Below are 72,089 nucleotides of genomic sequence, written 5' to 3'. Positions count from 1 at the left end.
GCCGCTTGTAGTCCAATGAGACAAGCTTCGTATTCTGCAGCATTATTTGTCACCTCGAAGTCGAGTTTGACAGAGATCGGTGTATGCTCGCCTTCAGGAGAAATGAGCAACACTCCTATTCCAAATCCTCTTAAGTTTGATACCCCATCGAAGTACAGGTCCCAGGAGTCTACATCGGTTTGGAGTATATCCTCGTCCGGAAATGACCATGTGTCTATTGTTTCTGCATCATTGATGGGATTTTCTGCGAAGAATTCGGCAACGGCGCGCCCTTTTATAACCTTCAGAGGTATATATTTGAGACCGAACTCTGAGAGCATCAAAATCCATCTTGCTAGGCGTCCGTTGAGGACGGGTTTCTCGAAGAGGTATTTGACAGGATCCATTTTGGAGTATATTTTAACGGAATAGCTAAGCATATAATGTCGTAGCTTCTTCGTTGCCCACACAAGAGCGAGGCATGTCTTTTCGAGTTGTGAATATTTGCACTCGTACTCCAAGAACTTCTTACTAAGGTAGTAGATGGCCCTTTCTTCTTTTCCTACAGTTTGAGCTAGCATGGCGCCCATGGCGGTTTCAGTCACTGTGTGATATAAACCAAGAGGTTGATCTCGTTGAGGTGGCATAAGCACTGGTGGTTTAGCTAGTATCTCCTTGATTCGGTCAAACGCCTTTTGACAGTCATCATCCCACAGGGTGTTGTCTGTTTTCTTGACCTTTTTGAAGATAGGTTCACAGATCATGGTGAGTTTCGATATGAATCGACTTATATATTGCACCTTTCCTAGGAATCCTCTAACTTCTTTCTCCGTTTGAGGTTGCGGCATTTCGATTAGAGCTTTGTGTTGGGGTTGGTGTCCTTAACAGTTAGTGCAAGGACTTATAAATCTCTAAAAGGATCAAAGGGCATACTTTTGGTATTATTATCAGTTGATCCACGTTTATCAATAACGGTTGGCTTGCTAGATAAGTTTGACGTTATTGTCATACAGATGGCAGTGATCAACTGGTCCCTAAAAGTCACACCTATAGGATACGTTTGAGAGATGTGACGGTATGAAAATACAGTCATGTAGATGCCAAAATTGACTAACCAGTTAGTCCGAGTTATTTGACTAATAATAAGTCAAAATGTGATGTTGAGATATTTTATTTAATACGGATTAAATAATAATGGCTAAGGCGAATTAAGCAGTTAATTCGTAAATTAAATATAAGCGTTTTATATTTAATTAAATGTATATTGAATATAATTATACAATATTGTCTTTGTCGGACATGTATTAATAATTCAACTAATCCGTATTATTAGTTGATGCTTTAATATCCGATAACCGATGACAGTTTATAATGAAACCGCGTCATATGCATTTAGAATTTAACAAACCGGACCACGAGTTAAAACCAAGAGGAAGTGGAAGCCCACTTCCCCTTGTGGGTTTCGGTTTTGCCGAATGAGAGGGAACAAAAGGGAGGGTTTCTCCTCCCTTCTAACCTAATCATTTCATTTGTAAAAATTCTAGGGTTTTTGAGTAAGTGCCTCTCAAAAATTCGGATCTCTCATCCAACCAAAACTCACAAAACAATCCTCTCGATATTGCAAGGCAATTAGAGGATTCCTTCTAGCACAAGGGCATTTCTCGGACAATCTTGGGTGCATCATTTAGGAGGAGGTCTACTTTGATCTCTCATTGCCTTATTGCACTAGGACCGAAGGTTATTCCTTGATCTTTATCGTTTCATCATGTTTTTCGTTTTATGACAATAATCATATGTAAAATTTGCGTTATAGTCCTAATTTTATAGGGTAGTATACGGATATTACCCCACAAGTGGTATCAGAGCGAGGCCACGTAAATTTTTCTATGTGATTTTCATTAAACGATTTTTGAATCGATGAATTTTTGTCTAAAATTTGGTGCGGCTGTTTTTTTTTTTGATTCGGCACAAATTTTTTTGCCCTCGGCAATTTTTTAATTGCTGCGTTTTTGTTTTGTTGGGATCCGTGTCAAGTTTACACGGTGATGTTTGTCTTTTGTTTTGTTTTCATTTTCGATCTTTGCATATTGTATTGTAATCGATATTCATTGCAATATGTTAAAGATCGATCAAAATGATTGCATAAAATTTCGTGTGGCTAGTTTTTTTTTTAGAAAACCGTGTGGCCTTCTTGAACACGGCCTGTTTTTCTGTTTTTTTTGCATCGTTATGCGTGCCACACAATTTTGTTAGATCATTCGATCTCTTGCTTTCAATCGTTCTTCACATGTTGCAATTTTAACCGATAATTATTGCAATATGTTGAAATTGTAACAATTGTAATTTGTTTTCTATACGGATTAGATTAAAATTGTAATTGTGTTTTTCAAACCGTTTTGTTTTGATCTCTTGTTGCTCTCGTTTTAGCCGATTGATTTTTTTTTTTTGGCCTATTGAGGCTCTCGGCTTTTCAGCAAAGAAAAAAAAAAAAAAACTTTTCAAATGCTTGTTCACGTATACAAGACAGAAAAAAAAAAAAATTTTTTGTTTTTTTTCGGCCCTTTAATGCATAAAACGGTTTTTATGCTCTCGCTTGAAAGTGAAACGGTTCACCCACGAACAATTAAATTACTTTAAAACGATTTAAAGTAACGGATTATCACGAATTAAAATTAACTTGACTAAAGCGGTTTTGTCATATAATTTTAATTATCTTTGGTGGTTTGGATAAATTTAACATAATTACGGAATTATGTCACGAATAAATTTAATTTAGTTGATGCATTTTATTTATCGTTCTTGTTTAATTTGAATGCTTTTAATTACGTATTTATTTATTTTTGCAAACGGTTGTAACTTAGTGTGGCCTTAGTAGAACGTGTTACCGTAATGATGGAACACGGACTTGGTTGTATTTTGAGATCTCGTATCTCCGTTTTGGATTTTTCACTTGTAATTACATTTTTTAATTAGAATGTAAATAGGTTATATTTTGTAATTTTAAATGTAATTTTTGAGAAGACCAAAGATGGAGACCGGATGCTCACTCCCGCTATATGGATCAAGATGGAACATCAAGACAAGCTTCTCGGGTCCAACGGTGGATCCCAAAGTTGTTTTATGTTCTTTTTATTAGGATAGGCCACACTAGGAATTTTTATTTACGTATTGCATTCTTTTATTTATTTTTCGCAACGATAATATGCATCATATTCCGCCTAAATACCAAACCACCTAATTATTGCATGAAAACTGATACATATAGAGGTCACGAGTTAGTTTTCATTGACATTCTCATGTCACACAATTTTTAAGCCATCACCCAAATTAATTCATTCACGCAGACGCTAGTTATTCGTTCACTTAATATGAATTATAATTTAGTTGATGGGATCTTCCTCGTATAAACAAAAATTGAGAACGGTCTTTATAGGTCAAACTCCAATGAGTCCCTTCTTCGTCGGTAGGCATAATATGACCCCTTCTACGTCGGGTAAGTTGGAACCGATTGACCTATTTTATCTCAACACTATGGTCACTCGTACGATCCTGTGACTATGGTGGACTATAGATAGGATTTACGGAAATCTATCGACCAAGAGTTCTTACGGAAGAATTAGCTAAACAGTTGGCTTATCAATTTACAGAAATTGAGTCTTGGGATCACTTATATCATTCTTGAGGGAGATCAATTATGCAAGTGCGAGAGTCTACACGTTAAAATGAATTTTAAAATAGACTTAAATCACCTCGATGAGTTGCTTATTTCGTTCTTGTTTTTCTTTCTTTTACAGTGTAGATCACGAATTTTTAACTGCTAATAACAAATGGCTGGTTCTACTGATAACCCAATGCCAAGTGCCACATTGGACCGTGAGTCATGGCTTCGGATCTTCATGAATCAGATGAATCAGTCTACTCGATCGAAGAATGATGGATCAAACTTCGGAGCGGGAGGCGGCATTACGGAATGCCGCCGGCTGCCGACGGAAGCTCAAATATCTATTAGAGCCCCTCCCGGCAAACCCAGGTCCCACGGCTAGAGCTGCTGAAATCACCAAGTTTAATGATTTCTGTATGGAAGCGGGTGCGATTAAAAACGTACTCATTTTTGCAATGGAATCCAATTTGCAGAAACGCTTCATAGCCCATGGTGCAAACAAGATTTTCACCACGCTCACCAAGGAATTCTCGAAAGCACCGAGAATCGTGACCTATGAGCATACCACTCGCTTCTTTGATGCGAGACTCCAGAAGGGCCAACCGGTTAGCCCACACATTCTCAGCATGATTGAGAATGTCGAGAAGCTGGAGACCTTTGATTGTAACATCAGCGAGAACATTGTTATCGACCGCATGCTTCATTCACTCCACGATGGTTTTTCGCAATTTAGAGCGAATTACTATATGAATGATTTGAAGAAAACCCCACATGAACTGCACTCCCTTCTCGTACAGACCGAGAAGGACATGAAGTTCAGTGGGAGCTTGAAACAGGATGTTCTCGTTGTGTCAAACAAAGGGAAAGGTAAGGGCAAAGCTCAGGCAAACCTAGCAGTAGGTAAACCGAAGTTCAAGAAGTCGGGATCAGGTAAGAGTGGGCCTGGTGAGTCGAGCACCTCATCAGGCGCGACAAAGAGAAAGAATGAAAACATGGAGTGCCATCATTGCCACAAGACTGGGCATTGGAGGTGTACATGTCCTGTTTATCATGAGGACTTAAAGGCAGGTCGTGTTAAACCTGTTGGTATGTCTTCTCTCTCTTCTACTATTATTCATATGATTGAGATTAACCACGCAAGTTACGGAACTTGGGTACTTGATACTGGTTGTGGTTCTCATCTGTGTAATCATGTGCGGGGCTCAAACATCGAACCCCTCGTAAAGGGTGAGGTGGACTGCGTGTCGGGAATGGAGCAAGAGTGGCTGCCATCTCAAAGGGGACATATGTGATCCAGCTTCCTAGCGGATTTGAGTTATCATTATATGATTGCTATTATGTTCCTAGTCTTTCCAAAAACATTATTTCAGTTTCTGCACTTGACAAACTTGGTTTTTCATTTGTAATAGAAAATAATGCTTGCATTTTCTCTTTACACAATATGATTTATGGCAAGGCAGTCTCCTTGAACGGAATTTATGTTTTAGATCAGACGACCGAAATATTACACGTAATGAATAAAAAGTTAAAGGTAGGTGATAAAGATCAAACATATCTATGGGCTTTGCCGCATGGGACACATTAATGAGAAACGCGTAAAACAGCTCATTAAAAATGGAGCTATCTCGGCCTTTGATTTTCAATCATTTGGCACGTGTGAATCATGTCTCATAGGCAAGATGACTCGTATTTCCTTCAAAGGTGTTGGAATGCGCGCTGCTGACCTATTAGGACTCATACACACGGATGTATGTGGACCTATGTCAATCACCGCACGAGAAGGCTATAGGTATTTCATCACTTTCACGGATGATTTAAGTAGATATGGTTATGTCTACTTAATGAAGCACAAAAGTGAATCCTTTGAGAAATTCAAAGAATACCAAAATAGGGTACAGAACCTACTTGGTAGAAAGATAAAAACACTACGTTCAGATCGTGGTGGCGAGTATCTTTCTCACGAGTTTGATCAACACCTCAAAGACTGTGGGATTGCCTTACAGTTAACTCCACCTGGAACACCTCAATTGAATGGTGTGTCCGAACGGAGAAATCGAACGCTACTTGATATGGTTCGATCCATGATGAGTCACACGGTTTTACCTGATTCATTATGGGGTTATGCTCTTTTGTCAGCCGCTCTAATACTTAACCGAAGTCCGTCTAAAGCTGTTGACAAGACTCCATATGAACTATGGAAGGGAACGGTCCCTAACTTGTCCTTTATACGGGTTTGGGGCTGCGAGGCTTATGTCAAGTGGAGACCTGAAGATAAGCTCGGCCCGCGATCGGTCAAGACATACTTTATAGGTTATCCTAAAGGAACGCTTGGTCATTACTTTTATTTGCCAACCGAACAACGTGTTTTTGTTGCGGCTAGTACGACATTCTTAGAGAAAGAATTTCTCGAGAATGCAAAGAGTGATAGAACCTTCGACCTGTCGGAGATTCCAGAACCAAACACCGAGCAACCATTGGAGGAACCTACTCCTTCAATCCCGGCTGCGGTGAACATTCCTGAGGAACCTAGGAGGTCGGGAAGAGTCTCTATTCCTCCAGACAGATACATTGGTATGGTCGAGGAACATGATATAGATGACGTTCTACTCTTAACGAGTAGTGAACCCGCAACCTATAAAGGTGCCATGACCAGTTCTGACTCAAAGCTATGGCTTGAGGCCATGCAATCCGAGATGGACTCCATGTATGAGAACAACGTGTGGGATCTTGTTGACTTACCTGCTAAGGTTCGTCCCCTTCAATGCAAATGGCTTTACAAGATAAAGCATTCTGTGGAAGGTCAACAAGATATCTACAAAGCACGACTAGTTGCTAAAGGTTTCACCCAAGTGCCAGGTTTGCACTACGATGAGATTTTTGCACCCGTAGTCATGCTGCGTTCCATTCGGATTATCTTAGCGATTGCCGCTTTTCATGACTATGAAATTTGGCAAATGGACGTGAAAACCGCCTTCTTAAACGGCTTTTTGGAGGAAGAGTTGTACATGGTACAACCCGAAGGTTTCATCGATCCAGTACATCCTAAGAAAGTGTGCAAGCTTAAGCGTTCCATTTATGGACTTAAGCAAGAATCAAGGAGTTGGAATCATCGCTTCGACCAAGTGATAAAAGAAAATGGATTTACTCGATCGGTCGAGGAACCATGTCTATATATCAAGTCGAGTGGGAGCAAGATTGTTTTCCTAATATTGTATGTTGACGACATACTCCTGATTGGGAATGACATACCTCTCTTAACTTCGGTGAAAGTATGGTTGAAGAACCATTTCGGATGAAAGATCCGGGTGAGGCACAAAGAATTCTAGGCATCCGTATCTATCGAGATAGATCACGTCGGATGTTATCTCTCGATCGGGGAGTCTTACATAGACAAAATCCTAGAGAGATTCAGCATGACTAACTCCAAAAAGGGGTTTCTTTCTATGGCTCCAGGGGTGCATTTGAGCAAGTCTCAGGCACCAGAGACACCGGAAGAGAAAGAACGCATGACACGGATTCCTTATGCTTCGGCTATAGGATCAATCATGTATGCCATGATATGCACACGTCCGGACGTGGCATATGCATTGAGTATGACAAGTCGATTCCAACAGCACCCAGGTGAATCACATTGGCTGGCTGTCAAGAACATTCTTAAGTACCTACGGAGGACTAAAGATTGGGCATTGACTTATGGAGGCCCTCAAAAGCTATGCGCAACCGGTTACGCAGATGCTAGCTTCCAAATGGATCGAGATGACTCGAAATTTCAGTCTGGATTCGTTTTTACTCTAAATGCGCTGCTGATCGGTGGAAGAGTTCCAAGCAAACGATTCTACAGATTCTACGACCGAGTCCGAGTACTATGCCGCGTCTGAAGCTACAAAGGAAGCGATATGGATGCGTCAATTCTTACATGGGCTATCTGTAGTGCCTAGTTCGAATGACCCGATCACCATCTATTGCGACAATAGTGGTGCCATCTTCCAAGCTAAGGAGCCAAAGTCTAGCAACAAGTCTAGACATGTACAATGGAAAGCTCATCTAATACGAGATTACGTGGAGCAAAAGGAAGTAGTGATAGAAAAGATTGCTACAGATGATAACATAGCAGATCCTCTCACTAAACCATTACGACAAGATAAGCATGAAGGGCACGTTAATTCCATGGGAATTAAACGTGTTCCTGAGTTGTAGTACTCTTTTATGGATCAGATTCATTTCCTTTTGTACTCTATACAACATCATCGTTTTGATATTTATATATTTTGTTTTTCATGTGGAATTGTGCGACAATTTTTGAACACCACAAAGTGAACTGAACGAACATTATATTTTTCAGTTCTTAATTGCCCACATGAGCTGATAACTCTGGCAATTATTTTGTGACGTTGGTTGATGGTGGGTTCAACGAGCCATAAGTCAACCGGTTGACTGACCAATCACAGAGGCGATTTATACGGATATTTCGTAGGACACAATTGTGACATCGACGTGGAGTCCTAAATGTTTTATAACATTCGGTGCCCGGTCGTGGATAGGACCTCCATGGTGATCCTAAGAGTCGATTCTTTTGACTATCGACTGTCTCTTGAGACTAAGGCAGATTTTGGGTGACTTTGGTTTCTTTCTCACGGTCATCCGTAACAGGGGGCCAAGTAGATTTTTTCTGGGTCATTTCATGCTGTGCTTAGATCGGAAGGAGTCGAGTTGAAGGAAATATTCAACCTTTATCAGGTACTCGATATTTCTCAGGGCCACTCGAGGAGCTGTAACTGAAATGCATGGCCATGCTCGGATACGGATTCGTTTTATCAGTTAAGTTACTCTCTAGTCGGGGAAACCACTCTAGATACAGATCGATTGTAAAATACGACCTTTGCGGATCCAGATCTGCAAATTGTTTTACATTGAGTGGGAGAAATTTTAAATGAATATGAGAATAGGTTATCGCACATACACTTGTACGGACAAGTGGGAGTTTGTTGGAGCTTGTGTCCTCCAGTTAGTGCGGATAACGTCATTGCACATACACTTGTACGGACAAGTGGGAGCTTGTTAGAGTTGGTGTCCTTAATGATTAGTGCAAGGACTTATAAATCTCTAAAAGGATCAAAGGGCATACTTTTGGTATTATTATCAGTTGATCCACGTTTATCAATAACGGTTGGCTTGCTAGATAAGTTTGACGTTATTGTCATACAGATGGCGGTGATCAACTGGTCCCTAAAAGTCACACCTATAGGATACGTTTGAGAGATGTGACGGTATGAAAATACTGTCATGTAGATGCCAAAATTGACTAACCAGTTAGTCCGAGTTATTTGACTAATAATAAGTCAAAATGTGATGTTGAGATATTTTATTTAATACGGATTAAATAATAATGGCTAAGGCGAATTAAGCAGTTAATTCGTAAATTAAATATAAGCGTTTTATATTTAATTAAATGTATATTTAATATAATTATACAATATTGTCTTTGTCGGACATGTATTAATAATTCAACTAATCCGTATTATTAGTTGATGCTTTAATATCCGATAACCGATGACAGTTTATAATGAAACCGCGTCATATGCATTTAGAATTTAACAAACCGGACCACGAGTTAAAACCAAGAGGAAGTGGAAGCCCACTTCCCCTTGTGGGTTTCGGTTTTGCCGAATGAGAGGGAACAAAAGGGAGGGTTTCTCCTCCCTTCTAACCTAATCATTTCATTTGTAAAAATTCTAGGGTTTTTGAGTAAGTGCCTCTCAAAAATTCGGATCTCTCATCCAACCAAAACTCACAAAACAATCCTCTCGATATTGCAAGGCAATTAGAGGATTCCTTCTAGCACAAGGGCATTTCTCGGACAATCTTGGGTGCATCATTTAGGAGGAGGTCTACTTTGATCTCTCATTGCCTTATTGCACTAGGACCGAAGGTTATTCCTTGATCTTTATCGTTTCATCATGTTTTTCGTTTTATGACAATAATCATATGTAAAATTTGCGTTATAGTCCTAATTTTATAGGGTAGTATACGGATATTACCCCACACTTTGATCTTGGAAGGGTCTATTTCTATACCTCGTTGGCTAACGACGTATCCTAGGAGTTTACCAGATGTTACTCCGAATGCGCATTTCTGAGGATTGAGCCTCATGTTGTACTTCCTGAGCCTTGAGAAGAATTTGCGAAGGTTCGCAATGTGCCCCTCTCTATCCTTGGACTTGAAGATCATGTCGTCTACGTATACCTCAACTTCTTTATGCATCATGTCATGCAGGAGGGTAGTTGCGGTGCGTTGGTATGTAGCTCCGGCGTTGATTAACGCAAATGACATAACCGTGTAGCAATAGGTTCCCCATTGAGTGACGAACGCGGTCTTATGCAAATCTTCTTCGGCCATCTTGATTTGGTTATAACCTGCGTACCCATCCATGAAGGATAGTAACGCGTGATCTGCGGTATTGTCCACCAATATGTCGATATGTGGTAGAGGAAAGTCATCTTTAGGACTTGCTTTGTTTAAGTCTCTAAAATCAACACAAACGCGGATTCTCCCATCCTTTTTGGGTACGGGTATTATGTTGGCTACCAAGTCAAAGTACTCGGAATATTTGATGAACCCGGCTTCGAATTGTTTATCGACTTCATCTTTTATCTTAAGAGCCCATTCTGTCCTCATCAGACGAAGCTTCTGTTTTACGGGCTTGAAACCTGGCTTAATTGGGATTCTATGCTCGGCGATATCCTTATCGATTCCTGGCATGTCTTTGTAGGACCAAGCGAAAATGTCTTTGAATTCGTGTAGGAGGTCTATGAAACTGGCCCTTTAAGTAGGGTTCAAGGTCGTCCCTATCCTAAGTTCTTGGTGTTCTAGCTCGGTTCCTACATTGATGGGTTCAGTGTTCTCTATTACTGGTCCCCCTTCCCCCTCTTGTAGTATTTCCTTGGCTATGTAGGGAGGTATCTCGATTGAGTCTGGGTCATCCTCAGTATCATCGTAAACAGAATTGCATTCAAGATAACACAAAGACTAAGCAGAACCTGATTTATTCATATTAAAGTTTGAGAAAAGTTGGAACAAAGAACCCATCTGATATGTGGTCAGTGGCGGTAAAGGGACAGTTGTTGGGACATTTCCTGAACTACCGTTACTACTTGATGCTAAGCTAGGAGAAACAAAGGGAATAGGGATGATGACAGGAGGAGATTCCCTAGGAACTTCTCTAGATTCCGACTCTGACTCCGAATCTGACTATGACTCGAATTCATCGTCTTCTGGTTCTCCTTTGAACATCTCTCCTTCTCCAGTGGTGAGCTTGAAGAGTCTTCCTTGATTGTTGGCCCACTTGATTGATTTTCTCCATCCTTTCTACTGGTTTGCGTTGGTTTCTGTGATTAACGCGGTAGGGTTGAAGTGATCGTCTTGAAGTATCATGGTACTGATCTCATCCTGCGCGGCTCTAACGAATCGATCTTCTCCAAATAGTAGACTAACAGCTTGTTCGTCTAAGCAAGGTGCTTGACGAGTCTTAACGGTATGAACCGTTTCTGGAGGAATGAAGTAGCAATCGTGAAAGATCTCGATTCCGGCTAGCTTCTTTCCGAGATAGTGCCAAGGTTCGGGAAATCCGTGGAAGAGTTCTTGACTTCCTTCCCTAACGAAGTAACCATTTAGGGTAGGGAGATAAGGTCACATTTGGACTCCTACGTGCTTACGGCTTTGAACTTGAGTGAGCATCTTGAGAACTTCCTCTTTAGTGGGTTTGTATCCTAGTCCAAGTGGTATTCGTTGCGAGTTGCCTTATTTGTAAGGTGCGAAAGTGTTTCTTCGGGTAGGATTCAAAAACATTCCCGGGAAGTATCCCTGGGATTTGAGTATGTTGTTGACCACCAATTTGGAGTAGGGATCGTAGTACAAGGGTGCCAACACACTTTCTATGACACTTATGCTTTGAAAGCCCCCAAGTTCATATACTGGATCTGCAAGGACTTGATTGCTTGACCTTTTTTCGATTATTGCATTGATGGGCGACGAAGTGATCGTCACCACTTTGCCATTTAGTGGGATTTTGATCTTTTGGTGAAGGGTGGATATTACCGCTTTGGAAGCATGAATCCAAGGTCTTCCCAGAATTATGTTGAAGGAAGCCTAAATGTCCACTATTTGGAAGTTAACCTTTCGTTCAATCGGTCCTGTGGCTATGGTTAGGTTAACAAGTCCTACTACCTTCCGTCGTGTACCATCATATACGCGAACACCTTGATTGGTGGGGGTTCAATCCGACTCTTTCATGCCTAATTTGTATGCCGTTTTCAAGGGTATGACGTTGACCGCGGAGCCATCATCTACCAAGGTCATTGGCACATTCTTCTTTAAGCAAATGACAGTGATATAAAGAGCCAAGTTATGACTAGCACAAAATGGTGGCAAATCTTCATCTGAGAAAGTAATAGGATTACTTAGTTTCGGTGATTCTTGGAAGACCAAGTTGACTACATCGTCGGGTGTGGAGTTATGTGACATATTTAGCTTGGCCAAAGCTTGCAGTAAATCTTGGCGATATGAATGAGCTTGCTACTAGTTGCCAGACTGAAAGATCAGCATTTGTTTTCTGCAATTGCTTTAGCAAATGGTCAGTGGAGTCGTCTTCATTGTCATTTGGTGTGATGACGTTGGTCGGACCATTTTAAGTAGTACTTTGATATGGACGTCCCGAACGAGTAAGGTGATCATCATCTTGGTCTTCGCTATTTTGGACTATTTCCTTGACAAAAGGGTGTTCAATGACATACTCGTCCTCATCATCATCGGCCCATACTTCATTGACAGTGGCAAGTTCCCTCATTCTTGTGATCTCATCCTCTAATTGTGTAATTTGGTCGATTAGTCTATCAACCACGGCTACTACTTCTTGCATAGTAGCATTTTGGGAGAAGACTAGTGGCGCACGTTCTTTAGGTGTTGCGTTAGGATCGCGTAGAGTTGTCACCACATTCTCCAACTCCGAGACATGCCTATCCACAATCCTTATCCATGCAATGAAATCGGTAATGGTAGGGGAAATGGTAGAGTAAAACCCTTCATTCTCGATCGCGTGGATCTCATCTTCGACTGGAGAAATAAGGTGTGAACAATCTAAGGTAGATTCTTCACTTGTAATCACTAGAATTCCAAGAGGATTCTGAGTGTTGTTGGGCTTACCTCCCGGCGGTATTGGTAGGTGACCATCTTCGATCATGTCTTGAAGCACATTTTTCAATTTGTAGCATTTTTCTGTGTCATGTCCCTTACCCCTATGATATTCGCAGTACGAATTCTAATCCCAGAACTTGGAGTTCTTTTCTGGTTCGAGTGTAGGGCCTATGGGTTGAAGCTTACCTTGTTTCATCAACCTTTTTAGAGCAATGGAGTACGTGTCCCCAAGATTTGTGAATTTCCTTGGTGGAGTACTCTTCTTGGATGGCTCGAGGAGGTTGACTTCATGGGTCTTGATACTAGAGCCGTAAGAACGACTTGTTGAGCCTTGATATCCTCGACCTACCGTTTTGGACAAGATTCCTTTACGGATGTCATCTTCGATCCTTGTTCCTAGTACGGTTAATTCCTTGAAAGTTTTGATGTTTTGGTACCTCAACTGATTCGCATATATGGGCTTTAGATTGTCCACGAATTTCTCCACGAGGGTAGCTTCGTCTGGGCGTTCAACTAGTTGGGTACTAGTCTTCCTCCACCTACTCAGGAAGTCGGTGAAACCTTCTTTGTCATTATGGGTAAGAACCTCTAGAGTGCGCATGTTAACTTGGATTTCAGCATTATCCACATATTGTTTGGCAAACTCGATTGCGGCATCGTCCCAGGTAGCAATTTTCTTATGCTCTAAAGAATAGAACCATTGTTTTGGGATGGTGTCAAGAGATGAAGGAAATATCCTTAAGAACATCTCGGGTTTAATGCCTTTGATAGACATGTAATCCTTGAAAGCACGGATGTGGTTTAAAGGGTTTTCATACCCCTTGAATTTAGGGATATCCGTATGTTGATGTTGGTCGGGAACTTGGAACTTACGACCTCATACTTACGGTTATTTTCCCTATAAATGTCATCCCCTTTGAGATACATCAATTGTTCCTCCAAATATTGGAGTCGTTTCTCAGCTGCAGTCATACCTATGGGAGGGTCTTCTACCCCGAAGTTGTTCACAAAGCCATCATCCACTTCACTTTCCCGAGGAGGCAACCTTGTTTCCACGGCATAAATTCGGCCTTTGATTGTATCGAGGCGGTCATACACTTGATCTTAAGTTACTTGGAGACGAGCTAGCGCGGTTAGGATTTGATCATTACCATTCTGGGGTTGGTTGGTGCTCACGTCGCTTGTTTCAGGCATCTTGGAAACTGGATAAGAGATCGACGACGAATCAAAACACGATCGACCACTCTAGCACACCTACTAAGAAAGAAATGTTTTGACTTGTGAAGTGGGTGTGTGCCACTTGTGTCAAGTGAGTTTTGAAAAGATGACAAAGTTTGAAAATGTGTGTCCTAGTCAACTGTAGTGTAGTTGTAGGAGTGGACTAGAAGTGAGGTTTTGAAATGGGTTTGGGCCCGAAATTTTGACTTGACAATTGGACAGAGTTTTGACTCGATTTTGCGCTAATCATCGGCTTTTTCGAAATTTACATCTTTAAGAGAGGGTTTTAATTTTACAAAAATCGTCATGGTTTCGTTTAGAAATGGTGATCACGTAAGGTACAAACATTTATACAAGCATTATAACGAGATGCTGAGTGCATTTAAAAGGGTTTTGGTTTAAAGGGTGGGTTGCCATACCGAACAATCAAACCCGAAGTCTGTGGAGAGGCCCATACCAAACAAGAGTAAGGCCGATTCCTAGTCCATTTCCTCAGGTAGTGAAAGTCCTTGATACAAACAAGAGTAAGTACCATGGTATGGATGACGTCAATCGCTATCCATCCTTGGGCCCAAATAAGAATTAGGACTGTTTAGACGGGACGATTGGTCGAATGGGTTGGGTTGGGCCTAGGAAGGCCGAATGAAACGATCTAGGAAGACCGAGTTATGAAAAACCTACAATTGTCTTGTACAAACTATTCCCTAAACTTGTTCAAGTTTCACCCTTTTGGCTACACGTAAGTGTATTATTCCCCAGCGGAGTCGCCAAACTGTGGACGCGGGCCATGGGGGGCGCTTGGGAACAAGCGTTTGCATTTGTGGAGTCGCCACCAATTTATTGTGGAAAATTGGAAACCGTTCGAATACCTCGTGCCATGTCAAGACACAAAGTAGTGACATGAACACCAAGAACTCGTTACCCTTAGCATTCTATGTCTAGAATGACTCTCGTGCATGCCAATGAACACGGGTGTTCACAGAGATCTGGAGTAAGGGGTGAGGGTACGTATTAGGAAGCTCTTTTGATCGAACACCTAATCCCGCCCGCCTCAATAGCGGCCTCTACTAATGATTAGGGAAAATCGTCTATACTCGATATATTGTCGATTTATATGCATGCAATGCAACATCCAACTTTTTAATCCTAGCATGTGAGAATTAGACTAAGTCGGTGAAATACGTAATTTAGCATACAATTAATGTCAAAGTAGGGTTTAGGTTGATTACATGTGAAGGCATACAAATGATAAAAGAAACACAATAATAAATACAATAATGAAAATTACAATAATTACATCGGATTAATGATTTATGTCGACAATACTTTTAAAACGGATGGTTTGAGAAAATGAAGAATAAATAAATTAACGAACATGAATTAGGGTGATAATACGGTTAATAGTTAGTTAATACATGATTAGTAAACTAGGTCAAGGCAAAACGGGAGTTCAGAGACAGAAATCAACCAGGAATAGGCGCAGCAGAGCTGCACCTTCTGGAAGAGGCGCAGAAGTTGCTGCGTCTGTTCCTTGTCGGAATTGAAAATCGTTAGTGCTCATTGGTTAATTTAATGATTGATTATGAATAATTGACTCGGATGAAAGTGATTAACAGATTATTTGCATGTGATGAATGTGATGCAAACAATAAAACATGGACAAAACTAGTTAATACAAATTAATTACATGATTAATAAGATTATTAATGAATATGAATGAACTAATTAGGTTAAATAAAACGAATTAATGATGAATATGATAATAAACAGGTGGAAATATATCAAAGATCGAATTCCAGAGACTCAATATGAATGAATCGAATCTCTAAAACCCGGATTGACTTTAATGACGAAAACCCGCAAATATTGGTTATTAGGGATTCAAGTCGAGATTTAATGATGAATTAAATGTTAATGATGATGAACAATATGTTTGACTATCATGTGAATGAAATAAGAACAGGCAAAGACGAAAGAAAACAAAGAAACGAAACCAACAGAGGACGAAGGAAGAAGAAGAGAAGCAGGAACGGCGGCAACCTCAGGAAGAGGCGCAACATGTGCTGCGTCCTTTCCAAGAGGCGCAGCAGTTGCTGCGTCCCTTCTCGACGTCTATCTTCTGTTAATCCGTAAAAAAGGTTTAAACAAAGGGTTTTAGAAATCGGTTTTAATTGTATTTTCGACATAAATCTTACATGATGATTACAAAAAGTAAATAACAATTAATAAAAGAGATATTTATACCCTCAGACTTACATGTTTGACGAAACGAGATGAACTAAGTTTATGTTTTAGTGATGCTCGACTCGAATGTAGACGAAAGTGCCCTCTAGGAGGAATTAACGAAGTTGATTAAAGTTGATTATGGTGGAGTTGGTCAAATTGGTCGGTCATGCAAAACGAGGCTGGTACTCAGAAAGATCCGAGCTTACGTGGTCGAAAGTTCAAGCACGTAGACGCCAAAAAGTAAGAACGTGGTCTAGAATGCAAAGGGAGAAGAGAAGGGCGGACACTCGCGTGAGAAATATGAGGAACGAAAGCTCCTATTTATACTAATCACACGGAGGAAATAGAGTTTTCGGAGAAACTTTGGAAGTGAATCTCGAAAAGATATGAAAAGATACAAAAAATACGCAGAAAAGGACTTGGGAAGAGGGGCAGCAGGCACTGCGTCTCTTGGAAGAGGCGCAGCGCCTGCTGCGTCTGTTCCCAAGTTGTTTCCTCCTGCGGAAGAAAGATTTCCGTGTTTAATTTATGGAATAACGGATTAATCTTATTTTCCTTAATATTTTGTATGAATATTACGGGAAATTCTTTACCAAAGATTAAAAGATTGTGAAATATGGAATAGAAATATCCGGAACATTCCAGAACATTCTGACTCGGGATTTTAGCGGTTATTAGAAAATGAAGACGGTTTTAGGCCAGGATTCCAAATGTACTCTAATTAATGCCAAAACGACCGTATCGGTTCTTAGATGACAATTAAGAGGTAGACACAAGTGTTTGAGCAATCACTTGACAATAAACTTACGAACTGTCACAAATCATTCCGCGTACCAAACATGCGGCCCAATCATCACCGGGTGGTTGGCGGGAGGTGCAGAAATGAGGTATCTACAACAATGCAAATAAACAAGCAAGATGATTAAAATGAGATGTAAGCAAATGATTAAAGGCACTAGGGTGTCATGGGTTCATAGGGGATACATGGGAATTGATCATGAAACATGTTCTTAAATCATGAGCAAGCAATTATTGTTGTGATAGGATCGAGTTGGTTTATATCTTACAATCCTAGGAAGGTTTGGGTCCCGGAGCCGAATCGATTAGATCGTACAACACCTACAGGTCGACTTAGTCCCCCTACTCAACTACATGCATGGTCTAATGAGATTCGAGTTGGTTTATGTCTTACAAGTCTCATTGAATAGATAAGTGATGGGTAAAAAATGCAAGGATTCATAGGCTCGTATTTTATAAAACATAACATGTGCATAAGTTGAGATCACAATAAGCAAGCAAATAAATTATATGAACATATTAGATTAACCGTGAATCATTCCCCATGTTGGTTTCCCTTAATCACCCATTAACCCTAGCTAGATGACTACTCACTCATTAGCAAGTTTAACATGCTAACAAGGTTGTCAATTTCATTAACAAAGCAAAACATGGTGAATGAATGGAAATGATTAACAATAATTAAAACAAGGATTAAGAGAATTATACCTAATGATGATTCCAAAATAATAAGCAAAAGAATAATAGAAGTACTTGATGATTGATGGAAGGTTGTCAATTTCCCAATAATACCCAATTAATCTTCAATTACCCAAAATAAATGATGAACAATAGAGAAATTAAGGAAATAAGATTTGTAATAATGCTTAATTAAAAGTTGATTAAGTGATAAAAAGGGTCTAATAGAGATATTAAGACTTGATGTTCATCTAATTAGTACAATGGGGTATTTATACTAAGGATTAGGTACATAAATTAGGGTTACTAAGGGCTTAAATGACAATTAGGACCCTTAAGAGAAGTTGAGGAAGTGCTCCTCTTGAAGGAGATGCGCATCCCACTTTGCTTGTCTTCTCAAAATATGCTCATCCCGAGCGGACTGAGGGATGAGACGTGCTGCACTGGAAGAGAATCCGAGCGACCTGAGGGACGGGACGAGCGGATTGTAGGGGCAGGACGAGCGGACTGAGTGATGGGACGCTCGGATTGTAGACGTCTTGGACGAGCGGACTGGCTATGGGACGTTCGGATTTTAGCCAGCCAGGATGCTCGTCCCGTGGCCAAGACGCCCGGATAGTAGCGCAACAAGGCTTCTTCTCCTTTTCTTCTTTTCTTCTTCCAAAAATCCTCAAGGATCTTGTTGGAGATGCAAGGATCTTCTTATAATTGCCCATTTACTTCATTATTTACATAGGCATTCTAGTCTTGTCTTCACTTTGATGCTTGGTCATTAGATTCGATCAATTTAGCTCCATTTTGGCATGAAAATACAAGGTTTGCACTCCTCTCCTACCAAGGGAACAAAACCTCAAAGAATATGCGAAACGAAAGACTAAAGATAGTAAATGACCCAATTATGCACTAAAAAGCATAGGAACAAGGCTAATTCGGGAGCTAAATATGCTCAAATATTGGTCACATCAGTTGCACCCAAAACAAAAACCCTTAAGACTTATATACTAATTAACTAGAATAATATATAAGATATCCATAAAAATTCTAATAATATTATGTATTAGTACACTAGTAATAATGTTATGTTATATCAAAATTAGTTGAACAATGTTTATGAGATCTAAAACTATTTTAGAGAGAAGTGGGAGAAGTGAATAATAATGATAGAAATTGAATGAATGAATAATAGAGAACAATTTTCTGTATAATGGAAGGGGGGAGCCGGTTTTGAGGTCTAGAAGGTCTATGCATGGCCTTCACCCTTTTGCTCTAAACTAAATCATAGATGTGTAAGGCTAGCAATTAGGTAATCATAGTGTTCCATTTTAACAATTAAAATAAAAACACCCACTAACTCCTTAATCCCTGCATTTTTCGGTTCAACCATAATATGGACATCCATTTTATGTTTGTCAATTTGTCATTTGTAGTACGGTAGGTCATGTGTCACACACCATGCCTATAGATATTTTTAATGCATATTTAACCCCTTAAATATCATTTTACAAGAAATAAATTATTTGTGACAAATTAACTAGTAGTACATGATTACAATTATTAACATGGCCCATATAAATATAATTCACAACATTTTGCAATTATAATAATTCAATCATTCTTAATTTAATTGTTTCACAAACAATAATGAATTTTAGTAATGAAAACTTTTAATTACTAAAGTAAATCTTATTTAATCAAATTATAATAAGATACAATTATTCTCACTCACAAATGAATTATTCAACTTTAAGAAATTGAATAACTTGAATCGATATACAATTAATCAACTAATCTATTAAGGGAATTGTCTAATAGGTGTGACCTTAAGGGATCAACTGATCACTATCGTCTAACGATAGTAATGTCAAACTCTAGTTAGCCAATCATTACCGATTAATGTTGATTAGTTGACTATATAATTGAATCACCCCTTACGTATTCTTATTATGAGATTTAAAAATGCGATCGCACTATTGTTGAGGACACTTACTCCATCATGTCTATGTTCAAGTAGTTTATATTTAGCATGTGGTTGACTGTTTTATGTTTTGTGTCAATTGTGACCTATTTCCGTGGTGGCATATGTTGATCTATTCAATACTTTATGGTTGAATTGGGAGCGGTTAATTAAACAGGTCCAGGTAAGTAGCTGTTGTGGTTGCTGTGCTGGGGGAGTTGGACGCATGACGAAAATATAGGCCAAGTCTAGTATCACCATACATTAGACTTCACAATAGTTCGTTTAACATTTATACTGTATAATAACTCTGTTTTATTTATTTCCTTATCAGTTGATGCAAAGATAGTTGAGACAGTTTATTAATTTAAAAAGCAAATTTTATCTAAAGTACTTCTTACATGACTGCTCAGAAAACCTTCTAGTTGCTTGTCCCTTACATAATTGTAGTCAACATTCCAATGTTTTGTTATATCATAAAACACATAATTGTCGCTAATGTGTTCTGTAGCTGTATTGTCATAGTAAAGCAGAACATGTAATGGAACAGAAACTTGCAGATAATTCAAGAGATTAACCAGCTAGCCTAATTCACTAAAAGCATAGGGCATACTCCTATGCTCAGCTTCAATAGTACTCTTACTGACAGTAGGTTGCTTTTTTGTTTTCCAAAAGATCAAGAACTTTTTGTACCATATTTGCACGCATTCTTATGCATATCTAGTAGTGTTTAGCTACAAATGTCCCCCGAATTGTCTACTTTTCTTTCGCTTGTATTATTTGTAGGTATGAACCGGAGAAGAGCATAATCAAGCCTAAAACATGTCCCTATGCTTTCATTTAGGAGATGAGTTGAGTCGGAGCTTGGAGACTATAATTTTGAGATGCGCATAGAAGTAAAGGATGCTTAGCGGACAAAGGAAGAGCTTTATATTGCTAGTGCCTAATTTGAAGAGCCATATCTCGAGTTATACGACTTATTTTCAAGTGATTCAAATTGGAGACAAAATCTTGTCCTGTTAGCTTTTCAACGCCGCTGAAAACGCTCTGTTTTCCCAATTAACGAAGAAATGGCGGCCATTTGAAGTTCAGTGCACGAAGCAGGAATTGTGCGGTGGAAATCACTCGATCGAGTACTATCTTGTTCGATCGAGTACTTAATGTCCTCGATCGAATGGTGCATTTTTGATAGTTGTTGGACCATATAGATATATGTTTAAGTTTTGATAATGACCATTGTGTGCTTCGTATTATTTATACTCTTGCTCGTAATCGTTTGTTTAGTCTTTACTAGATTGACTTAGGTTTACAAGTTAAACAAGTAATGTTATAGCATCCTTGGCTATAACATTGAAGATTTGTGAAGCATCGTTCAAGTAATGTTATGGCAGCTTGAGTTATAACATTGAAGATTCTTAAAGCGTCATAGTAACTGTAACAAGTTTCAAGTTTGATGATCACTCAAGCAAAAGGCTCGATCAAGTCTATAATAAGCACAAGATGAAGAGCTTATGAGCAAGATAAAGAGATGATCATACATTCAAGATCTCCATGTGGATTAGATAGCGTAGGTCATCATCTTATAACGGTATTTAAAGAAATGATTTTGGTAAATAAAGTTATAGCTGTTATGATTATAACATTACCTACCAGACTCAATGTTATAAGTGATTTAGCTATAACATTGAGCTGCAATATTAAAAACGCACGACTTGAGTTTTAAATTTTTTTGAAAATAGTTTTTCAAATCTTATCTTTATATTCTTTAAATGAAAAACCTATTTTATAGTAGATTGAAGTTTGTACTTAAATTGGGTTATGAATAGATAATCACCCTTTAGTTAGGTCGACTTGATGGGACAACTTATGGGTTGTTGTTTGGTGGCTAACTAGGGTTTTCTACTTACTCATATGTAAACCCTAATTTATTTAACTTAATATCTTACTAGGGTTTCACGATTGATGTAGTAGGCTTATGGGCCGTATCCTACTCGTGTAAAACTCTTTGTGCAAGTAAATATTAGGGTAAATCTAAATAAGATTATTATTAAAGATATTTTATATCTTTATGGTTATTTAGATTTGTTCCATATCTTTTACTAAGATATTGCTAGGTTAAATAATAAGATTGGATCTTCTACATACTATATACTTCACACGTGATCTATATAGTATCAGGTTTTATGGTAAAAATCTTAAATAAATATTTGTTAGAGATATTTTATCTCCTTATATTTATTTTATATCATTTGCCTAAAATATTGTTGGATTAAAATAGGAAAACGATCAATCTTATTCCTTCCTTAACCTACACGAGATCCTCTTCCATATCTAGGGTTTAGGTAAAGATCTTAGATAAAATATTTGTTAAAGATATTTTATCTCCTTATATTTATTCCATATCTTTTACTAAGATATTATTAGAATAAATAAATGGATTAAGATCTCTTTCTTGCTTGGATAAGAATCATGGTAAATCAAAATAATATTTGTTAAGAGATTTCTTATTTCTATATATTATTTTTATTTTGTTCTTTCCTATCATCCAAGATTTTATTAGTTGTAAATGATTAAATAAGATTTAACCTAATTTCTTCCTTGTGCAAAAATCCACACGACATCTAGGGTTTCTTAGATGAAAACCTAGATCTCCTCTCTACTATAAATACTACACATGATAATTCATTTAAAGTACTTTTCAACACTCGAACAAAACATCCTTTGCAAACGTTTTTAATTTTATTATTCTTTTTGCAAGTTAAAATTGTTTTTGAAAAGTCGTGTGTTATCTTATATTGCAATTATTTCTAAGTATTGTCATAAGATAATAGCGCTTAAATGTTGTTTCTTACTCGTTCATATTGTGAACACTAGAAGAACAATCAAGCACTTTCTTAGTAACTTAAGATAGTCAAAACTGAATATCTAGTGATATTCAAACTGAGTTACAACTAGAGTTAGTTGTACGAGTTGGGTTGATAATTTTGTAATCCGGAAAAAGGTACTTCAAATATTAATCGAGAATAGTGGACGTAGGCTTCGACATGTGAAGCTGAACCACTTCAAATATCGTGTGTCCTTGCAGTTTTCCTTTTCGTTCATTTCATTAAATTCATAATCATTTAGTTAATTAGTTAAAGTTTAATCAATAAACTTTTAAGTAATTAATTACTTTGATATAAAATAAAAAGTGGGCATAAGTTTATAAATACTCAATTGGTATATTCTTCAATTGGTATTAGAGCCTTGTGCTCTTGATTGCCTAACCGCAAAGAGACTTATCCGTCTATCTTTTTTATCTTTTTATTTTATTTTATTTCTGCTCCCTTAAACGTGTGAAATGGATTTTATTTTATTTCTGCTCCCTTAAACGTGTGAAATGGATTTTGGACTTTGGAAAAACATGATGACACACTACATAAAAGGACATGATTGGGAGTGCTGGACGATTATCAAGAATGGACCAAACAAAATTTGGTCGCATCTTTGGAAGGCACTACCTATGAGAAAAAGGAAGAAGACTATATTGAGGCTGATTACAAGAAGGCTGAGAAAAACTCGAAAGCGATAAGCCTGTTACAAAACGGCATGACAACGACCGAATTCGATCGTTTTCTTCTTGCACTTCAGCCAAGGAAATATGGGATGGTCTTGAGTTAGCCTATGAAGGAACGTCGACTGTTAGAAAATATCGTATTGACCTACTGATTCAAAAATATGAACTTTTTAAAATGGAAAAGAATGAATCACTCGATAGCATGTCAGCACGATTTTCTACTATAGTCAATGAGCTCAAAAATCTTTGTAAAACTTTTAACTCCAAGGATATTGCTAGAAAATTACTTAGGAGTCTAACCAAGAAATGGCGTCCCAAGCTCACGATCATGAAAGAAGTTAGTGATCTCACTTCTCTACCTTATGCAGAACTTATTGGTGCTCTCAGGGTTCATGAACTCGTCCTGGATGACGATGAGGCCAAGTCCAGTAATAGTAAGAGCATGCCTCTATAGGCTTCTGCTAAGGAAGAAGAAGATGTTGAATTAGATGACGAAACTGTTTTGTTTGCTAAACGATTTAATAAACGTATTTTCAGAAACAAGCAAGCAAAATCGTTCAACAATAACAAGTCCTATAATAAGAAAACTTCTGAGTCTAAAAATACGTTTTCTAACAGTGGATGCTTCAAGTGCGGAGAATCCAATCATATGATTAAAGATTGTCCCACATGGGAGAAAATTAAAGACAAAGCAAAACATGAGAAGACCAAGAAGGGATTTAAGAAAGTGATGATGGCATAATGCTGGGGAGATCTCGACACCGAGGACGACGAAGCATTAGAAGAAGAAGAAGTTTCTAACCTATATCTAAGCAACGTCAGTCTTGACCTCTTTTCAGACAGTGATAAACATAGCGTGGACTCCTATTGCTGCTTTCTAGGAGATTCCGATTCAGAAGAAGAAGAGGTAAGTTATCTTGAACTTAAGAAAAGCTTCAAGAAATTGCCTAAAAATGTTTTATTTGAATATTTTGAGCAATCTCTTGATAAATGTCACGAACAAGAGATGGAATTGAAAGACTTGAAAGAACAAATTCTCGATATTGCTGAAGAGAATCATCTCCTTAAAGCAAAGGCCAAAAAGCTCAAATCTAAAGTTACAGCTAATATGGCTACAACTTCAAATGTGACAAATGCTGAAAAGATGGCTCTTGATTCTAAAGTTATAGCTAATGAAGCTATAACCTCAAACCTGAAACTCAACATTAAGTATCTTCAAGCTAAAGTTATAGCTAGTGAAGCTATAACCTTGGAATTGAGGAAAGTCAAAGAGCTTCTTGAGTCAAAGGTTACGGCTAGAGAAGCCGTGATCTCAGATCAAAAGAAAGAGATTGAATCTCTAACTCAAGAATTAAAGAAATCTAAAAACGTTCTATCAAATACTAAAAGAACGCATACCGAGATGGTACGAGTTCTTAATGACAGATTCCAAAACTTTCGTGACAACTATAAAGAGAGTCATCCTCCCAAGGTCGTAGAGTCAGACCATTCCAATTGCAAGAAAGAGATATAGTCCTTAAAAGAATTACTCTTGCATGCTAGAAATGTTCACGAAAAATGGGAAGGTAGCTCACGTGTCCTAAATTTCCTAACTGAGCAATCGGATAATAACATGAAAATAGGATTAGGGCACGAGTGCTATGGTCGTAGAGATCACTCTAAATGCAAATTAACCCTTTCCGAACGAGATTTCAGAGGAAGAAAATATTCAAATATACCAGAATATTTGATTTGTAATTACTGTGGTCATACTGGACATATCCAAGAAAACTGTGTCAAATATGCTCAGGATTTAAGAAAAGGAATCAATTTGTTAAAACCTCTGACATTGTTTTCGAGGATAATGAATGTACCCCATCTGAACCAAGTACCAATGAAGAATGCAACAATGATCATCGTTGGTTCTATGATATGAGCTTTGATTTTAAGAAGGTTACCAAATCAGAACAAACACCAAAATCTAAAAGGCCCTTCAAAACCAAAGTCCCCAAAACAACTTGAAAGACCACGACATGAGAAACCCATAGCTCAATTATACGTGCATTTTATATAGTCTTTTTAGCCTAATTTATGCACGTATTTCTATGCTTTTATCGTGGTTTTATGCTACGAAATGCCCCGAATATGCTACTTTGGGTTATTTTGTCTTATTTGCAGGAATGGACTCAAAAGTAGTGAAATCAAGTCATTTATCGTCCGTTTAGCATGCATTTGGAGGAAGAGTGAATTTGGAGCGGGAATGTAGCTATTTTTGAGGTGCGCAAAGAAGAAAGATAGCTAGGCGAGCAAAGGAAGAACTTCAAATTGATAGTGCCTACTTTGGAGAGCCATATCTATATTTATACAACAGATATTCAGGTGATTCCAATTGGAGATGAAAGCTTATCCTCTTAGCGTTCCAACGCCACCGGAATCGCCCTGTTTTCCCAAGTAACGAAGAAATGGCAGCCGTTTGAAGTTCAGTGCGCAAAGCAGGAAACTGTTGCTGGAAAGTACTCGATCGAGTAGAATTTTGTTCGATCGAGTCCTTTTTCTACTCGATCGAGTAGTTGCTTTTTAGGATTTACTCGATCGAGTAGATTTTCTACTCGATCGAGTGGTTTTAAATCACTCGATCGAGTGGGTTCTCTTACGGGTTGGGCTTTTTAGCTTATTTCTGTCAATTAGGTTTAATAAATCCTATTTTTCTTATAAATAGGAAGGTAGGACGTCTATTGTAAACTCTCTCCTTTTCATCTGACTCTGTCAGACGTTACTTTGCTCTATCATTGTTACTGTTACTTTGTTCTTAAACTTCCGGATTAATTTCAGTAATTCTTTCTTCCCTTTTCTCTCTTAATTTGATGTTTATTATTTCTTCTTCTTTAATTCTTGTTCTTACTTATTCCATGTCTAGCTAATTCCCTTTTAGTATGTTAGGATTAGGGAAGCCGTGGTAGCAATATGTTAGGACCAATTTGATTAGATTAGTCTTGCGATAAGAATTGTATTAGGCAATATAATTGTTATTAGGTTGAATGAATGCATGCAGGAGACCATTTATCTAGTTAACCCCGACCTGGATCGAAAGATTGGAAGGGAAGGCTTGCTTAATTACAATAGGTGATACCTAATTAGGGCGAAAGCTAAGTTAGAAGACCCTAGGGTGGTTTAAAAGACCGAAAGGTGACGACCATAACACTTCTTATCAATAGTTTAATTGACTCAGTTGACCCTATAGTGTAGCTGCCACGGTAGACCGATTCCTAGCATATTCCCTTCTCCTCTGTTAAATTCTCTTATTCACTTCCCTTTTTCTTTAATCTCTTTAGTTTAGTTAAATCAATTAAAACCCCCAAATTGTGACATTAGACAGATAGAATAGACAAGTAGATAGTAAACCGCCTCCCTGTGGAGATCGACCCTACTTACCGCTGACTTCTGTTAGTAGTAGCTAGATATTTATTTTTGGTACAGAAACGACCGTATCAAATTTTGGCGCCGTTGCCGGGGAGGCAAATAATTATTTACTTGTTTAATTTTTGTCTGTTTTTAGCCTCAGGGGATTTTCCCCTTGAGGTCGTTCTAATCTTTCCTTTAGTGCTGTTTTGATAGGCCTTACAGGTACTACCTAGACAGTTCTAGGTGAAAGATCGTCAAGGGGAAGACTTGAGTACCTTTGACCCATCACCAATGTCCTATTATATGGAACAACCGGTGATTTACTGCGGGAGATGTGGTTCTGCTGAGCACAATGCAGCTGTAATTGCGCCGCCACATCCACCCTATCAATGGCCACCGCAACAAGATCCTCCTGATATACGAGAAGAAGAAATTGCGGAGCTGAAATCTTTATTGGAGACACTTGCATGTCAAATGCAAGATTATGATCGAGTGAGGCAAGAGAGTGATAGACGTATGGACGCTCAAATCATTGAGCTAGCAGCTGAGTCGGATAATTGGCAACCAGAAGAGGTATACCTTGCTGAGAGCGGTTTTTCCCTTGAGGAAACCGTGTTGCCCAATGTTGAGGATGACTTTTATGACTCGGACGACGAGTTTCTATCACATTTCACTGCCTTACACGAGGATTTCAGACCTGTACAAGAGGAATCACTCGATCGAGTGACTAGTATTAGTCGATCGAGTGGATTCACAGAAGAAAGTGCTCGATCGAGTGAAATTTCTACTCGATCGAGTGAAACGCAGGAGGAAAGTGGTCGATCGAGTATTAATTCTACTCGATCGAGTAGTCTGGCCATTGGGAGCATTGATGCGTTACTTGGGGTCGTTTTAGACGACAATTTTGACGATAATAATGGATCCGGTGAGTCTCCCCTATTCAAAGCCGAGCTGGATGCGCTTGAGGCTGAGATTTACGGGATGAAATCCATCGAGGAGGTTGATGAAGAAGTAGCTGAGTCGGTAATTACTCCTAGCACGGAAGAGGTAATAAATTCTTTTATCTATGATTCCGTCATTGAGAGCGACCAACCTGAGGTAGTAAACAATAATCTTATTATTGTTTGTTTTAATAGTATTTTGCCTCATTTGATTCGTGCTTCTTCCTTTAAAGCTATACCTCCTCATATGTGGACGCGTAATTTAACGATTTTTTGCCATCCTTATCATCACAAACTTGTTAATCTAAAACGGGACCCTAATATATTGACAATTGCTCCGTCGCTCCTCTATTTTGTGGATAAATTTAGGAGCGCTCATAGGAAATTTGTTAGGCTTAAGCAATTTAACATTTTTATTTCCTATACTTGTATTCCACTATGGTGCTACTTACAGTTTTGTGTAGCACATGCGCAGATGTATGATCTCATGCTGCGCGCTTTGAGCTGTTTTGATTATGATTAATTAGAAGGGCTCGAAGAAAAGAAGGTCGAGCTGGGACCCGACTGAAGCTAGCGCTATCCGGGAGGCAACCCGGAGATTTTATTTTACTTTTTACTTCATTTCAGTTGTAATAAATGGTCTTCGTATCATAAACTTTATCAGTAATGCTTGTCTTGTTAATTTGCGGGTTGTTTTTATTTGTATTTTGCAGGAACACGCTGAGAAACACTCGATCGAGTACTTTTTGTACTCGATCGAGCACTTTTGCTGATAAATCCTTTCGGTCGAGTGAAAGTTTTACTCGATCGACTGAAGGAAAAGTAGATCTATATACTTACATATTCATATATGTTTTAATTTAATTTGTCATAAAATTAACTAATGATCTTATGCATGCAAACATTAAAACAAAATAAGGAAGAAATCATGTTCTTACATTGGAGATTTCGGTTTTATGGGCACAAGAGAGATCACCTTTCTCTCTTGTTCTTGAGCTTTCCCTTTTGGATGAACAAAGATCCAAGTGTAGGATCTCTCCCTAAGCTTTATAACCAAGGCTTACTCTTAATAAAAATTAATATTATAAGAACTAGTACAATATTAATCTTATAGAAAATTGACCCAAAATATTATGTATAACACTTAATATTTCGGTTTTTGAAGGAGGAAGAATGAGAGCTTTTTATCTCTCTAAAACTCTTATTTTAGATAAGTGGTTGAATGAATGAATAACAATAACATTATTGTATATTAGGTAAAATTAAGAGGAAAAACCAATTGGTTTTTCTCTCTTAAAAAACCGGACAAAGGGAGTGGGAGGGGAGCCAATGCATGCACTCATTTGTCTTCACAATGTTCAATAGGGTTGCATGGCTAGGCTATTAGGTAATCATTGTGTTTACTAATAAATTAAACAACACAATATTAGCCTAATACCCCTTTAATTTCGGTACAATTATAACATGGAGTCCATATTATTTTTGTCAATTTGTCAATATGTAACATGTCACATGTAACATAAATTTGTTATGTATTTTTAACATATTAAAAATCAACGTATTAATAAAAACATGTCATATACAAAAATCGACTTAGTAATTTCATAATTACTTGTACCAAAATATTTTACCGTTTATAAATCACAACAGTTTGTATTTATAATAATTCATTCAAATTTAATTGTTACCTTAAACAATTATTTAATCCGAGTAATGATACGATTCAATTACTCAGACCGTATCTCATTTAATCACATTTCAATTTGATATGTAAATTTTACTTCCAAAATCGTTCGTCAATTTTCAAGTAATTTAATTAACTCGTAACATTATACGATTAATTAAATTATCAATTAAGAGTGTTTCCCTATAGGTACATAGGGGATCAACTGATCACCACCGTCGCACGACAGTAATGTCAAACTCTAGTCAGCCAATCATTACCGATATATGTTGACCAGTTGACAGTAAAATATTACTTCCCAATTGTATTCTTTAAAATGAGATTTAAACATGTGATCATCATGATCAACATTCGTGATCGCATTATTGTCGGAGGACACATATTCCAACAATCTCCCACTTATCCTCGACAAGTGTCCGTCACCAATTCTCTTGTCCTATTACTATCTCCCACTCAACGCAAGGTGTCTTTCAGGTCGTACTTGCAAGTGATCATATCGAGAGTGGTTTCCTCGATCTGGAGAATAACTGATTGACCGGATTTATCCACCATGGATACAATCCGAGCGTGGCCACGCATTTCCAGTTCATTACTCCTCGAGTGGCCCTGAGATATTGTTATAACCCTAACTAGGGGTGGACAATTCCTATCGCACTCATTCCCTTCGACTAGCCACAGCCATCATAACCCAAAATATGCCCATTTGACCCCATTTACGAAGGTCGTAGTAACACAAATCAAAGTTAATCGAAATCGTGCCATCTTAGGCGAATAGTCTTTAGTCAAAAGAATCGACTCATTCGAATACTATAGTAGCTCTCGCCACGACCAGGCTATATAAATTTGCGAAAACTCTATAAGCGGTCATTAGGCCCGACAAAATGTTCCTAACGATCGCCTATGTGATCGACTAGTCATCTCACATGACTTTATGGCACTTGAACTTGCCATCAATCGCATCACACTCTAGTCACTTCGAGACGTCACCTCATACAAGTAACTATGGGCAAATACAATGTTAATCCGTGTTCACTTTAACAGGGTTCAATTGTCTCCACAACCCGTTTGGATATAACAATGTACAAGGTGAGTTCATAATAACTCAAACGACAAATGTCGACATCACACTCGGGTAGTCAATATCATATTACAACCTTGTGATGTATATCGTAAGTGTAAACACTTATTGATTGCAATAGAAGTTTAACATGCCATGTGTCCATGTGTTCAAACTTCTTACACTTGCAATTTCCTTTACATTCATGTTCTCTCTCATAGCATGAATCTTACCAAGTACGCATCAAGGTTCCCGACCTTGGTTTTGGTTCTTTAACTTGAAAGAACTTCCTTATCGATTATCACATAACGAACGAATTTGTGATGAATGATATAACTTGTACTGATCAAGTACTCCATCCACACAGAATGCACTAGGTACATGTTTTGTAGAGTCTTGCAACAATTTTGACAAGACGATTAGCCTAGCACTTCTCACAAGTCCTAGCATAGTTAGGAAAGATTAGTTTTGAGTAACTTCTTATTCAACTAAGTATCTTTCCAAAAATTCTTATTTCTCTTTCTAGGCTGAAAGGTTAAGGATTCTCATAAATCCTTACATGTGCTCGGATTTTCATAAATATGCGCAATCTCTTGACACATATAAGAGCATTCTGACAAACACCGAAATCGCTCATCGGATTCTACTTGAGAATTCATGACGTTTCTATTGTGGCTTACCAATGAATCATCATGCTCTTATGCATATGATTCATTATTTGGACATGTGCATGATTATTCTAATGGCGGAAACATTAGTAACTTTTAATCATGATATCAACTATATTTAGGTTCAAGGAACGACCATGACTGCTAATGGCAATTCCATTTCATTTAGATGAATAACGTATGTTTCTGTTGATTCGATGTGTATCTCCCAATACTAATCCAACATCCCTTGATGTAATTGGATTCATCATAGTCCATTTTCATCCAGAATTGAAAACTCAAATGCTTCTTTATGAAAGAAGGTATTAGCTCGTCATTCTTCAATGAGTGATGAGTTGTAAACATTCAAAGGATGATAGCTCCCACTAAATTCCATGTCTTCACATGATAATTTCCTAACTCCCACTCAATTTCACATATTTCGAAATTGACTTCTCAATCAAAACTTTTCAGGAATTGAAATATAAATTGCATTGCCAAGTTATTAAGATAAAACCATATATGTTCCCATCATATCCTTTCAAAATACCTATTTCGAAGAGGTCTCATTTTAACCTTACAGAAAGAGATTTTAAATCTCTAACACACTCATGTCATAATGATGTGTGGCAATGTCATTTATTAAATATAAACAATATCTAATACACATCCTTCAAAATATCCCTTTCGGAAGGAGGTTTAACCATTTCATAATGAGGTTAAGCAATGACATTTGCGTGGTTAAAACATGGCCATTGAAGATATCGGTATATCAATCTTTGCAACTCGATCATAACTAGTATGTAACTTTGATTCATTTAGGCTCTTAAGTAAATCTCAAGGTTGAAACTATTGGTCAAAATTTATCATATAGAACTTAGTCAAAAACTTGTTAAGACTTTACATTAGTCATTTTTCTTCCAAAACTTTCTTTTGGTCTCCTCGTGTAGTTATCTTGAGAATATACTCTTATAATTACTTCACTTGGTACTCTTTAGTCATATAGAACTAACTTGAGACCATAGATCTCATCTATTCGGTATACTATGTAAATAGATATACCTTCATGCAAATCATTCTCTCTTGCGTAGATCTTCATTTACACAAGTACACAATTTTATCTTTGCCTTGTGTGTTGTGTCCTCATTTTTTGATATGATGTGTCCTCATTTTTCTCCCACTCTATCTTTAGAATAAATACACTATAGATTCAAAGATAGCATATGAGACACAAAGAATGATGTTGAAGTATAAGGAGAACTATCTCATAGATAGACTAATGGTTTTAGATTTCATAAGTGTACTTGGTGATTGACATTCCTTTAAGAGAGTTCATAGACTCAAAATCGCTTTATAAATGATCATACACAAGCCTTAAGCATGTGGACATATAATGAAACCCGTCATTATAGTTGTCTATTAGATCACTTTAAGCGAATAATCTTATGTTTCTAAGAGCAAGCATTTAAAGATGAATTTTAGAACAAAAAGGATAAATGATAAAACGGGTGACTTGGGTTGCAAACCAAGTCACCATTATCCAAATACAACCCATTATCCAAAATACCTTTCCATGTCGAACACGGAAACTTAAGGTTCTAAAATCCAAAACATAATTTAAAATAAGACAATGAAAAGCAAAGCTCCATGAAAGCTATCCCTAGCTTCTCGATGGTTTCTCATGCTTGCTTTTCCTTTCCCTTGTCTTTGCTTGGTGGAGGCCCTATTTACAATAAAAAGGGAGATACATTATCACAACTTTGCATCATAATACCATAGTTGAATTAGAAACATAAAAGAAGGATAGTCATTTACCTACTGGAGTAATCTTTCCACCCTTAATATCACCAAGGTATTTGGAACAATTTCTTTTCCAATGTCCCATACCATTACAATAATGGCATTTATCAAGAGGACCCTTCTTGATTTTTGAAGTTCTAGCTTCACAAGTCTTAGCTTTGGTGAATGTGGGAGCTTGCTTCTTGCCCTTTCTCCCATTCTTTTTGAACTTCCCCTTACTCTTAGTGCTTATGTTAAGCACATCCTTGGGCGGGTTCACATTTAACCCCATGTCGCTTTCGGCTTGCACAAGTAACTTGTGCAACTCCTCAAGAGACACATCCTTGTCTTGCATGTTAAAATTCACCCGGAATTGAACATACGCTTTCACTTTATACAAGGAGTGTAGAATCCTATCTACAATGAGTTCTTTGGGGATTTCAACTTTTTGAATCTTCAATGTCTCGACAAGCTCCATAAGTTTGAGCACATGAGGGCTAACCTTTTGGCCCTCTTTGAAGTCGAGATCAAAGAATGCCGCGGCCGCCTCATATTGGACGATCTGCGGAGTTTGTGAAAACATTGTCACAAGCTTGGAGTAAATCTCATTAGCATTGCCCATTTTAAAGGCTCTCCTTTGGAGATCCGCCTCCATCGCAAATATTAAGACATTTTTCATTGCGGCGAACTCCTTTTGGTAAGCCTCATATGCTTCCCTAGTGGCGGCGGTCGACCTAGTAGTAGGTTCGGGTGGAGAGGCCTCGGTAAGGTAACGAAGCTTGTCGTCACCTTGGGCGGCCAATTTGAGTTGGGCATCCCAATCGGAGAAATTTGACCCATTCTTTTCAAGTTTACATCGATCCATAAAGGATCGGAGCCATGATGAACTAGCGAGAGGTGTGGCGTTTGGAGTTGGTGTTGCCATTTGTTATGAGACAAAGAAGTGGTCTACAAAACAAATTATAAGGAGAAAAACAAATGTCGTTTTAATAATAATACTCGTAAAAATGTATGATTTAAACAAGTTTTAATGCATTTTTCTAGTGACCTCTACCCAACTAGATAAATGATTCCAAGACCCAAATTCATATCGACTTAGGCACGGGGTAGCCGATGAAACCTTTCTCAATATAACTCGGTGGATTAACTTTTTAATCGATTCTACTTTTAGAACTCTTGGTCGATAAAATTACTCTAATGTTTATCTATAGCCCAAAACACATCAACAAGGGCACGGGGTAGCCGATGAAACCCTTATCAATTACTTTTGTTGAGTTCAATCCAAATTTCGAATAAATGTGTCCATTATCCAAACCCACATTAACTTAGGCACGGGGTAGCCGATGAAACCCTCATCAACATGAATTCGGTGGATTAGACATTTATCACCCACTTCTTCTACGTAACAAGGTTTGTACCCCGGGGTAGCCGAGTGCACTCCCTCGCGAAATAGGTTTTCATGGTTTCTACTATTTGGTAAGGCTATGTCTCAATTAATTGTTTTAGCGAGAGGTCATGTCAATTTATTATCTATCACGTTTTAAGTGAACTAAAGCGGTGAACTACGATAATTTTAATTGACACGGTCGATAAACTCGATAAAAGAAGATGCATGTTTTAGTTATGGCGATTTAGCGATTCATGCGACATAAAATAAAATGCAAGCAAAAATAAATAAATAAATCCTAGTATGGCCTTTCCTAAAATAGAAAAACTATTAAACTATTACATATTCGGAAACCAACTCCATTGGTCCCTTGAACTTCGGTTGTGACACGCATCTCGAGGTAACACCGTCTTTATGTATCGCCATTCTTGAAGAAATCCGTCTTTGGGAACTCCGGAATGAATAAAATTATATAATAAATTACATAATTTCCTATTATACATTTGTAACTAAAATAAAATAAATCTATTAAATTACAAAACGGTGATACGAGATCACAATAAAATTACAACCGAATCGATATTCCCATACATTTCGGGAAATACCAATTAAAATCCAAGGCCATACTAAGTAAAATTACATAATTCAAAAATTACATAAATTAAAATTATGACAATCATAAAAAAAATGCGCATTATAATATGTATGAACATGCTCAATTTTATGCTAAATCGCCTTTAATTAGCCAATATCGTATATTACTCGGTTTTTACGGATTTGCGTGATTTCAACATTTTACAATCAGAACAATTACATAAATTCATATTTATGCATAATTTAATTACCCTAACCTCTTAGGACTCAAAATTTAGTCTTCACTAATAATTTGACCATAATTAACTCATATTTATAAAATTGTTCATTAATGGACCAAAAATTACAAAAATAAGCTATAAATTTCAAATAAATCACAAAATTTCAAATAAATTCAAAATTTGAAATTTAAACTCATGAACATTCTGGAAAAATACCATGACACTCATAATGTTCAAAAACTTAGGTTAAAAATTTCGAAATTTTCCGGAAAAACAATGTTGCGGTTTATCGGTTTTAACTAAAATAATCATAAAAATATGGGAAAAATTATATTCATTAACTTTTCAATTTTAGATCTGAAAAAGATAATAAAATGCAACATTGGACGTTTTTCCTTAGTCATAGATTATGTTTTATTAATTTTTCACTAATAATGTCACTATTTATGCTATTTTTCTTCAAAAAACCATAAATCATGCAAAAAGACTTCACTATAGCCCATTATTTTACACACATCTTGTAAAATTTCATGTGACAACATATTAAATTTCTCTGACCAGATTCGAAATTTAACTCATATTAACCTATTTTTCACCTAAATCCGAATTTAATAATGAAAAATCCATTTTTCGAGCATAACAAGTCCAAAAATTATGAAAATTTACAGGTTATCTCAAAATAATATATGTGACAACATATCCAAAAATCACTGGAAAATTCGAAGTATAGCTAATTTTAGACCGAAAATGACATTTTTACTCATAAAATCATATTTAAATGCCATTATTGTATAATATGAACAATAAAAATCCGTAAATTTAACCAAAATATCCTAAAACATTTTAGGACCAGAAATTTTAACATGCATGAATTATTTTCGTGATATATCATAATAACACAAATTTTACAAGTTTTATATGTTAATCTTTATAACTCGGAAAAACTTTTAACCGATTTGCATGCAAACAACCATGGCTCTTGATACCGATTGAAGGAAAAGTAGATCTATATACTTACATATTCATATATGTTTTAATTTAATTTGTCATAAAATTAACTAATGATCTTATGCATGCAAACATTAAAACAAAATAAGGAAGAAATCATGTTCTTACATTGGAGATTTCGGTTTTATGGGCACAAGAGAGATCACCTTTCTCTCTTGTTCTTGAGCTTTCCCTTTTGGATGAACAAAGATCCAAGTGTAGGATCTCTCCCTAAGCTTTATAACCAAGGCTTACTCTTAATAAAAATTAAGATTATAAGAACTAGTACAATATTAATCTTATAGAAAATTGACCCAAAATATTATGTATAACACTTAATATTTCGGTTTTTGAAGGAGGAAGAATGGGAGCTTTTTATCTCTCTAAAACTCTTATTTTAGATAAGTGGTTGAATGAATGAATAACAATAACATTATTGTATATTAGGTAAAATTAAGAGGAAAAACCAATTGGTTTTTCTCTCTTAAAAAACCGGACAAAGGGAGTGGGAGGGGAGCCAATGCATGCACTCATTTGTCTTCACAATGTTCAATAGGGTTGCATGGCTAGGCTATTAGGTAATCACTGTGTTTACTAATAAATTAAACAACACAATATTAGCCTAATACCCCTTTAATTTCGGTACAATTATAACATGGAGTCCATATTATTTTTGTCAATTTGTCAATATGTAACATGTCACATGTAACATAAATTTGTTATGTATTTTTAACATATTAAAAATCAACGTATTAATAAAAACACGTCATATACAAAAATCGACTTAGTAATTTCATAATTACTTGTACCAAAATATTTTACCGTTTATAAATCACAACAGTTTGTATTTATAATAATTCATTCAAATTTAATTGTTACCTTAAACAATTATTTCATCCGAGTAATGATACGATTCAATTACTCAGACCGTATCTCATTTAATCACATTTCAATTTGATACGTAAATTTTACTTCCAAAATCGTTCGTCAATTTTCAAGTAATTTAATTAACTCGTAACATTATACGATTAATTAAATGATCAATTAAGAGTGTTGCCCTATAGGTATGACCTAGGGGATCAACTGATCACCACCGTCGCACGACAGTAATGTCAGACTCTAGTCAGCCAATCATTACCGATATATGTTGACCAATTGACAGTAAAATATTAGTTCCCAATTGTATTCTTTAAAATGAGATTTAAACATGTGATCATCATGATCAACAGTCGTGATCGCATTATTGTCGGAGGACACATATTCCAACATCGACCACCTGCAAAATAGAGAACTACTCGATCGACTGCTTTTCTCTTCGATCGAGCAGTTTTGGATGCCCATTCTACTCGATCAGCCACTGTTCGACTGCTATCAAGTGTATTTGACTTGGATTAGCTTCCTGAGACGGTTTTCCGGGCCTTTAGCAACCTCCCATGTTCATGGTCGGTTTGGGGAGGACCCTTTATTCGCGCAATTTTGTAAGCTATCCGTTTTTACTCTCCTTTTCTTTCAGTTTGCGTTTCCTTTCCATGTTTTGGGTACAATGGGGGCATTGTACGGTTTGGTTTGGGGAGGTTATGCATCCATATATGTGTCTGCATCTTGTTTTTATTGCATTCCTGTTATCACGTCTAATTTATGTATGCATTGTCTGTTAATTTCATTAATTTCAAAATCCCATAAAAATTGAAAAATTACAAAAAATTCAAAATAATTTCACGTTTATTTTAGCATATAGGTTGAGTCGGAACGGTCGATTTCGATGATGAAATTGCACTGCATTTGTCTTTTTGCTTAAGCCTTGCATATAACTGTTATCTTTTAGCTTTGTCTTTTGCATATCTACGAGTTAATGTTTAATTTAGCTGAATGAATAGACTTGACCTGAAATTTTGGCAACCTACTTATATATTCTAAGGATTAGAGCCGTATAAACTGGTGTCATTTGCGACCAGTTTCATGTAGGATTGTGAGTAGTTACTCCTTGCATAACATGTATCATCATTTTGCACGTATATGAAATTCAATTGCTTTTTGCCTTCATACATTCGGGTTAGTGGTTGGTGTCACATGCAGGGAGGTGCTTACAATTTCCCCTTTCTTTCATTTTTACCCATTTAACTCCACATTAGCCAAATTTGCCTGTTGACCCTTAGCTACATCCAAATTTAGCCTACCTTGTCAAGCTAGTTTAGATTATCTTTGCGGTACATAATTTATTGTGCCAAGTTTGGTTTGTATTGCATTATTTGGAGTTGGTAGAAATAAAGAAGAAGGAGGATGAATTGAAAAAAAAAGTTGAAAGAAAAGAAAGAAAAAAAGAGGAAAAAAAGAAATGAAAAAAAAGAAATTCGAAAAGAAAAAAATAGAAAGAAGAAACCGAAAAAATAGAAAGAAAAAGAAGAAAAAAAGATGTTGTTTGATGAGACGGTTTCTGCTCCTATGCTTTATCTGTATCTTTTGAGGAGTATTTTCAGTTCGGTTTGGTGAGTTTGTGCCAAATGAAGGGCACTCGTGCTTAATTCATAATTGAGTTGGAAATGGATGTTGTTATATGGTTTTGTTTAGGTACTAGCTTGATCACCTATACCTCCACATTCCCATAAATGTTTTGCCTTTTCTTAACCATTGCCTCACTTTACCATATTTTTGTAAGCCCTCGGCTGTGACAGGACCTTGTTTGATTGGAATGTGTGTACGGTAGTTAGAATTGTCTATCATATTAGTTGCATGCATGCTTATGTAGGTCGTAGTCTAGGTGAGCGATTTTTTTTCTTTCTCTCTTACATATATATGTTCACCCTTTGCTTCATGAGAGAAGAGTGACCCGTGAGAGTCCATTATTAAAGGTCTTGCAAAGTCGACAGTTCAGCTTTATTATAAACATCTTATAACTCGTTGGTATTTGACTGTTTGCTATAAGAGTTAGTTTGCTTGCATTAAATTGGTTTAAGTGGGCATTTGTAGCTAGCTCTGAGTTATCTTTTCCGTTCCATTAATTTGCATTTAGTTTACTCGAGGACGAGTAAAGGTTTGGTTTGGGGAGATTTGATACGTGCATTTTATATAGTCTTTTTAGCCTAATTTATGCACGTATTTCTATGCTTTTATCGTGATTTTATGCTACGAAATGCCCCGAATATGCTACTTTGGGTTATTTTGTCTTATTTGCAGGAATGGACTTAAAAGTAGTGAAATCAAGTCATTTATCGTCCGTTTAGCATGCATTTGGAGGAAGAGTGAATTTGGAGCGGGAATGTAGCTATTTTTTAGGTGCGCAAAGAAGAAAGATAGCTAGGCGAGCAAAGGAAGAACTTCAAATTGATAATGCCTACTTTGGAGAGCCATATCTAGAGTTATACAACAGATATTCAGGTGATTCTAATTTGAGATGAAAGCTTGTCCTCTTAGCTTTCCAACGCCACTGGAATCGCCCTGTTTGCCCAAGTAACGAAGAAATGGCAGCCGTTTGAAGTTCAGTGCGCAAAGCAGGAAACTGTTGCTGGAAAGTACTCGATCGAGTAGAATTTTGTTCGATCGAGTCCTTTTTCTACTCGACCGAGTAGTTGCTTTTTAGGATTTACTCGATCGAGTAGATTTTCTACTCGATCGAGTCGTTTAAGCTTTAGTTTACTCGATCGAGTGGTTTTAAATCACTCGATCGAGTGGATTCTCTTACGGGTTGGGCTTTTTAGCTTATTTCCGTCAATTAGGTTTAATAAATCCTATTTTTCTTATAAATAGGAAGGTAGGACGTCTATTGTAAACTCTCTCCTTTTCATCTGACTCTGTCAGACGTTACTTTGCTCTACCATTGTTACTGTTACTTTGTTCTTAAACTTCCGGATTAATTTCAGTAATTCTTTCTTCCCTTTTCTCTCTTAATTTGATGTTTATTATTTCTTCTTCTTTAATTCTTCTTCTTACTTATTCCATGTCTAGCTAATTCCCCTTTAGTATGTTAGGATTAGGGAAGCCGTGGTAGCAATATGTTAGGACCAATTTGATTAGATTAGTCTTGCGATAAGAATTGTATTAGGCAATATAATTGTTAATAGGTTGAATGAATGCATGCAGGAGACCATTTATCTAGTTAACCCCGACCTGGATCGAAAGATTGGAAGGGAAGGCTTGCTTAATTACAATAGGTGATACCTAATTAGGGCGAAAGCTAAGTTAGGAGACCCTAGGGTGGTTTAAGGACCGAAAGGTGACGACCATAGCTCTTCTTATCAATAGTTTAATAATTGACTCAGTTGACCCGATAGTGTAGCTGCCACGGTAGACCGATTCCTAGCATATTCCCTTCTCCTCTGTTAAATTCTCTTATTCACTTTCCTTTTGCTTTAATCTCTTTAGTTTAGTTAAATCAATTAAAACCCCCAAATTGTGACATTAGACAGATAGAATAGACAAGTAGATAGTAAACCGCCTCCCTGTGGAGATCGACCCTACTTACCGCTGACTTCTGTTAGTAGTAGCTAGGTATTTATTTTTGGTACAGAAACGACCGTATCACTCAACCCAAGAAGGTTCCCAGACAAACTCCTTCGCTTCCAAAATGTAAGGTTTTAAAAAGTGTTTGGGTTAGAAAAGATTTAGTTTTTAGAGTGACTAACGTCAAAGGACCCAACTTAGCTTGGGTACCTAAATACTATATCTAATTATTTTTGCAGGTTGTGGTGAAATAAAATAACCTATGGTACCTAGATAGTGGATGCTCAAGGCACATGCTTGGAGATAGTCAAAACCGAATATCTAGTGATAATAGCGCTTAAATATTGTTTCTTACGCGTTCAAATTGTGAACACTAGAAGAACAATCAAGTACTTTCTTAGTAACTTAAGATAGTCAAAACCGAATATCTAGTGATATTCAAATTGAGTTACAACTAGAGTTAGTTATACGAGTTGGGTTGATAATTTTGTAATACGGAGAAAGGTAGTAAAATTATTAATCGAGAATAGTGGACGTAGGCTTCGACGTGTGAAGCTGAACCACTTCAAATATCGTGTGTCCTTGCAGTTTTTCTTTTCGGTCATTTCATTACGTTCATAATCATTTAGTTAATTAGTTAAAGATTAATCAATAAACTTTAAGTAATTAATTACTTTGATATAAAATAAAAAGTGGGCATAAGTTTTTAAATACTCAATTCACCCCCTCTCGAGTATTTCGACTTTGATAGACTCTTCAATAGTGTTCGATCGAGTACCTAATGTCCTCTATCAAGAGGGTTTTGCTAGTAGTTACTCGATTGAGGAGTACTAAAGTCCTCGATCGAGTACTTATCTATGTGACGCAAGATTTTAATATCTTGTCTTCGTATTTTAGGAAAATAAATATCTCTCCTATAGATATGAGAGACTTAATTAGGTTTAGTGAGAACGTTTCATAAAAGGTTTCCTCTGTTTCTTATTCTATTCGACGTTGATCTCCCCTTTCCGGATCCGTACTCTTGTAATTTCTTTTCTCTCTTTTATGTTATTTCCCTTTTACACATCTCTTTTTCTCATGTTGTTTATTATTTCTTGGGTTTTTCCCATATGTGCCCCTGTAGTTTTCACTTTTCCCAACTTTACCCCTACGTCTATCACTTTCCCAATGGTACCCTAAACTTAGGTTGTTATTCCTATCTGTAGTCAATCTACACTAAACCGTCTATTTTTAGTTAAGTGCCAACATGAAATTGCCAACATGGCTTTTCCTTTCCTTTTTTTTTTCTTTATTCCCCGCATTTTCTTCAATATTTCCCTCCATAACTTTCCTCCATTTTATTCAATATTTCCCGCCATAACTAAAATTGAGGGATTAGTAGATTATAAAGGGGAAGTAATGGAGGAAGTTATGGAGGGAAATATTGAATAAAATGGGGGGAATAATGAAAAAAGAAAAGAAAAAGAAAAGCCATGTTGGCAATTCCATGTTGACACTTAACGGCAAAACAGACAGTTTAAGGTAGTTTGGCTACAGTTGGGAATAACTAATTGATGGAGCGTGTCCTTGTGCGCCATCAAATACATTTATACCCAACTACTAGCATAGCATGCAAGTCGGGGTTGATCCACGGGACGGGGGCACTCAAGTTGTTCAATCTAATTGTAGTTGCACTTAGGGTTGTCACAATTGGTTTGGGTTTGTAGTTGTGTTCTAAACAAATGAAAGCAATAAAGTAAAACAAGTAATAAAGCAAATAAAGATGCAAACAAATAATAAAGGATACTAGTATGTCATGGGATCATAGAGGATCATGGTAAGATAGCATACATGAGTTATATAGATGCAAGCAATTTATTATTGTTGGAATTAAGTTAGTTCATGTCAAATAATTCATAAGAATATTTGGATTCCGGAGAAGAGTCATTTGTGACTTTAGAACACCTACAAGTCGACTTAATTCTTCTTGTTAAACTACATGTATGATGAACTAAATCCTAGGAAAACTTACGTCTCGGAGTCGAGTCAGTTACGACTTTACAACACCTACAATTCGACTTAGGTTTTCCCTATTCAACTCTATGCATGGTCTAACAAGGCTTGAGTTGGTTTATATCTTACAAGCCTCATTGAAAAGGTAAGAGAATGGCAAAAAATGCAAGGTTTCATAGTCTAGCATTTTATCAAACATGATATGTGCATAATTTGAAAAACAATAAACAAGCATTCATATGAACTCATTAAGCATAAATCTATCCTATGCTTAACCCCACTAATCCCCCACTAATCCTAGTTAAGTAACTAGTCACTTATTATCATGGAAAACATGTCATGAATCGTGTCAATCATCACAACAAGTATAAATATGATAAAAGAGTGAAGAAATAAGCAATAAAGAGTAAAGAGTAAAGAAATTATACCAAACTTAAGATGAACAATTGGAAAGGAAAGAATAATAGAAGAAAACTTGATTGATTGATGAAGAGTTGTCAACTCTCCAATAATAACCCAATAATAAAAAATCTTGAACAATAATTAAGGAAACATTAATGTGGAATAATTGAGATTAATCTAATCTAATCTACTCCTACACTAATCTAAGAGGACCTTATTTAATCTAAGAGAACTTTTTATCTAAGAAAACTTGGTAATTATCTAGGTAATTCAATAAGGTATATATAGTGGTACATCATTAGGTTAAGCAAGGGTAGATTAGTAAATAAAAATGCTTAAGTGTTGAATAGAGCTTTTCAAGTCCCGAGGGACATGTGCGGATCATGTAGCAAGTCCCAGGGAAATCTGCGCGGATTGGTCTGAAGCATGGTTGGTCCTGTGGGGGGATCCGCTCGTGCTGGCATCGGGACACGCGGACCCTAGGTCTGGGATGCGTGGATTAAGTCTGGGATGTGCGGATTGTCTGACGGGGTTTTCTAAAATGGCAAAGCAGTTATGGGACGCGCAGATTGAGTTCGGAACGCTCGTATCCTGGGACAGCTTCTCTATTTGAGCTCGAATTGTAAAACGGACGTCATTTTCTCATCCGGACTCCTATTTGAGTGATTCAAAAGACTAAGCCACTTTATTTTTCGACTCTGTTTCATCTAGCATATTTTCAGAGCAAAAAAAGAAACTCTTGGTTTGGTTCCGAGCAATTTATTCTTCTAATGGCTCCCTCCCAATCCTTGGGGATCCTTCATGGGTTTTTGGGATCCTTAGTCATTGCCCAATTACTAGTTTTATTGACTTAGGCTTTTAATATTGGTCTCCTTTTTGCTGCTTGGTCATTATACGTTATCAATTTAGCTCCTTTTCACTCCATTGGGGCATGGTTAGTGCCCTTCTCCTACCAAGGACACCAAACCTCATATAATATGCATAATAGGAAGTTAAAGAAAAGAAACGACCCTGATACACACTAAAAAGCATAGGAACTAGGCTAGTTAAGGGACTAAATGTGCGTAAATATGAGTCACATCAAACATCCTGATGTGACTATTATTGGCGCACATTTAGTCCCCTAATTGAGCCTATTTTGCATACTATTATAACATTTCATGGCCATTTTATCCGTCAAAATCTTCTTATTTGCTTTTCTAGTGCATGTCATATGTTTTGTAGAAAATGAGATAAATGAGGCAGAATTTCCCCCTCTTCCGTGCATATTTGGAATATTTTTGATGAAATTGAATGGACTAGTATGAAGAGGAGGCAAGAACGAGAGCCAACAACACAAGAATAAGGGGTATGCAAGAGGAGGAAAAGCAAGGAAGCCATTACATGAAGAAATTGCTTGGACCCCAAACCAAGAGTTATTCCTTTGGCTAGGAAAGTATGCTAGATGAAACGGCGTCGAAAAATAAAGTGGTCTAGGCTTTTGATTCATTCCAATAGGAGTCCGGATGAGGAAATGACGTCCGTTTTACGATCCGAGCTCAAATGGACAAGTTGTCCGCCAATCCGCGCGTCCCGAGACTCAAGACGCTCGTCCCCAGACGAAGACGCTCGTCTCCCCTTCAAGACGCTCGTCTTCCTTTCCTATTATCCGAGCGTCCCGATGCCAAGACGCCCGTCTTGAGGCCTGATGATCCGAGCGTCCCGACCCACAACCCGCTCAGATTCTTCTCCAGAACCAACCGTCCCTCTGCCAAGACGCTCAGGACGAGCGTACTCCATGAAGACTACCAAAACGGATATGCGCATCTCCTTGGAGATGAGCACTTCCTCAACTTTTATTAAGGGTCTGAATTGTTATTTAAGCCCTATGTAACCCTAATTCTTGTAACTAATCACTACTATAAATACCCTATTTTGTAGTGAGGATGGGGAGGAGCTCTCTTAGCTAGAAATAAATCCTCTTAGATTAGATTAGGAGTAGATTAGAATAGATTAATCTCAATTATTCAACAAAATTTCACATTAATCTTTCCTTAATTATTGTTCAAGTTTATTATTGGGTAATTCAAATTTATTGGGTAATTGGAAATTATTGGGTTATTATTGGAGAATTGACAACTCTTCATCAATCAATCAAGTTCTCTTCTTTTATTCTTTTCTTTATTATTTTGAATCATCTTCATAGGTATAATATCTTTACCCTTGTTTAAATTATTGTTAATCACTTTCATTTATCCATCATGTTTTGCTTTGTTAATATGATTGACAACCTTATTAGCATGGTGAACTTGATAATGAGTGAGTAGTTTCCTTAGCTAGGGTTAATGGGTAATTATGGGAAACCAACATGGGGATTGATTCATGCTTAATCTAATATGTTCACATTGCTTGTTGTGATGTTAACCTATGCACATGTTATGTTTGATGAAATGCTAAGCTTATGAATCCTTGCATTTTACCCATCTCTTACCTTTTCAACAAGACTTGTAAGACGTAAACCAACTCGAGTCTTGATAGACCATGCATAGAAGTTGAATAGGAGGAAAGTAAGTCGACTTGTAGGTGTTGTACAATCTAATCGATTCGGCTCCGGGACCCATTGTAACACCCCCATTTATTCAGGAGCCTTTAGCTAGACATTCCCAATAAATAGGACTGTTACCATCTCGGTTTCCCGAGGTAAATGATACAAGTTAAAATAGAACCAAAGTACTTTATTAAAACATTACTAATCAACACTTTTATTAATTACAACTTATTAAAACAACTTAACTAAATAAATTACAAACTCGCAACAGAAATAAATACAACCGAGTGATAAAATAACTAAGTGATCTAGACTTTTAGGTAGTCTTGCCGAATCCTCACGCAAACCCATAAGCTCCCAAGTTAGCTAATCTTTAGTACCTATCAAATCTGCTCCCCATAAAATGGTTCACCGCAAGTGTTCACGAATACACAGTCAACCGCGAGGTTGAGTAGGAATAAACTAAAAAACAATAATAATCCAACCAAATTAGACATCCTTTAAGTTCTTATCACTTCATTCGTACAACTTACTTACCTCACTGGCAGTAGCACAACTCCCTTAACACCGTGCTATGCTCAACTGGCAGTAGTACTTGCGTACTATGCTCACCTGGCAGTAGTACCCTCCGTACTATGCTCAACTATCTCTGGCAGTAGTAATTACTTACTATGCTCATCTGGCAGTAACAATTGCTCGCTATGCCAAAATGGCAGTAACACCCTCCGTGTTATGCTCTACCGAGTAATCAACTCTCCAACAATCAAATACTCAATGATAATCTCGTCTTACTGCTCAACCAACAATTTAACATACTCAAATAATTTATTCCAATAACAAATCACAATTATTACCTTAGTCTCATTAACCATCACCATTAAACATTCATTCACTTAATGATAAAACCCGAGTTGAGTAGGAAATTCCTACCTGACAAGCAATTCCGAATAATGCAATCTACTAAAAATATTCTTCAACAAACCCGTTCACAAGTCCGTCACCTATAGATAAATATATTTATAATTTAGTTATTAATTATCCAATACATTATCATAATTTAATCGATTATAATTTATTTACGTTATCATTTTCTCGTGTAAAATATTACGTAAACAACCCGTCTTAAAAATAAAAAATTTAAAACTATTGTAAACCCACGCAATAAAAACGTCACCCACGCAGCACCCCAAACACACAACCCCATACAGGGTTGTATCCCATGTACCACAACCCTTTACACCCACCATACAAGACACAGCCGACCACCTAACACCACCACATAACCCTCCACCTCCTAGCCCGCACCACGATGACCCCCGACAACCTCCTACTGCTATCCCAACCGTCCCCTAAAGCTTTCAAATTTCACGCCCTAGCCACGACAACCACAAACACACAATTTACCGAAAACCCGTCTTAAACATACACCGCGTGTAAAAACCTCACCAACATCACCACAACCACCACTACCACCTCTGGCCACCACCGTTGACACCTCTGTCCCACGGTCACTCAAGAGGTGGTCCCCCATCCCCGGTATAGTCAGTAATGCGGCCACGAATATCGTCTTTAGGTAACCACCACGCACGAACCCGTCCCCTATTCTTCCCATGTTTTCGCCACCAACGACACCAATCGCCGGCTGCCACCACCTCATCACCTCCGTTATGGTCGACTACCCCACCACAACACAACCACACCTTGCCCAGGTCAATACTAGTCTAGTAGGGGTTTGCAACCCGTGTTCAAACAAACAGCACAACCACCCAACCACCACGGCTCTCCCACACGAACTCCGGCCTAACCACCACCGTAACCACCCCAGTACCACCACCATAGTCGTATCATCACCAAGTACCACCCTTACTAGGCCTAGGTCAGTCACCACCAAAAATAGGGGTTTATAAACATGTAAAACATGTTAAAGAACCACCCACAACAAACCTTTTATAGTCGGTCAAACACCCATCCCTGGCGATCAACGACGGTCAAAACGGAGACACGGTCAAACCCTGGTGACCCACGGTCAGGGTGACTGTCTTTGTTCGTCATACAGTTGTCTATTTTATGAGTTATAACAATTACAAAATCAATACATTATAATATAAGACGGTCTTACCTTATATCGCTAATTGCTCATTCCATCTCTTAAATCTCCTTCCTCTACTTGTATGAATTACTTTTCAGCTTATTATGTATTTATAGTCTAGAATTAAAGAGTATATGAGACCAATTAGGAGACTATTGCCTTTTCTAATTATTATAGGAATTACCAATTTATTATTATATTTATTATTTTATTATTAAATTCCCGTTTAAATCCCGACTACTACTCTTGCTAGGCCTAAAATAATCAGCCCATTTATTCACAACACGCGGCCCAAGGCTTATTACTAGCTAAACCCAATTCCCGACTTGCTTATTTATTTATTATTTAATTAACGTCTTTCTCGCAACTATTATTAGAAATCTCATTAATTAATTATTTAAATTACATAAATTATTCTCATAAATTATTATTAAATTACGGTGTATTACACCCAACTCTTCCTATGAACCGTAAGACATAAACTAACTCGGTTCCTCCACAACATTAATTGCTTGCAACTTTGTAAACATGTTTGTATGATCAAATCCCATGAATCCCCTATGAACCCATGATATCCTAGCACTTTTAATCATTTGTTTACATCCCTTAATTTATTGTTTGTTTTACTTTATTACTTTCATTAGTTTAGAACACAACTACAAACCCAAACAAATTGTGACACTAGCATAAATTGAGATAGATAGACTTAGAACCCAAAGCACTGAAGGAAATGTAGATTCATATACAATTTAACATACTCTTATATGTCAAAATAATTTGTCATAAAATTAAACATAGATTTTATGCATGCAAACAATATAATAAAAGAGAAGAAATCATATCCTTACATTGAAATTTCGGTTCAAATGGGCACAAAAGAAATCTCCTTTTCTTTTGTTCTTGAGCTTTCCAAATGGAAGAACAAGGATTCAAGTGTAGAATCTCTCCCAAAAGCATATACCCAAGGAATACATCTTAATAAACCAATACTATTTAGATCTAGTAATAATAATGGTTTTACAATAAAATTGATACAATATAAATTTTATTTTCACTCTTGAAATTTTGGTCAAGAGATGGTAATATTTGTGAGTTTATTTCTCTAGAATTATCATAAATTGTAGAGAGTTTTCAAGGATTTTCTTACACTAGGAAAAATAAGATGGGAGGAATGAAAAAAAAAAGTAAAAGAGAAGAGCTTTCCTCTCTTTTCTTGTTGGTGGCCGAAAAAGGGGCATTGGGTAGTATGCCCAATGCCTTTTGTTTTTGCTCTTCACAAGAGACTAGGCATGCAAGCCTACTACCTAGTGTCATGATTGTGTTTTTATTTAAAAATAAATAACACAATATTTACTAAACACTCACCCATATTTCGGTTTTAAGTATAAAATGGAGAATCCATTTAATTTTGTCATTTGTCAAATTTGTCACATGTAACATGTTACATGACATGTTACGATGCAATGTATTTTTATCATATTAAAAATCAACATACTCATAAAATATGTCATTTACAAAATCGACTAGTAATTCGTAATTACTTGTACCAAAATATTTCACCAATTTATAAATCGTATTTATAATAATTCATTCAAATTTAATTGTTTCTTTAAACAATAATTTCATCCGAGTAATGATACAATTCGATTACTCGGATCGTATCTCATTTAATCACATTTCAATTTGATACGTAAATTATACTCACAAAATCTTCCGTCAATTTTAAGCAATTTAATTAACTCGTATCGGTATACGATTAATTAAATAATCAATTAAGAGTATTTCCTATAGGTATGACCTAAGGGGATCAACTGATCACCACCGTCGCACGACAGTAATGTCAAACTCTAGTCAGCCAATCATTACCGATATGTGTGGACCAGTTGACTTGTAATATATTACATCCCACATGTATTCTTAAAATGAGATTTAATAATGATATTAAAATCACATGATCGCACTATTGTTGAGGACACATTTCCCAACAATCTCCCACTTGTCCTCGATAAGTGTGCGTCACCAATTCTCTTGTCCTATTACTATCTCCCACTCAATGCAAGGTGTCTTTCAGGTCGTACTTGCAAGTGATCATATCGAGAGTGGTTTCCTCGATCCGGAGAATAACTTATTGATAGGACTTATCTATCATAGATACTTTCCGAGCGTGGCCACGCATTTCAGTTCATTACTCCTCGAGTGGCCCTGAGATATTGTTTTAACCCTGACAAGGGGATGGACAATTCCTATCGCACTCATTCCCTTTGACTAGCCACAACCATCATAACCCAAAATATGCCCATTTGACCCCATTTACGAAGGTCGTAGTAACACAAATCAAAGTTAATCAAATCGTGCCATCTTAGGTGAATAGTCTTTAGTCAAAAGAATCGACTCATTAGAATACTATAGCAGCTCTCGCCACGACCAGGCTATATAAATTTGCCAGAACTCTATAAGCGGTCATAAGGCCCGACAAAACGTTCCTAGTACCGCCTATGTGATCGACTAGTCATCTCACATGACTCTATGGCACTTGAACTTGCCATCAATCGCATCACACTCTAGTCACTTCGAGACGTCACCTCATACAAGTGACTATGGGCGAATACAATGTTAATCCGTGTTCACTTTAACGGGGTTCAATTGTCACTACAACCCGTTTGGATGTAACAAAGTATAAAAGGAGTTTTTAAGGAAAACTCGACGACAAATGCGATTATCACATATGAATAGTCAATGCCTGATTACTATTCCATATTCTATAATCTAATTTGATCTTGCATGTAGTTGTTCATTTCAATTCAATTGAAATGACATGACTCATCATGTTTAGCCTATGAGAAGGCTTTGGTTAGTAGGTTTTATCAACTTTTTGTACCTTACTCAACCTTACTACATACTTATTTTCCTTTGTAATGTATACATTTGCATCACAAAACTTTCTGAGTACGTGTCGAGATCCAATCAAGACATAGGCCCTCTTAGCCTGAGAATAGCTCCCACTGTTTTCACAGTGTGCGGGACTCATCCTCTTGCACATCTCATGATTGCAAGTGTACTCAATTTCCGTTACAAATATCTCTCATTGTTCTTTATTGCCTAGAACGATTCTAGAAAATCTACTTCTTAATTATCATATCCACAATGGTATCTTAACCATCCTAATGTGTTTTGATTATGGTTTTGTCGGAAACCATGCGCAACCTCAATTGTCAATTGTCACTTGTGTAACACACTTACACAAAATTGCATCATAAACACTTTGCTTTACTTCCTTAATACTTCTGCAAGCACTTAAGGGTAATCTTTATCACTTACTTGGTAAAGATTACTTAAATTCGATTTTGAAACAATTCATCATACTCAAAGTATATGAAGTGTTATACATCATTACTCTTTTAATTGATCCGGCAGCGGAAGCAAATGGAATCAATCAAATATGTTCAATTTAATTGAACTAGTCATGAATCTTATCAACATAAGACTTCTTACTGACGCTAGTATCATGTGGATTTATCTTCATAAATCTGGATATTAAAGATGTATTATAATACTCCAAAAGTCTTAAATCATTCTCAATGATCAATATGTCATCCACATATCGGACTAATTAAAATTTCCGTAACTCCCACTAAACTCCATGTATAAACACAACTTCTCGACTTATCGAGAAATGTTTTACCACATGATCAAAATGTTGATTCTAACTCATTGATGTCCTACTTAAGACCCTCTCTTAAGTTTCACATTATCTTAGGATTGCAAGAATCTACTAAACTCAAGACATGTATTGAATACATTCCTTCTATTGAAGAAGTGGGTTTTAGATTCACTCGCTATGTATTTCATAACCTCATGATGAAACACAATCCCTAAGAAGATCCAAATAGACTTAATCATTTCAATTAGTGCAAAACCCTTTGCAACTAATCTTGCTTTGAAATATCTCTTTATTAGTGCAAAACCCTTTGTCACTAATCAAGCCCTTTTGTTTCGGATTTTCATGGGTCTAAGCCTTGTATTGAGTTGTGACTTAAACACTCTTATGTAAGTCATTTGTTCATAACTTTCACTTGAATCAACCAATTTCTTTTGTAAGTTATAAGCTCTTTTCTTTCTTAAAAGTAGCATGAATTCATCATCTTTAACAAGTGACGAATTTAACCTCCTAGGTTTTGAAGAAACAATGTCTTACACAAAACGTCTCATGTAGCCAAGAAAGACCAGTTTCTTGCGACATAACATTCTCTGTGGCATTCTTTGTGGCTCTTGAATATTTCTCCCACTTTGTCTTCTAAAATAAACTTGTATTTTAGAAAGACAGCTTCATGAGCCGCAAACCCGTCGTGCTCGTGATAATTGCAAGGGAAAAATGAGCATTTGTTTCTTGTGAAAAACTTACAACCATGGTACCCTTACCATTTCATATCCCATATGATTCGATTTAGTGGAAAAATAATTTTAGACAAAATGATAAAATCCCCAAAAAGATCAAGTAACTCAAAGTAACTTGATTGAAGTTCAAACCATATCGAATAGCGTTTGATTTCTTATCCAATCACACATTATTTCATAATGCGTGCTAAGAGAGATTAACTTGTGATATTAGATCACATTTCCATTGGCTTATATCAAAGTCTTCACTTTGATAATCCCATCACGACTAAATCGTGATTTCTTGAACTCTTGAACCTCTTCAAAGATTTCTCTATTTACCTTATTAAGTGAACATATTAGTGTCAACTTAAATCGTTGGTAAAAGAAAATGATCAACCTATTTTGGATCAATGATTTACAATCTCGATCTCCTTTTCAACCAAAAAGGCACGAGACATCTTGCTTTGAATACAAGATACGCATAAACCATTAACAATCTAATGGTTTCAAGAGTACTCGATAACTCTTTGCGTTCATCATTCCAAAATTTTAAGGTTTAATCTTGGGTTACCAATTTGAGTCTTGTATCATCTTCATGATATATCGTTCTAGTTTGGTTTAGAATATTATCACCTTGATAATGGGCTAGCCATTCATCAAATCATGGTGTATAGGGTCACAAAAGTGAAAACCTCTTTTGTCTCTTAACAAGTTTATATTCTTATTTAGAGTTTATGTACTTAATAGTCACAATTAAGTACAACTCCAAATCCAAAAACTAGATTGAGTACACAATTACTCTATCTCTCGACATTATTGTTGCTAGTCGTCATATTCTAATCATCTTATGTATCAAGTACAACGATGTAAACCACCACCGGTTTCTAATATTGACGAAGTAGTACTAGCAAAATTTATGTTTAATCAAATAAACATTTAAAGAAGAAGGTCTCATTAGATGTCCCACAACTAACTTGTTGATACTTCAACAATTTGGGGTAGTTTCCTTTCTCGTGTCCAACATTTAAGACAATGGAAACTTTATTGGTCGGGATTGATAGGTTTAGTATCGTTATTCTTCAACAACTTTACTTTTATCATAACCTTGTATCAATACCATTATAATCCTTACTTCTTGAACCTCGTCCTCATCTTAACGGTTTAAGAGAATGCTCCCACTCATTTCAATGAGTCTTTACTTAGAGAAGCAAAGTTGAATCTTATGAAGATTACTCTTCATTTGTTCGTTTTAGTCTTAAAACTTTCATTGAAGTGGTAGCGTTATTTTGGTTAATTACGAATTCTGAAAATCTAATCACCAAAACAATTTTATCGCTTCAAGGTACTTAATTCATTTAAGTATATGAAAAACAATCCATTGTAAGTAGATGTGTTAGTCAAGAATCAAAAACCTGTTTGATAATGAATAACTTTAATCTATACTCTTTACAAGAGATCTTTAGCAATGGTTCATTCGAGGTTTTAGAAGCAAATATCAATTTTGTCTTTAGTTACGATGTTTTAATGGAGATTTGAATCAAAAACGAAATGATATCGTATATGAATTGTAGTTAAGAAATAGAACAATATAATAACGGAATAGTGAAAACAAAACATTTATCGTTATATTAATACTTGTAAATAACAAGTAAAGCATTTACATAGTGACCTCTACCCAACTATGATAAATGATTCCAAGACCCAAATTCATATCGACTTAGGCACGGGGTAGCCGATTCAACCTTCATCAATATAATTCGGTGGATTAACCTTTTAATCGATTCTACTTTTAGAACTCTTGGTCGATAAAATTACTCTAATGTTTATCTATAGCCCAAAACACATCAACAAGGGCACGGGGTAGCCGATACATCCCTTATCAATAACTTTTGTTGAGTTCAATCCAAATTTCGAATAAATGTGTCCATTATCCAAACCCACATCAACTTGGGCACGGGGTAGCCGATACATCCCTTATCAACATGAATTCGGTGGATTAACATTCATCACCCACTTCCCCTACGTAACAAGGTTTGTACCCCGGTGTGGCCGAGTGCACTCCCTCACGAAATAGGTTTTCATGGTTTCTACTATTTGGTAAGGCTATGTCTCAATTAATTGTTTTAGCGAGAGGTCATGTCAATTTATTATCTATCACGTTTTAAGTGAACTAAAGCGGTGAACTACGATAATTATAATTGACACGGTCGATAAACTCGATAAAAAGACAATGCATGTTTTAGTTATGGCGATTTAGCGATGCATGTGACATAAAATAAAATGCAAGCATAAAGATAAATAAATCCTAGTATGGCCTTCCTAAAATAGAAAAACTCTTTAACTATTACAAATTCGGAAACCAACTCCATTGGTCCCTTGAACTTCGGTTGTGGCACGCATCTCGAGGTAACACCGTCTTTATGTATCGCCATTCTTGAAGAAATCCATCTTTAGGAACTCCGGAATGAATAAAATTACATAATAAATTACATAATTTCCTATTATACATTTGTAACTAAAATAAAATAAATCTATTAAATTACAAAACGGTGATACGAGATCACAATAAAAAATTACAACCGAATCGATATTCCCATACATTTCGGGAAATACCAATTAAAATCTAAGGCCATACTAAGTAAAATTACATAATTCAAAATTACATAAATTAAAATTATGACAATCATAAAGAAAAATGCAGCATTATAATATGTATGAACATGCTCAATTTTTATGCTAAATCGCCTTTTAATTAGCCAATATCGTATATTACTCGGTTTTTACGGATTTGCGTGATTTCAACATTTTATAATCACAAAAATACATAAACTCATATTTATGCATAAGTTAATTACCCTAACCTCTTAGGACTCAAAATATAGTCTCCACTAGTAATTTGACCATAATTAACTTTTATTTACAAAAATTGTTCATAAATGGACCAAAATTACAAAAATAAGCTATTAAACTTCAAATAAATCCAAAAATTTCAAATAAATTCAAAATTCAAAATTTAAATTCATGAACATTCTGGAAAAATTCCATGACACTCATAATGTTCAAAATCTTAGGTTAAAAATTTCAAAATTTTTCCCGGAAAAACAATGTTGCGGTTTATCGATTTTTAATAAAAAATCATAAAAACATGGAAAAATTATTTTCATTAACTTTTCAATTTTAGATCTGAAAAATATAATAAAATGCAACATTAAACGTTTTTCCTAAGTCATAGAATATGTTTTATTAATTTTCAACTAATAATGTCACTATTTATGCCATTTTTCTTCAAAAATTCATAAATCATGCTAAAAGACTTCTTTATAGCCAATTATTTTACACACATCTTGTAAAATTGCATGTGACAACATATTAATTTTCTATGACCAGATTCGAAATTTAACTCATATTAACCTATTTTTCTCTTAAATCCGAATTTAATAATGAAAAATTCATTTTTCGAGCATAACAAGTGCAAAAATTATGAAAATTTACAGGTTATCTCAAAATAATATATGTAACAACATATCCAAAAACCAACTTAAAATTCGAAGTATAGCTAATTTTCGACCAAAAATGACATTTTTACTCATAAAATCACATTTAAATGCCATTATTATTAATTATGAACAATAAAAATCCGAAAAATTAACCAAAAATTCCTAAAACACTTTAGGACCAGAAATATTAACATGCATGTAATTATTTCGTGATATATCATAATAACACAAATTTTACAAGTTTTATTTTGTTATTCATATAACTCGGAAAAACTTTTAACCAATTTGCATGCAAACAACCGTGGCTCTGATACCAATTGAAGGAAATGTAGATTCATATACAATTTAACATACTCTTATATGTCAAAATAATTTGTCATAAAATTAAACATAGATTTTATGCATGCAAACAATATAATAAAAGAGAAGAAATCATATCCTTACATTGAAATTTCGGTTCAAATGGGCACAAAAGAAATCTCCTTTTCTTTTGTTCTTGAGCTTTCCAAATGGAAGAACAAGGATTCAAGTGTAGAATCTCTCCCAAAAGCATATACCCAAGGAATACATCTTAATAAACCAATACTATTTAGATCTAGTAATAATAATGGTTTTACAATAAAATTGATACAATATAAATTTTATTTTCACTCTTGAAATTTCGGTCAAGAGATGGTAATATTTGTGAGTTTATTTCTCTAGAATTATCATAAATTGTAGAGAGTTTTCAAGGATTTTCTTACACTAGGAAAAATAAGATGGGAGGAATGAAAAAAGAATGTAAAAGAGAAGAGCTTTCCTCTCTTTTCTTGTTGGTGGCCGAAAAAGGGGCATTGGGTAGTATGCCCAATGCCTTTTGTTTTTGCTCTTCACAAGAGACTAGGCATGCAAGCCTACTACCTAGTGTCATGATTGTGTTTTTATTTAAAAATAAATAACACAATATTTACTAAACACTCACCCATATTTCGGTTTTAAGTATAAAATGGAGAATCCATTTAATTTTGTCATTTGTCAAATTTGTCACATGTAACATGTTACATGACATGTTACGATGCAATGTATTTTTATCATATTAAAAATCAACATACTCATAAAATATGTCATTTACAAAATCGACTAGTAATTCGTAATTACTTGTACCAAAATATTTCACCAATTTATAAATCGTATTTATAATAATTCATTCAAATTTAATTGTTTCTTTAAACAATAATTTCATCCGAGTAATGATACAATTCGATTACTCAGACCGTATCTCATTTAATTACATTTCAATTTGATACGTAAATTATACTCACAAAATCTTCCGTCAATTTTAAGCAATTTAATTAACTCGTATCGGTATACGATTAATTAAATAATCAATTAAGAGTATTTCCCTATAGGTATGACCTAAGGGGATCAACTGATCACCACCGTCGCACGACAGTAATGTCAAACTCTAGTCAGCCAATCATTACCGATATGTGTGGACCAGTTGACTTGTAATATATTACATCCCACATGTATTCTTAAAATGAGATTTAATAATGATATTAAAATCACATGATCGCACTATTGTTTAGGACACATTTCCCAACAAGCACACCGCCCCATGGATCGACCCCGACTTAACCACTAGCTAGTTGTTTGTTGAGAATTATAAATGTGTTTGATTGGGAGACCCGACGACAATCTTACGCATCAAAATGGCGCCGTTGCCGGGGACTGTGTTATGTGATTAAGTTCTTACTTGTTTGTCTATTTTAATTGTGCTTTAACCTTGAGGAACTTGTTCGTCAAGGTTCGTTTTTACCGTTTTCTTGTAGTTTCCATGTTTGTAGTTGTACCCTTATCTTAGCTACGATGATGACACAAGACTTGACATATGGAGTATGTGGTGGATCTTTTGAGTATGACTATGGGTATGGGGAGTTTGAGGAGCAAGTCAACACAAACCTACCTTACAACTCATACAATGAAAATCCTAACTACTACCCCAAAGTTCCCCACCAAAACTCCTACATCCAATTTCCACAACAACCACCCACCCAATACCCACTTCATAATGAATTTCAATTGCCACAATACAACCACTTTCACACCCACCCACAATAAGAAGATGAACCCATTCAAAATGTGATTATCCAAATGATGGCAGACCAACAAAACTTCTTCAACCAAATGCTAGAGGAGAGCCAAAATAGGGACAATGTTCTTCAAGGCATTGTTACCCAAGGTGAGGAGTTGGAGTTTCAAATTGCCCAAATGAACGAAGCCCAAGTAACTACTCCTCACCACTCCTTAGACATTGATCATGAATGTGAGTTTGAAGGAGTTACCTTTGATAAGAAGTGGGAAGATCCAATCTCCTTGAGCTCTTGTGAGTATGAAAGTGTGGTATTTGATGAGGAAGATATGAGGTTGAGTAAGCCAAATACTCTTAACCATTGTGAGTATGAGGGTGTATCATTTGATATGAACAATGATGTGTTGGAGAAAGAATTATTAAGGAGAAGTGAAGCCCCTATTTATGATTCATATGGTGAAAGCGATGATGATGCATCTATGGAAGAAGATGATGAGGGAAAGATGGACTCAAATGATGAATGGAGTTATGGGATTAGCTTTCTTGAGGAACCCATCCTTGAGAAGTTTGAAGATTGCTTCGATGAAGAAGAGGAATGCCTTCATGAGAACCTTTTCGCACCCACTATGGAGCCCATGATAGTTGGAGATGATATTATGGACCTTCTCACGAAAGTCAAATCGACATACAAGAATTACTTAGTAGGGAAGCTCAAAGACAAGGCTAAGAAGGAGTCTACATGTGGAAATTTGGCATCCACTATCCCAACTCCTATAACATCCCATCATCCATGCCATGAAAGTTCGCCTTCTATCCTTGGAGAATTGACTAGTCCAAGCATTTGCGTCATCAACTTTGGAAGAAATAGGAGCAACCGGAAAAGCCCCCATGACAAGAATCTTAAGTTTGCTAGTTTTAAGAGCCGGGAAGGCCATCATCACAAAGAAAAAGAGAAGGGGAAGGAGTTCAAAGGGAGGTCTCTCATGGATTGACCCTACTCCATTTTGAAATGGTTCAAAACTTACACTTGCCTACTTGAAGACCATTCACAAGCCTTTGACCGGTTATTGAGTGCATTGAGCAACATGGACAAAATCAATAACCATGACAACAAGGAATGAGTTTTGTGGAGTCCTCCCTCAAACCACCATTTGTAAAATATCCTTTCCCTTGACTTTACATTACATTTACACTTGCATTTAGTTATATACATATACATTTAGCTTGCATTTGTATTATATTTCATATTGCATTTACATTAGTTAGTTCATATAGTATAGTTGCATTATAATATATCTCACATGATTCATATAGATAGTTGCATATAGAATAGAATTCATGCATAGTCACTAATGACCAAACCTATTCATTTCTACACTAGAAATAGTGCATAAATCGGTTTGGGTAGGTTTGATCATAGGTGACCATAGTCTACTATAAAAAATGCATCATCTATTGTAGATTAGTTTGCATTCATTTGTTATATATATATATATATATATATATATATATATATATATATATATATATATATATATATATATATATATATATATATATATATATATATATATATATATATATATATATATATCATATAGAATTGCATTTAGTTAGAGCATGCATTCATTCATATCACATCATTACATTTGCACTTCATTTCCATAAAATCAAAAATCCAAAAAACATGTATTTCTTTTTCATTGGTACTCCTACATGTACATTGAGGACAATGTCTAAAATAAAGTGGGGGATGGGAATTTATATTTCAAAAATGCCTAAAAATTGAAATTTTTTGAAAAATACAAAAACATGTCTTTTTGTTTCATAAACATAAAAACCATAACAATTTGAAAATTTGAAAAACCCAAAAACATGTTCATTTCCTTTTTTTTTTTTTTTTTGATAAATGTAAGTATTATATCAAAAGAAAACGTAACCATACAATGACACGGGTTTTATAGACCAGCCCATGTCACAAAGCAACCAGTGAGCCCATACAAAAAAGCCCAACAAAGACAAACACCATCAAAAAGCAAGCATACAACAAAATCAGATCAAAACATCAGAATTTGTTATCCAAACCCTAACCCTGTCACTCTTTCCTCTTCCATCTCCTGCGATCTCCTGCAACTCAGTCAAACGCCTCTCCCTAGCAGCCCCTCAAGCCACATAGCTTCTCTTCTACCCAAAACCCCTTTGTCCGGACCTCGAAATCTCATTTGTAGCTCATCCACAATGAATCGGGCAATGTGAATAGGTCGAGTAAGGGTAAATTCGTGTCTGCTCCTGTTTCTCTGCTGCCAAATGGTATAGAGACAGGAGTTGATTATTGCATCAAGGACCTCTAACTGTAGAGAATTACCTGTTTTTGCAAGCCGCCAATTGACCCAATTAAATTCGGGCCAAGGAGTCCCAACCCACTTTCCGACAGCAGCAATGACGATTTTTCTATATGGATAAGCAAAGAACAAATGCTCCACATTTTCAACAGCTCCCCCGCAGATGCAGCAGGTACTATCATCAGTTATCCCTAATTTGAAGAGTTTTTCTTTTGTATTCATGTTTCCATGATGATGAACCCATGCTATAAAGCTATGCTTTGGTATAGTGCATTTATTCCACACCAGAGTATGCCACTGTACTTCAGCTTCCCTGTTTCTTAGGAAATTATAGCCCTTACTTACAGTGTATCCCATATGATGTTGATTTGTCCATTATTGCTGTTGATATGCCTGCTGTAGCTCTAGTTTGACCTAACAGACCTTCCTCCATTACCACGATGTATTAGCCTTAGGGTAGTAGTCCTGCCAATTAGTACCTTTCAAATAAATGTGACCAACCCATCTGATCCATAAAGAGTCAGGCTTAGAATTAAGCCACCAGACTAGCTTCCCCACTGCTGCCTTGTTCCAAATAACATCATTTTTTAGCTATAAGCCCCCTTCTTTCTTTGGCCTACACGCTTTATCCCATGACACAAGAGGTGACCTCATAAAATCAACCCCTCATCCCACAAGAAATTCCTGCACACTTGTTCAATTCTGTGGATGACCCCATTTGGTAGAATAAACATTTGTGCCCAATAGCAATGAAGAGTCTTAAAAACTGCCCTTACCAGTACCAATCTCCCAGCATAGGACAATTTTCGTGCCCCCAGAACTCTGATTCTATTGATTATTTTATCAACCAGAGGCCGGCAATCCTTGGCTGTGAGCCTAGAAGTTTTAATAGGCACTCCTAAATACCTAAAAGGTAGGGCTCCCTCCACTAGGCCAGATATTTGGAGGATATCTTGCTTTAGGGATTGCTGGACTCCATTAAAATAAACATTAGACTTCCCTTTACTCATTTTGAGACCTGAAGCAGCTGAAAAAGTAGAGAAGGTCCTTAGGATGGTCATCATAGAAGGGGCATCTCCTTTACTAAAGAGAAGCAGGTCATCTACAAACATTAGGTGTGATAGCTTCATAGGTTTGCACAAAGGATGAAACCTAAATTGCATGCTCTCAGTTGAACAACTAAGCAATCTAGACAAGTATTCCATGCATATAGTGAATAAGAGAGGGGATAGGGGATCCCCCTGCCTGAGTCCTCTTTGGCCCTTAAAAAAACCAAACATATTTCCATTAAGACTTAGAGAATAGGTAGCTGTAGTGACACGTGTCATAATCCATCCTCTGAAGACTTCAGGGAAATTAAGGAAAGAAAGCGTCTGATCCAGGAAGTCCCACTCTATGGTATCATAGGCCTTCTGTAGATCCAACTTGATCAGACATCTAGGGGATACAGCCTGTTTCTCATACATTCTGACAATATCTTGACATATGCGAATGTTCTCCATTATACTCTTGCCCTGTATAAAGCCCCCTTGATTCTGAGAGATAAGATCAGGTAAAACTAGAGCCAACCTATTGCAAAGTAATTTGGATATGCATTTGTAAATTACATTACAACAGGTAATGGGTCTATATTCCAACACTGTAGTAGGCCTATCCACTTTGGGTATGAGAGTAATATTAGTGGCATTGAGCTGTTTGAGGAGTTTACCAGTCTGAAAAAAATCAGCAACAGCATGACATACCTCCTCCCCAACTGTGTCCCAAGCATCCTTGAAAAACTGACTTGAGTAGCCATCAGGACCTGGGGCTTTATCATTAGGAATGTGATGTAAAACCTCTTTAATTTCAGCATGGGTGATAGGAGCTAGTAGGTATTGAGAGTGCACATCATTGCAGATTTTCCCCTTGAGAACCATTGGCTGTTTAATTCTGGTAGTATTAGTCCTGGTACCCAAGAGCATTTTATAGTACTCTAAAAAGGCCCGCTGGATACCCATCTCCTCAGTATACACCTTATTCTTGTGATCTTTGATCTGATGTATAACATTCTTGCATCTCCTAGCTTTGATGATGCCATGGAAATATGCAGAATTAGTATCCCCCTCAGTTAGCCAATGAGGCTTTGCTTTTTGTTGAAGAAATTTCATTTTAGCTTGCTCTAAAAATAAGCTTTTTTTGTGTAGCTCATATTCTTCTTGCATTAATATCTCATCCCAGGCTTGTCCACCAGTTTCTGCTGTACCTGTACCAGCTTAGTTTGAGGTAATAAAGACCTATTTTCCACATCAGAAAAATGAGTTTTATTGAGTGTTTTAAGAATAGGTTTCAGCAACTTTAATTTCCTAACCAGGCTGTACATCCTTGTCCCCTTGATAGTCTGAGCCCAATTTGCAGCAATACACTCATGAAAACCAGGAGCTGTGCTCCACATATTGTAATATTTAAAAGGCCTACATTTGTTTTCATTATGATTAGCTTTGCTCACTAAACATGGTGTGTGATCAAAGTTACCTTCTGGAAGATAATCATAAACATCCTATCCAACCTGCTATACACCCTTGTCTCAGGGGGTTGTTTATTATTCCACGTGTAGAAGGCACCTGTAGCATGTATATCACTCAAAGCACAGTCCTCAATACACTGCTGGAATGGTTCAGCTTCACCCACACTAACTGTACCCCCAAGCCTTTCAATAGCCTGAGTTACACAATTGAAATCACCTCCTACAGACCAGGCCCCCATTACTTGAGTAGCTATCTTCCGGAGATTAGTCCAGAGCTCATCCCTCTCATGTATTCCATTAAAAGCATACACCATGGTAGTATAGAACTGAATTTGTGCTTGCTTATCAGTTATTAACATGTGGATATATTGTGCATTATATTCTAAGAACAGAATATCAACAAGAGATGGGTTCCACACCTCCCAAATCCAGCCACCCTTATGATAAGCTGATATGGTGGTCACACTCCAATCTTTAAAAACTTTATTAACAGTATTATTAAGCTTCTTGGGTTTAATTTTAGTCTCAAGGAGTCCAAAAAATCCCACATTATTACTAAGAAGAAATTTATTAATAACTTGCTGTTTCACCTCCTTATTCATCCCCCTCACGTTCCAAAATCCAAATTTTATCATGAAGAAAGGTTAAAGGGTTCAATACCATTTTTGCCACTGCCTGATGTGGGTGAGCTGGTTCCACTCAGCACATCCTTATAGGATGGAGAATGTTGCTGATCAGAATCAGACTGCATCCCTTGTCTAGTAGCCCTGATCTGTTTCACTTGAGATAAAGTTCCCCCATCAGACAACTGAGTTCTAGTCACTGGTGTATGCACATTGTCCATTGCTTGCTGCCCCTTAGTAGTATCTTTATTATCAGATGCTTGATGTGTATTGGTGACAAGTGTTACAGCTGGATTGCTGGTGATGGATCTTTCAGGATTCTTCAGCTGGACTGGTCGACAAATTTTTGGAGCAGGCTGAGCCTTCCTGACAGGTTTGCCCTTCCTACAGGTGTCTTTTTCATGCCCTAACAGTTTACATTTCGTACACATACTAGGTTTCCATTCGTACTCTATCTTAAGCTCCACCAAATTTTGTTTTTCATCCAAGAACTTGATAGTTTCAAGGAATTTCTGTCCCAATTGCAACTCCACCATTACCCTAGCAAACCCCAACCTAGTCTTCTGATCTGTGGCCTCATCACTCTTCACATACGTACCAACTAGGTTAGCAATTTTCTCTAGGCTCTTTCCCCAAAATTTTAAGGGTAACTTATGAATACGGATCCAAGCAGGTACACTCTTGACTGCCTCCTTGGTTAATTCAACATCTGGTAACCAAGGCCTGATAATCATGGGTTTATTATGAAACAAGAAATGTCCACTCCCCAACACTGCTTGTCTCATTTCCTCTGTTTGAAATTTTACTAAGAAAATTCCATTAGGTAAACAAGAGATCTTATCAATTGTATACTTACTCCATACTCTTTTCAGGAAGCCCTCTAAGGCCTGCCATGGGGGATTAGCACCAAGGATGAAGCCATAAACTGCATTTTGCCAGTACGCCAACTGATGTGACCATAATTTAAGCACATTTAGTCCCCGAATTAGCCTTGTTCCCATGCTTTTTAGTGCATATTTGGGTCATTTAATGTCTTTAGTCCTTTGTTTTGCATATTCTTTGAGGTTTTGTGTCCTTGGTAGGAAAGGAGTGCAAACCTTGCATTTTCACGGCAAAATAAAGCTAAATTGATTGAATTCAATGACCAAGCATCAAGGAGGGACAAGATTAGAAGGCCATTGTACATACTATAGTAGATGGGAAATGATGAGAAAAGATCCTTGCTCCCCGTGGAAATCCTCAAGGATTTTATGAAGAAAAAGGAAGAACAGAAAAAGGAAAGAAGCTGTAAGACAATCCGAGCGAATTGTCCACAAGACGCCCGTCCAGCAACCACAATCCGAGCGTCTTCCCCCAGTGGACGCTCGGCCAAATTCACCACAATCCGCCCGTCTTCCCCATCTGGACGCCCGTCCAGAATCACCAGAATCCGCCCGTCCCGTGCCCTGGACGCCTGGATTCTCTAACAGCCATTTCGTCTTCTACAAGCTTCAAGGAAGGATGCAGATCTTTTTCTAAGACCGGCGAAAAGGAGACCGGAGTCTCCCTGGAGACCGGCGATTCCTCAAGGACTTAATCGTCATTTAAGCCCTTAGTTAACCCTAATTTATGTACCTAATCCCCACTATAAATACCCCATTAGTCTAATTAGACGAGCATGTTCTTCTTAGCGATCTTTAGTGTAGTTAATATCAATCAAATCTCTCTTTAATCTTGTAATCAACATTTAATCAAGTTTTAATACAAGTTTCATTTCCTTAATCTCTCTTTTGTTCATCCTTTATTTTGGGTAATTGAAGATTATTTGGGTTATTATTGGTAGATTGACAACCTTCCAATCAAGCATCAAGTACTTCTATTATTCTTTGCTTTATTATTGGAATCATTAGTAGGTATAATTCTCTTAATCCCTTTTTAATTATTGTTAATCTTTTTCATTTATTCATCATGTTTTACTTTGTTGGTATGATTGACAACCTTGTTAGTATGTTCAACATGATAATGAGTGAGTAGTTTCCTTAGCTAGGGTTAATGGGTAATTAGGGGAAACCAACATGGGGGATGATTCATGCTTAAATTAAGATGTTTTCATAGTTTATTTACTTGCTTGTTGTGATCTCAACTTACGCACATGTTATGTTTGATGAAATGCGAGCCTATGAATCATTGCATTTTTTACCCATCACCTATCTTTTCAATGAGACGTGTAAAACATAAACCAACTCGAATCTCATTAGACCATGCATATTGATGCGTGTATTTTATATAAGGTTTTTACCTCATTTTTACACGCATTTCTGTATTATTTATGTAGCATCTAGCTACAAATACCCCCGAATATTCTACTTTGGTTCGTTTTATGTAATTTGCAGGAATTAACCAAAGAGGAGCTAAATCGAGCCTAATTTGTCCCAATTGCATGCATTTATGGAGAATAAGGAGCCGGTGCTTGGAATCTGACATTTTGGAGACGCGTGAGCTGATTTCGGAAGGTGTTTCAATGTCTAAGCGTGCCTAAATAGCTCGATCGAGTAGTTTTCTACTCGATCGAATTCTTTATATGCCTAAGGATGCTCGATAGACCATTTCGAGTATACACAAGAGGAGACAAAGCAAGGAGTACTCGATCGAGTAGCTTATTTCTACTCGATCGAGAGGATTGATGCACAGTTGCTCGATCGAGTGGTTTATTTCCACTCGATCGAATGGTTTGTCCTTCTATAGACTTTTTCCGCCTAATTTTCGTATGGGCTTTTGTAATTAGTCCATAGGTTAGATTAGGAAGGGATTTTCGTATGTAAAGAGAAGAGGGGGACGGCGTAAAGACTTCGACTCTCTTTTCTTCCCTCACACACTGACTTTTACTCTATACTTTGCTACGTTCATTGGATTCTTGCTTTCTTTCCACACTTTTGCTACTCGGATTCAGATTGTATTGGTACTATTATTCTTCCTTAATCCTTTAATCTTATTTATTGCTTTAATTCCCTTCTCTCTTTGATTGTTATCATAATTTCTTTAATTCAATCTTCTTTAGTTTTGTTATCATGTCTAGTTTCAATTATCTATTTGTTATTATTGTTAGTTCAATAATGATGCGTAGCTAATCCCCCTCTGCTAAAACTATAGGGGATCCATAATTATAAAGGGAAAGTAATTGATCTATTGGGTTAATGCTGGTATAATTTGTGTTGTTAACTGCTGCAATTAATTGTATCTGTTTAATTGAGTCGACGCAATTGGGCATTTATATCGTAGTGACCCTTGACCTGGACCGAAAGGTTGGAAAAGGCGAGACTAGCAGCGAACAATAGGGCATTGTAGTTAGGGCGAAAGCTAAGCTATTTGTGCTTTAGGGCGAATTGAGACCGAAAGGAGATATTCACTGCTCCTCAGACCGTATCTGCACTGACCTGAGACCTAGATTACTTGACTGAATGATTATGGTGAACCGTCTGTCTTAGCTGTTTTCTCTACTTGGTTATCTTTATTCTCTTATCCTTTACTCTCTTCCTTACTCTCATTAGTTTAGAATCAATCAATTAAAACCCCCCATTTGGTTACCGAGACGAACTTAGACTTAGCTGACATTTTCCCATCTCCCTGTGGATTCGACCCGACTTCCCTAGCTATATTAGTTAGAGTCAGTTGGTATTTTTGATAGGTATACGACTGCCCTGTCAAATTTTGGCGCCGTTGCCGGGGAGGTGGCGCAACTTTGTTGCTTTATTTGAGTTTGTCTCTCGTCTCAAGGAATTTATTCCTTGAGACTGATCTCATTTTCTGCAAAGTTTTGATTAGTTTTGCAGGATTAATTGTTGCTTTGTAAAGTCTATCTGCCAGAATGCCTAAATTAGCCAGCCATTCAGAGCCTAATGTGGATTCAATTCCAAAAGCTTTCCTACTACCCATTGCTGATCAGGGAAACTTTGGAATCCACCCATCTTACATACAGCTGGTGGAGAGAAATCTCTTTAGGGGGTACCTAAAGGAGATCCATGCAGGCATATAGAGCTGTTTACAGAGTATTGCTCTACCATTCCCCTTTCTGCTGGGGTAACACAGGACAAAGTGAAGGGAACCCTCTTTCCCTTTTCTTTAGCTGATGATGCCCGGGAGTGGTTGAGAGACCTTGATAGGGAGGCAGCCGGTGTAACCGACTGGAGTTCCCTTGCTTTAGCCTTTTACAGGCGATATTTTCCACCGCAGCGCACCAATGCCTTGAGAGATCAGATTAGTTCTTTTGAGCAGCTGTCTACTGAAGATTTGAATGGGGCATGGACTAGGTTCAAGAAGCTTGTCCGTTCTGTGCCGCATCACGGGTTCAAGAAATGGTTCCTTTGTACCCAATTCTACAATGGGTTATATCGGAGCGAGAGAGCTATTCTTGACAGCATAGCTAAGGGGAGATTCACGAAGAATGTTGAAGATGACCAAGGGTGGCGTCTCATTGAGGCGATGGCTATTCATGTCTCTGAATATGGAAATCCCCGAGGTAGTGAGCAAGTTATTGAGTCAGCAGCTGCTGGAGTGGAAGGTCCTAGCAAAAGTCTAGTTAATGTGGAGATTACAGAAGTTTCAGGCAAGAGTGCTCAGGTTTGTTCGATTACTGAGTATGTTGAGCTATGTGGTAGATGTGGTATGGAAGGGCATGACCCTATTGGATGTCTGGCAAGTACAGAGCGTGTCCTTGCTTATCAGAAATACAAGCAAGGAGTTCCTTTTTCTCAGCTGTACGAAGAAATAAGGAATGCTCCTACTCCTTTTACGCCAGCACCGCAACCGGTTTCTCCTCCTGTAAATCAAGAAATTGCTGAACTAAAATCCTTTATGTTGAGCATAACACAACAGTTTGATGAGAAGTGCAATAAGAAAGAAACTGTCATAGCGGAATTGAGAGAACAAGTCGCGCAGTTAACGCTCGCGAAAGATCAAGCCAAGCTTCTACCGATAAGCGATTCAGCCAATGCAATGAATCTCCAAGTGAGCCTTACTCATGAAGGGCCAAAAGTACCAAAAGACGGGGTTTTGATAGCTGAAGATACCCTGGAGGATGATATAGACGTGTTTCTGGACGAAATTGTGGCTGCGTGTATTCCAGATACTCGATCGAGTGAAAAATCTACTCGATCGAGTAAATTATTTCATCCCATCACTCGATCGAGTGATAAATCTACTCGATCGAGAAGTGCAGAAATTGAAGATGCTCGATCGAGTGATATTTTTACTCGATCGAGTAAATCTGCTAAAGAAATCACTCGATCGAGTGATATAAATGCTCGATCGAGTAAGGCAGAAAAGGGGAATGGTCGATCGAGTAAGGAGAGTGGTCGATCGAGTGAATCTCAACAAGAAATCACTCGATCGAGTAATAAAAGTACTCGATCGAGTACCAGAAGTGGCGGAGATCCTATTTTACTACCCAATTCCGCTACCGTGTCATCTTCCCTTGCTGTGGAGACGTCACGCATTGACAAAGGTAAAGAAAAAGTTGCGGGTCCACTCATTGCTACTAGAGTGCCCTTCCCAGGTCGTCTGAAGGATGCAAAGATCGAGCGATAGTACGGTAAGTTTGTGGACGTTGTGAAGAACCTCCAGGTAACTGTCCCTTTTACCGAACTTGTTACTCAGGTACCTACTTACGCTAAGTTTATGAAAGACATCGTGACACGTAAGAGAAATTTGAGTGAATTTGAGACAATTTCATTTATGGAAGAGTCTAACAATTTGCTCTTAAACAAGGCTCCTCCCAAAATGAAAGACCCGGGTAGTTTTTCTATTACCTGTATTATAGGCAAAGTGGTTATTGATAAGGCTCTTTGTGACTTAGGAGCCAGTGTTAGTGTCATGCCCCTGTCTGTCTGCAAGAAACTGAACATGAGTCATCTTAAAATGACTAACATTACCCTACAAATGGCTGATAGATCTGTTAGGAAGCCTTTAGGTGTCTTAGAGGATGTGCCTGTGAAAATAGGCAAGATCCTTATTCCAGTCGATTTCATTATTTTAGATATAGCTGAGGACATCCGGACCCCAATTATCTTAGGAAGACCATTCCTTTGTACAGCTGGGGCCGTTATTGATGTCAAACAAGGGCGTTTGACTCTTGAAGTAGGGGATGACGTGATCACTTTCAGTCTGCCTAGTACTTTGGCTCGGCCAATGATAGAGGATACTTGTTATTCGGTTGATATTATTGACGAGTCTATTTATGACTTCTGGTCGGGTTCTTTTATGAAGGATCCACTAGAAGCTCTTATGCTTTTTGATGAGTGTGCAGATAGCCCAGATGACGATGACACTATGTTGGATTTGCTTGTTGATGAATTAGATGAGCCTGAACTCACCGAAGCTGAGGGAGAGCAAGTGGAACATATGATTAGCACTCTTTGCTCTATTGAGGTAAAGGTACCGGAACGTAAGCCTCTCCCTTCTCATCTAAAATATGTTTTCTTAGACAATACTAAGCAATTTCCAGTCATTGTTAGTGCTAAGCTTGATGATGATCAGCTAACCTCTCTGTTAGCTGTACTTAAGAAAAACAGGAAAGCACTGGGTTATTTTCATTGGACGATATCAAGGGGATTAGTCCCGATATTTGTATGCACAAGATAGAGCTGGAGGAAGATCACAAACCTTGCAGGCAGGGACAGCGCAGACTGAACTAGAAGATGCAGGATGTTGTGATGGCTGAGGTAATGAAGCTGCTCGACGCATGTATTATTTATTCTGTTGGTAATTCTAAGTGGGTGAGCCCAGTACAGGTGGTCCCGAAGAAAGGAGGGACAATTGTAGTCAAGAATGATAAGAATGAGTTAATACCTACTCGAGTAGTGACTGGTTGGCGGATGTGTATAGATTACAGACAGCTTAATGCCGCCACCAAGAAAGATCACTTTCCCCTTCCTTTTATTGATCAAATAGTAGAAAGGTTAGCTTCTCATAAATTTTTCTGCTATTTAGACGGGTATTCAGGGTTCTTTCAGATCCCTATCCACCCAGACGATCAAGCTAAGACCACGTTTACTTGTCCTCAGGGCGTATTTGCTTATCGCAGGATGCCCTTTGGTTTGTGTAATGCCCCTGCCACCTTCCAAAGGTGTATGATGGGGATATTTTCAGAGTATATTGAGTCTATTATGGAGGTTTTCATGGACGATTTCAGTGTTTATGGAAGTGATTTTTCTAACTGTCTGTCTAACCTTGATAAAGTGTTGCAGTATTTGTATTGAGGTTAATCTTGTCTTTGAATCGAGAGAAGTGCCATTTCATGGTCAACGAGGGAGTTGTCTTAGGGCACTTAGTTTCGATAGGGGAATAGAAGTTGATAAAGCAAAGGTGGAAGTGATTAAACAATTACCACCTCCTGTTAATGTTAAGGGGGTGAGGAGTTTCCTTGGCCACGCCTGCTTTTATCGCCGGTTTATCAAGGATTTCTCAAAAATTGGTAAACCACTTACACAGCTTCTTTGCTTAAGAATGCCCCTTTTGTGTTTTCGACGAGTGTCTTTTGCTTTTCACGGGTTAAAGCGGGCCTTAGTCTCGCGCCGATCATACAGCCTCCCGACCGGGACTTGCCGTTTGAGATAATGTGTGATGCCAGTGACTATGCACTAGGAGCGGTGCTAGGCCAAAGGAAAGACAAAGCTTTGAATTCTATCTACTATGTGAGCCGAACTCTGGATGAGGCTCAAGTGAAGTACACTACAACAGAAAAAGAGCTCCTAGCTGTAGTTTATGCCTTAGAGAAGTTTCGTTCTTATTTAGTTGGGTCAGAAGTTACTGTTTTTACTGACCATGCAGCTTTGAGGCATCTACTTGCTAAGAAGAAGGCTAAACCATGGCTACTGAGATGGATACTTCTTCTCTAGGAGTTTGATTTGCAGATTAAGTATAAGAAAGGAGCTGAGAACGTTGTAGCTGATCATCTGTCGCGCCTGACGCGACAGGAAGGGGAAGATCCTCTACCTATTGATGATTCTTTTCCTGACGATACTCTTTTTGCTATTATATCGTCTATTGTTAACCAAGAGCCTTGGTATGTAGATATAGCTAACTTCGTTGTCAGTGGCAAGCTGCCCCCTGACCTTTCTCATCAGCAGAGGACGCGTTTTCTGTATAACGCTAAGCAGTATTTCTGGGATGATCCTTATTTGTTTAACGAATGTGCAGACGGTCTCTACAGACGGTGTATTCCGCAGTGGGAGCCCAAGGTAGTCCTGGAAGGCTGTCACTCCTCATCCTATGGTGGTCACCACGGTCCATCGCGCACCGTGGCTAAGGTACTTCAGTCTGGTTTTTACAGGCCTTCTTTGTTTGCTGATGCTAAGTCTTTTGTTTCAGCTTGTGACGCTTGCCAACGATTGGGAAACATTTCGAAGAGACATGAGATGCCACAAAATGGTATCTTAGAGGTTGAGGTTTTCGATGTCTGGGGCATTGATTTCCAAGGACCGTTCCCATCCAGTAAAGGTAACAGGTATATCTTAGTGGCTGTTGATTATGTGTCGAAATGGGTTGAGGCAATTGCCTCACCCCATTGTGATGCCAAGACCATGATAAAAATGTTCAAAAAGGTCATATTTCTCCGATTTGGTGTCCCAAGGGTCGTCATTAGTGATGGGGGAATGCACTTTAAGGAAAAGAAACTAACTTCTATTCTGTCTAAAGTTGGTGTCCAACACCGGCGTGGTTTGGGGTATCATCCCCAAACTAGTGGTCAGGTCGAGGTCTCTAACCGCGAGTTGAAAGAGATCTTGTCTAAGGTAGTTTCTAAATCACGGAAGGACTGGAGTCTTAAGTTAGAGGACACATTATGGGCCTACAGAACTGCCTTTAAGACACCGATTGGTGCATCTCCTTATAGGCTAGTTTATGGGAAATCATGTCACTTACCTGTTGAATTGGAATGTAAGGCTTGGTGGGCAATTCGTGAGCTTAAATTTGATCCTAAGTTGTGTGGTCAGAATCGTCTTTTGCAGCTAGATGAGTTGGAAGAATTTAGGCTTAATGCCTATGATAGCTCGCGCATTTACAAAGAAAAGACGAAGAGATGGCATGACAAGAGAATTCTACCTCGGGAGTTTCATGTTGGGCAAAAGGTGCTGCTGTTTAATGCCCGGTTGAGATTGTTTCCTGGCAAGCTGAAGTCTAGGTGGAGTGGTCCTTATACGGTGACAGTAGTTACCAAATTTGGGTCCGTGGAGCTCGAAGACTCTGAAGGTAGTAGGTTCAAAGTAAATGGGCAATATGTGAAGCATTACTACGAGACAAATGAAGCAGACAATCGTGT

This window comes from Silene latifolia, chromosome 8 (assembly GCF_048544455.1).
Source record: "Silene latifolia isolate original U9 population chromosome 8, ASM4854445v1, whole genome shotgun sequence".
NCBI classification, from domain to species: Eukaryota; Viridiplantae; Streptophyta; class Magnoliopsida; order Caryophyllales; family Caryophyllaceae; genus Silene; species Silene latifolia.
The sequence above is the reverse complement of the archived record's forward strand: the minus strand, read 5'-3'. Positions refer to the sequence as shown.